This window comes from Labeo rohita, chromosome 12, assembly GCF_022985175.1.
Source record: "Labeo rohita strain BAU-BD-2019 chromosome 12, IGBB_LRoh.1.0, whole genome shotgun sequence".
In the NCBI taxonomy this organism is placed as follows: domain Eukaryota; kingdom Metazoa; phylum Chordata; class Actinopteri; order Cypriniformes; family Cyprinidae; genus Labeo; species Labeo rohita.
The window spans coordinates 23,742,618-23,795,885 of NC_066880.1; the positions used below are offsets into that span (position 1 = coordinate 23,742,618).

General features: G+C 34.8%; 1 protein-coding gene across 2 annotated transcripts; it reads right to left on the reverse strand.

Annotated features, from left to right (window-relative positions):
• Positions 1-443: 443 nt before the first annotated feature.
• Positions 444-49,942, reverse strand: ngfrb (nerve growth factor receptor b). Of its 2 annotated transcripts, none has more exons than XM_051124744.1 (6): positions 49,591-49,942; positions 37,941-38,082; positions 28,177-28,536; positions 6,417-6,585; positions 5,634-5,791; positions 444-4,443 (listed from the first exon to the last, which is right to left on the reverse strand). In XM_051124744.1, exons 1-6 carry the CDS (start codon positions 49,621-49,623, stop codon positions 4,115-4,117), a joined length of 1,191 nt encoding a protein of 396 aa, XP_050980701.1. In that variant the 5' UTR covers positions 49,624-49,942; the 3' UTR covers positions 444-4,114. The 2 variants fall into 2 exon arrangements, with proteins under 2 accessions (XP_050980701.1, XP_050980700.1); XM_051124743.1 differs by having other exon boundaries at positions 6,417-6,687.
• Between the last annotated feature and the right edge of the window lie 3,326 nt (positions 49,943-53,268).

Genomic DNA, 53,268 nt, shown 5'->3' on the forward strand with positions numbered 1-53,268 from the left:
TTTGATACATTTCTCAGTTAAAAATTCTCAAAACTAATTGTTCAACCTCCATCCAACCATCATCTGTTCTCATTCTTTCTTATCCAAATCTTATTTTTTGTCTTTCAACCAGTATCTCAGTAATGTGTAAATTTGTACTGATAAAATTGATGTATGCCATACAGAAGCAGTAGAACCTTTTTTTTTCAGGTTTTTTTAGGTATACATGGAATGTCCACACAAAGATGGGAATATCCAAATTCCTTGTCCTTGTTGGGACATTGTTCAGGGAAGTTGTTTGAAAATCTAAAAATGCAGAAAGTTTTGTGTGGTGGGTAGGTTAATCCATAAAAAATAAAGTCTGTACAGTATAAAAACGATTACGTATATAGGAATGTCCCCATACGACATGGAAACCCAACGCGTGTGTGTGTGTATTTGTGAAAAAAAACATCAGACAAATGTCCAGTTGCAATCTTATTTAGTTTATTATTTCTTATTTGTAATAGTAACTGCATTAAACCTACTTTAGGACTTCTAGTAAATTCACATTTATATGATACAGTGTACATAACAGTAAATACATGTAACATTCAGTATTGTTTCTTCCTGCAGAACCTGTGTCCAAATAAACCCAACAAAACATCTGCTCACCATCTCACAAAGCTCCTTTACCAAGTGCAAGATTCAGTCTCTGGGTATTAGGGGTTTCTGAGCAACTCCATGTCCAACAACTGCACAAGTTATGATTGTCAGAGAGCAGTGTGCCACATTAATACATCCATCTCAGAGACATGTGCTCTGATATTGTGTAACACTACAAAAATAGTCCAAAAATAAATTGAAAGCAAAACGGCATGTTTGTCAAATAACGAACAGGATTTTATGCAAGAAATGACAGCAAAATAGTATAAAGGTTGAATAGTGGCAACTCATGTGACTTTCTTTTAGTTTGTTGGGTTTGTGGTTGCAGGATTGTCTGATATTGCCCTCCAAAAAACAATAAACACAAAAGTTATCACAAACAGCTAAATTATGTACATACTGAACAGAAAAAAAGACAACACAGACCTGATATTAATCTCAGGCATTTGTTATACAAAATTATGTATATTATACTTTGTAAGTGCTACACTCTAATTTGGTAGAAAAAAAGAAAATATAAAAAAAAATCACATCCAGAAATGGAGAATGCCTTCATTTTAAGATGCAAATTACAGTGTTTGCATTTTTTCTGAAAAATGTATGGCCTTTAAGTTTAAATCAGTTTTTCCTTAGTATTTTGGCTGATTGTAATATTCAAAGATATTAATAGTATATGCTGCTGCATTGCTTTTCAAACTTAATGAACATCGCAAGAATACTGACAGTCATGCAGCTAGAGAGTTTTAATGTTTCAAATCTTTTGCATAAGTACATCAAACATTCCTCCGTTCTCTGATCATCTTCCATCCTTGTAAAAAAAACTTGAGTCCAAATGTCTGTGCTGAAGTTCAGAAGATCAGCTAGTGCTTCCTGCAACCTCCATTATAACACCATTATAAGGCCACTGATATACTGACAACATAGAAATAATATGGAACCGTGACTGATGGGCAAATCTCCAAACAAACCCTGAGACGTTATAAATCCCTGGAGATTTCTTATGATTTGATTTCTTCCTGTCATCAGCATTTGAACCAAATGTATCAGTTTCTGGATCACTTCAGTTTTGGTACTTTATCCATTAGCATGCGGCTGAATCTTATAGTCTAACATTACAATAAGCAAAAGTTTTTAATTCCTTGAGATGTTCTCCAAGTCCTTCAGTGTTCCCATACTTTTTATCCAACGAATTTTTGTCCAATCGTCCCTAAAATTTCCTGATCTACCCAGGTTTTACCCGTGGGAACCTTGTATTATGCCTTCAAAAGAGTTGCTTCAATCACCCTGAACGCTCATATCAGTCACCGGTTAATTTTATGGGGAAGCTTGTTTCTTTGGTGTGTGTTTATGAGCGTGTATGTGTCTTGTGTCTTTAACATTTTTCTGTGTGGGTCATAGACTGCATGGCCAAGCGCTTTTGTCATGGTGATGACCTGAGCCAGGTAGTGACCAGTGTCATGTTACCGCTGTAATAAAGAAAAAAGTAAAAAAACTAAAAGGAAACCACTATCATCTTTCAGCCGGACCACCAGGATGACAAAACCTCCTGCTTATTAAATCCATCTAGAATGTTCCGAGTCACCTGCTCAGATGTAGACACAACTAACACTGATAAAGACAACGTAATGAACATACATTAGTGGTGTCTTTTTAGGCCGCCATCACTAATACTATTGCTCTAGGTTTAGGGTTCTGGACAAACTTAGGTAAAATTTTACAATATATAACGCTATAATTTTTCTACGAATTTGGAGAAGCCACAAGTCTGTAATGTTAGAAATCTGGGGTTTGGCTCTTTTAACTAATACACAACCACCTATGGGCATTTACTGAAGGAAATAAGTTATATCTCATTTTGACCTACATTAAGTAACATTTTGGCTTATATATAAAGAAAATATGTGACCCTGGACCACAAAACTAGCCTTAAGTAGCACAGGTATATTTGCAGCAACAGCCAAAGATACATTGTACAGGTCAAAATAATTGATTTTGTTTTAATGCTAAAAATGATTAGGATATTAAGTAAAGATCATGTTTCATAAAGATATTTCGTAAATTTTCTACCATTAATATATCAAAACTTGATAGGAATGCTAAGAAGCATTGCATTTGGACAGCTTTAAGTGGTGATTTTTTCAGTACTTTTTTTGCACCCTCAGATTCAAGATTTTCAAATAATTATATCTCGGCCAAATATTGTCATATGTCCTAACAAACCATACATCAATGGAAAGCTTATTTATTCAGCTTTCAGATGATGTGTAAATCTCAGTTTTAAAAAAATTACCTTTATGACTGGTTTTGTGGTCCAGGGTCACATATATTGATTAAAATTGTATGATAAAAAAATATTTAACTTTGAGTGAATGTTTTGTGGGAAAATAAATAATTTTGAAGTTCAAACCAAACCATAAATAAATTTAGCTGTAACAAATTAAGACTTTTTTTTTAAACTGATGCAAAACACCCCCTAAAAAACCAGACTTAATGTCTGCATGGCACTTTAACTCTTACTGAAACGTTCCTCTCTGTTATTAACACAACAAAAGATGAGATATGAAAAGTGCTAGACCTGGTTAACCAAGAAATGCAGTTGATTACTCATGTTAGAGTAATTTTAAAGACCTATGAAAGCTTTGAGTTCATCTATATGCCAGTATACTTCTAAGTTGACATTCAAATAAAATTTTACCAGATATTTTTACATTTAAACCACAGAAAATAGCAAGTAAATCAGGACTTGTGGTTTTACAATCAAATAAGCAAAATCTGACAATAATGGTATCATAAATCTAGCTTCTTTAGCTCACATGACAGAAAAACTGTCAATTTTCACCATTTTTACAGTCTCTTTATTTAGCGTTGTGTTTTTTCTATGACTTTCTTCTCATACTGTATCTGGTTGTATTTAAAGCACAAGAGCACAACATCGACTGTGTACATGAGAGGTCAGGGGTCAAACTCTGACAGGATATAATCAGTGGATATGGTTTGTGGTTATGGTACACTCAATGCATAGACAATGACTGAACTGGTCATATCTGACATATTAGCATGTGCGTTATGGATGTTAAATAGAGGTTCCCATATAGAGACAGACAAATGGATTAAAGAATGCAAAACAATTTTTTTTTTAAACTTACTTAAGCATAATAATTGGTAGGCTAAAGTTAGTGTATGATGTTGAAATGTGTTAATGGTGAATTTCCTCAGGAAAGATATGAATATCCATGTTCGAGTCCATATGGCTTTCCTCAAATTAAAGGAACATGCAAACAATATTTACTAAATTGTGCATTCTTTGCACACAGTTTGGCCATAATCAATACTACAGGGAAACGGCACTTGAGTTTACAGCCTAAAGTTAAGGATACAGTGATACATCAACTTCACAGGTGATACATCAACATCAAAGTATGCTGAAGGCAATGTAAAGTGTGTATTTGGGTGTCTGGGAGCATGTGTGTGTTTGCAAGCTCATGTTTTCTCATACGGTAGATGTAGCAGTTGGTTTAACTGTGATGCTCTGCGCAATATCCTCCCTATTGATCTTCTTCAGTGCTGTGCAAAGCGTATCAATGTTAGCCGAATCCTGGCTCGCCCAATGAGACAGAAGAGCCTGGATGGGCCTTTCTTCCTGCTTGAAATTAGCAATGTGTTCTTCTTTGTATCCAAGTAGCCCTGCCAGGCTGCACCAGTCGGTTTCCTCATTGGCTCCTGACTCCTCTCCTTCACAGGTACGATTTAGCAGTTTCTCAACCTCCTCCCGTGTGTGTAAGGGCAAGGTCAGGGTTGAACCTCCATCTATCTTGATCACTAAAACAAAAAAGGATACATTTAGCTATTTGGATAAATATATCTAAAGTAAGACTATAAAATATCTCTAACCTATTTCCTACCCATTTCCTGTTTGTTTGTAGTAGTGACATAATGGTAGGAGTTACAGTTGAAGTCAAAAGTTTACATACACCTTGCAGAAGCTGCAAAATGTTAATTATTTTAACAAAATAAGAGGGATCATATAAAATGCATGATATTTTTATTTAGTACTGACCTGAAAAGGATATTTCACATAAAAGACGTTTACATATAGATCACAAGAAAATATTAGCTGAATTTATAACAATGACCCAGTTCAAAAGTTTACGTATGCTTGATTTTTAATTATGTGTCCCTTGTTTGTCCTGAACAGTTAAACTGCCCTCTGTTCTTCAGAAAAATCCTTCAGGTCCTTGTATTTGAACCCTTTCCAACAATGACTGTATGCTTTTGAGATCCATCTTTTCATGCTGAGGACAACTGAGGAACTCATATGCAACTATTATGGAAGGTTCAAACGCTCAGTGATGCTTCAGAGGGAAAAACAATGCATTAAGAGCCAGGGGGTGAAAACTTTTGAAACAGAATAAAGATGTGTACATTTTTCTGTGTAAATATCATATATTTTCATTCAGTACTGCCCTTCAGAAGTTACAGAAGATACTTACATGTTTCCCAGAAGACAAAGTAAATCAACTTTAGCCTGATCTACAAATTCCAAAAGTTTTCAACCCCCTGCTCCTAATGCATTGTTTTCCTTCTGAAGCATCAGTGAGCATTTGAACCATCCGTTAATAGTTGCATATGAGTCCTTCAGTTGTCCTCAGTGTGAACAGATGGATCTCATAATCATACAGTCACTATTGGAAAGGGTTCAAATACACAAAAATGTTGAAAGCCAAAGAATTTGTGGGACCTGAAGGATTTTTCTGAAGAACAGTGGGCAGTTTAACTTTTCAGGATAAACAGGGGACTCAACTCAACTATCACTAAACAAAAAACTATTATTTTCTCTTGTGGACTATATGTAAACATCTTTAATGTGACATATCTTATTCAGGTCAGTACTAAATAAAAAATGCATTTTCATCCCTTATTTTGGTAAAATTAACATTTTGCAGATTCTGCAAGGTGTATGTAAACTTTTGACCTCAACTGTATTTATATGATGACCTAAGGGTTTGTACCAGTATGTGGAGGCCCCTGGCCCTCCTGTAAGCTCTGACTGTCCACTGAGATGCCGCTGTCGCTGTGGAGTTTCTCTCCCTCAGGAGAAGGGGTCTGACTGGGGTTTGCACTGCACGCTCTGTTGGCTCCTTGCTTGTTCTGCTTACAACTGTTCCACCTGAAAAATATCAAAGCGAACATCAGAAGCTTTTATTAACAAAATCAGCATTCATTTTTAACCTAAAATTGAAGTGTGATATTTCTACACCACCCTTCTGCCCCCCTGCCATTGTTCAGACAAGCTTGCCCCGCCCAAACACACCCCAATGGTTGAGCCAGAAATGGAGATGTTGGACCACTCAAACAAACAATGATTTCAAAGCACCCTGAAGGAACTAAAGCGGGTCAATGTTACACCCTCTAGCTGTGATTTTAATATTTTATGACCCCTTTCCACCACAACCTCCATCTGTGTCTGCTCAGAACAATTTAATTTTTATCTCTCAGTCTGAAAAAAAGTAGTTTTTTTTTTTTTTTATTTGCATGTGCTGTGTTCATTATGCTAGATTTGCTTAAGGCCTTGATGTGCTTCATAAAATCAGAAATGAAAGTCATAAATGTTTTTTAATCTGATCTAAGATCAGTGTCTCTGTTTTACTCCCCATAATAAACAATGTACTTGTGATGGATCAGATGGAAGCCTAGAAGCATTTTTACTTTCTTAGCAGTATAAAAATAGCTGAACTAAAGCCTAGATAGATGTACTGTGCTTTGTAAGCAGAAAGAGAATAAGTCCTCCTCACCGTTTAAAGATGATGAAGGCCACCAGGCCCAACAACACTGCAGCCAATATGGAGGTGTAGATGGGAATGAGGTTGTCGCTCATCCCATGGATTCTCTTCAGCCCAGGGTCAGCTGTGGTCACGCTCTCCGTAGGACTGTCAGGAGGAGACTTGTCTGTATACGAGACAACTGATGGAGCAGGAGAAGAAGAGGGAGGAAAAAAAGGAGGCAGAAAAGATGTAACATCTGGAAGAGGAGAAGGATAGGTTGAGCTGTTAAGAAGATCTACATCTGTTGGAGGAAAGGGACAAAGACAAAGAAAAAGACAGTTTAGAAAATGTTAGTTGCTAAGGAGCTGTTATGTGAATCGGCATTAGATTTCTAAAGCAAGTTAATTCATGACAAATCATGCAGTTGTTATTTAAAAGGAGTCACTAAACCATTCATGAAACACAAGAATAATAATTTTTTTACAATTTAAATAAAACTGGTTTTAGAAATGATTTACACAGAAATGTGCACATTATTTACAAAACCCTAAGTTAGGTATAATAAGAATGAGCAATTTGCACACAAGTTCTTTGTGTTTAATTAAGTTTGGCTGTGTTTAAAGGATTGGTTCACTTCCAACACATCCAAAATTTATGGATAATTTACTCACCGCTTCGTCATCCAAGATGTTCGTGTCTGTCTCTTTCTTTCTTTCTTTCTTTCTTTCTCCAGTCATAAAGAAATTATGTTTCTTGAGAAAAACATTTCAGGAAACATAACATTTCACCATTTCTCCATATAGTCGACTTCAATGGTGCCTCCAAGTTTAAATTTCCAAAATGCAGTTTAAATGCAGTTTTAAAGGGCTCTAAATGATCCCAGTCGAGGAAGAAGGATTTTATCTAGTGAAACGATCTGTCATTTTCTAAACAAATTGACCATTTCTATACTTTTTAACCTCAAATGCTTGTCTTGTCTCATCTCTGCAATGTGATTCGTAGTCAATGTAATCCGGGTCAATATAGTAAGATATGTCAAAAAACTCCCATCTTGTTTTCTTATTCAAATTCAAAGGCCCTAACTGCTTTCTTGAACGATTTTAAAGTTGGGGAAAAAACAGTTCACGACAAAACTGTCTTGAACCAAGATGAGACAAGATGAGCATTATATAAATTGTCAATTTGTTTAGAAAATGATCAATAGTTTCGTTAGATAAGACCCTTGTTCCCCGGCTGGGATCATTTAGAGCCCTTTGACACTGCATTTAAACTGCATTTTGGAAGTTCAAACTTGGGGGCACCATTGAAGTCCACTATGTGGAGAAAAATCCTGAAATGTTTTCCTCAAGAAAATAATTTCTTATCAACTGAAGAAAGACAGACATGAACATCTTGGATGAGTAAATATCTGTAAATTCTTGTCCTGGAAGTGATCTACTCCTTTAAGCTAATTATTTACTCACCCTCATTTTGTTTCAACCATGTAACAAAAGAAGATATTGTAAAAAATGTTTGGACCCCATTGACTTTCATTGTATGGACACAAACAGTTGTAAAATTCAAAAAAATTCTACAGAAGGAGTAGAGGTTTGGAACAAAATTAGGGTGAACAAATGATGGCACTTTTTGCTAAGTTAGTTAGAACATTAGCAGACCTTAAAATGGAATCTGTATCCACAAAAAGATAATTAACACTAAATTGGAAAATTTTTCAAAAGTTCTCACACCTACATTTTTGAATACTGAATATTTTGTATAATTCGATTTTCTGTTATCTACTAAAAGAGTGTTGAAAAAAAGTGTGGAAAACAGATTCCATCTAGATCTAGTTATTAGTAAAAGACAAAAACAGCCCAGAAAATATTATAAAATTGAGTAAAAGCACATTAGTACTGAGACTGCTTTGTCGTGGCCCTGTGAACTCTGTTCGCCGGCAAGCTAAAAAATGATTCTTTTGATTCGATTATCTATGATTCAATTGGGGACCGTAATAAACAGGCTTTGTCCTGAGTCAAACCTAATGGACACTCAGCTAGTGCAGGAGACTGTGATTAGATTGGAGAGGTAGAAGCTCGGCCCAAGTAGGACAGGCATCGCCCCGGGCTACTGAGTGTGTGTGTGTGAATGGGTGGTGTAAGTTATACCATAGACAGATGGACTGACACATTGAAGATCATCAGATATTCTGGCTGTAGGGGGATGGGGGGGTCACTGGGGGTTTGGTTTGGGGAAGGGCCATGCTCCAGGGAATGTTGAGTATGGATTTATTGATCAAAGTACTGCAGCATGAAACATTTTGGAGGGAATTTTGGGCATGTGAGCTAGTTTTGTGGCACGGTTAATAATTTACCTCCTTTATGAAACCCAAGCAGAACAAATTTCTGAAACAGTGTTGTTGGATGAATGTGACCATTTAAATACTATTTGTTTTACAATCGGTTTATAGAGGAATTAGGTTTAATGAATGTGAATGAACGTAGGTGTTGTTACTCATCCAAAAGTCAATACCACAGTGTTGCTAAAATGTTTTTAACGTCTTGAGACAGTGTGCAGTTGCCAGAGTGTACAGAGTGGTTGTTCAGGCATTGGTTTTTATGGGTTGTTCAAAGAGTTTGTTTGGTTTTAGCAGATTGCTGTGCTCCTTGATTCTGTAAGTATTTTCCCCATTCATTTGTCATAGGAATCTTTAAAATGTCTTAGTTAAAGAGTTAGAATCCAAGAACTAAACCAACCAGCTATGAGGTGAATCACAATATTACAAATTTTGATTTGAAGCAAATAAAGAAATAAATATATTTAATAAAATAACAATTATAAGAATGCGTAAAGAGCATGGTGAATGTCATATTTGGTTTAAAAACAATAAAGTATAAAACTATTGATAAAGAAACGTTTATTATACTCAATATATACACTGTAAAAAGTGATTTTTAAAGTTGTAAATAAAACAAATACGCAATGTTAATTTTTCAAATGTCAACAAACTTTCAAACTTAAAATTTTTACTTAATTGCTGTTTCTTTTGTGAAATTTACAATTTACTAGCAAGGGAAAACTGTTTTGAAAAATAAATATACTAAAATCTATTTAAAATACATTTATTTCATGCTAAGTATACCACAAATACACTCACATAAAAATACCCTGCAATTGTATTTTTAGTATACTAAACTGGTATATTTAAAGTCTAAATTGTCTGGAAGTAGTGCTAAAGTCCAACTAAAGATATACTTATATATGTAAGTATATTTGATTGTGCTAAAGTGGAACTATTGCAAGTAAACTTTAGGTACACTTTAAATGTTTTGTATTTAAAGACCAATATTATTTAAAGATCACACAATCCTCATCAATAGTCACATTAAACCATATTTTAGGCTTATTAGGACATCATGTAATTAATCACAGTTAAAAAACAACATAAAGATTAATACGTTTAATGGCATAACAGCCTATTATTAATGACGGGCAATATCATTGATACCACAACTGCTGCTGATGTTTCTGCTGAATGCATTTTCCCCTCAATTTTAGCCATTAATTATAGCCAATCAACATTACAGTACGACTGAACGTCATTATTGTTAACATTTAATAGGCCTTGAAAAATATAACATTTAATTTAAAAACGTTTTGTTTAAAAGAGGCACAAAATCACTTTTACGGACTTTCGCATTAAATGTACCCTCCTGGTGGAATGACCTGCCCAACTCAATCCGAACAGCTGAGTCCTTAGCCATTTTCAAGAATCAGCTAAAAACACATCTTCCATCTTTATTTGACCCTCTAACTCTAGCGATCTCTAATTCTATTCTTTTAAAAAAAATTGCCCTTTTAGACTTATACTCTATTCATTTACTGCTTGTTTTCTTAAAGGGGTCATTGGATGCCCATTTTCCACAAGTTGATATGATTCTTTAGGGTCTTAATGAAAAGTCTATAATATACTTTGGTTAAAAATTCTCAATGATTGTGTAAAACAACACCCTTTTTACCTTGTCAAAATGAGCTCTGCAAAAATTATCCCATTCTAAGGGGATTGCTCCTTTAAATGCAAATGAGTTCTACTTGCCCCGCCCCTCTCTTCTCTCTGTGGAGAGACGAGCCTGTTGACTTTAGCCGCGTTTACCCGCTAAACTTGCTAATTAGCACATTATTAGGAAAGGTGATCACAAAGATTCATAAAAAAAAACCTTATGGCGCCGCATTGACAGGCCGCATTGACAGGCATCTGAGAATGGCTCGATTTGAAAAAGGGGATATTATTTTTACAGATTAATTAAAAACCACTGCAAAGATTTGTGTCATTATAGGGTAGATTTGTACATACACTGCCAACACACATTAATGATCAAACAACATGAAAAAGTGAACTTTGCATCCAATGACCCCTTTAAAAAAAAATAAAAAAATTAGCACTAGCTTTCTGTTCTTTTTGTAAGGCCTCTAAGACTGGCTTGCTTTTTTGTTTTTCTATTCTATCTATTTTCTTCTTATTTATTATAGAATTTTAAAAAACCTTTGCTATGTGTACTGCGTTAGGCTAACTGAGACTTGTCATAGCACTTACATGTTATTACTCTTTTGTTGATTTTGACTGCTTCCACTGTCCTCTTTTGTAAGTTGATTTAGATAAAAGTATCTGCTAAATTTCTAAATGTGAATGTAATTTAAGTTAACTTACAATTTTCACATAAACTATGCACTGTATAGGCTAAAAATGGAATATTGATTAACCTTTATTCAAGCAACAAAAGTTAATCAGCCGACAGAGCAGTTAGTGATCTTTTTCTCTTTTGTTTTTTATTTGCATCAATGACACAGACTTCAGCAGGTTTCACTTTAAAGCGTCACTGTATGTTTAAAACCTGATGCATGTGATGCATATCTGACACACATCTGATTTTCTCCTCTTTACGCTCATTTACAATATTTTTAAACTCATTTAAGATGAGGTCACTCTCCAAAATTAGACATTTTAACCTTAATTTTTTATCTGATGAAGTGCGAAAAACTACTGGTGCACAGCTAGAATTTTACACATAGGATGATCTTCTGTGGTTTTGTTTCATTAACAGGCTTTTTTTTATTTACCCTGAAAGAATGGAAGAGAAATGTCCCCACTTGGAAACTTTGTAATTGGCAAAGTTTAAAAGAATGTGAACAAATAGATTAAGTGTATGTTAGGCTAAATTTGGAACAATGTTGTCTCTCTTATCTGATTAACTGTAATGAAGCAAAATGTCTAACATTAATTTATACAGTTACTCAATGTCTGTAGAAGATGTTCATCAAACCTAAACCCAGGGTAAACCACATACTTTAAATATGATGCACACCAGATGAAAAGTGCCATGCCAGCATGTTCTCACATTTAAGGCAACAGCCAAACATCTTGTGCTTCAATAATGAAAATAATGCCACTGATGATTTTTGGAAGAGCAGTCTATATTATTGCATCTCTCTATATGAAGCATAGACGTTTTTCAGTCCACAGAAAGACAAATGTATTACTAAAAATCGTCTATACACACTGTTGCAGCCTAGGGTGAAATTCATTACACACACAAATATATGAGAGGTGCTAAAGTGTTAGTTTGGTGGATTCGCTTGCTTGAATTATATGACTGGTTGAGACTTCCCTGTAGAATCATGGGTAATGTAGGTTCAAACCAAGGTCTACACTGTTAAACATGGTTCTTTAAAAAATACGTTAAAGTAATGCAGACTGATGGCTTCAGCAAAAGCAATTGCCATCAGTTAGCAGCTTCATAGCTCACAGCAGGCCTGTCTTTAACAGTTTATGAGTTACTGTTGAAAATCAATTTCCCTATGGAGAAAATTAATGTGATTTTTACAGTCTCTATAATATATCAGTCTCTAGTTTCAGGTCCCTCTTTTTCAGTGTAAGAATATCGAGTTTTTATGAGTTTGTTCAAATCACTGACCTTAAAGGGGTCATCGGATGCCCATTTTCCACAAGTTGATATGATTCTTCAGAGTCTTAATGAAAAGTCTATAATATACTTTGGTTAAAAATTCTCAGTGGCAGTGTAAAACAACACCCTTTTTACCTTTTCAAAATAAGCTCTGCAAAAATCATCCCATTCTGAGGGATTGTTCCTTTAAATGCAAATGAAATCAGGAGGCGCATTCCATTCACAAGCGTAATCCACTGCATCCTCAGCGGCTCAGATGTTGGGAGTAAATGACGACCACTATGTTCATTATTACATCCAGCAACACAACACCTCAATTGCTCAATCTGAGATATTCTTGTCTAACTTACATCCCTGCTCCGGCATCGAAACAATGGAGGTCGGACTGTTACAGCTGATCTGAGGTAAGACGCTCATGTCAATGTAACGCCACACCGACAGGCATCTGAGAATGGCTCAATTTGAAAAAGGCGATATTATTTTTACAGATTAATTAAAAACCACTGCATGGATCTTTATAGAGATTTGAGATTTGAATTGTGTTTGCAGGTATACAAGTCTGAATACTGTATGTGTTTCAATTCACATGCACTCCCTTTTCCTTGTGCAGTCTCTGAATAATATGTCCATAAGCGCACACACATACACACACACAGTGAATCATTGGGTAAGGGACACCAGACACCATCACGGACAGAGATGTTCTTTGTCAAGAAACAATCTCCCCCCCAAACCCAAACCCTCATGTCTCTGTAACTCCTTTGCCTCTCCGCATTGCTTTTTTTTTCTTTTCCAGTATCTCTCCATCACATCTCTCTCATGCATGATTGACCTTTAGTCGGGCGGTTATCCTCCGCTTTATAAAGACAGAACTCACTCATCAACACAGTTCTGTCTTTTCCTTTCTAATGCTCTGCTTCCGACTCCGTTTTCCTTTTTATTGTTCTTTTATATATCATATTGTTCTTTTGGATTTTGCTTTTGCACACAAATACAGACGACCAGTGGCATGAATGTGGAAGGAAGTCCAAAAATGTCACATGAGAGAGTGCAGCGCCTCCACGTCACTGTGATTGGCTGATTACATGACAATATGACAGGCTATCATCTCATAGAGACCCAGCTTTCATGATCGTAAACGGTCCATAAATCGACCTAGGGTGCATTTCCCATACATAGACGTACTCAGTAGCATAATGTATTGTTGGAAAAAATAACTAGCTAGTCATGACTGCTTCCCGAAAATGTGGTACTACTGTTACATCTCCGTTGTTTGAGCCGCACTGGGTTGACAGTATAGCACAGGGGTGGTGAACGTCAGTCCTGGAGAGCCGCAGCTCTGCATAGCTTTGCTTCAACCCTAATCAAACGCACCTGAACAAGCTAATCAAGGTCTGAAGGGTTACTAGAAAGCAACAGGCAGGTGAGTTTTAATTAGGGTTGGAGCTGAACTCTGCATGGCTGCGGGTCTTAGATTATCACACAAGTGCTAAAAGTAGACAAAAAGAACTCAATCAAAAAACGAGACAAAAATGTTTTCTTTGTCTTTTATTTATTTAGGAAAATGATCCAATATTACATATCTGTGGGTGGTAAAATTGTGTGAATCTCTAGGATTAGCTGTTAATTTCAAGATGAAATTAGAGAACATCTGTTTAGAGGTGTTTTCAGTCACTGAGATGGTGTCATTGCTTGCCCTGTTTTATTTAAAGAACAGGGATCTATCAAAGTCTGATTGTGATTGTGGAAGTGAATCATAGCACTAACAAAGGTGATCTCTGAAGACCTCACAAAAAGTTTCTGTTGCTCATCAGGCTAGAAAAGGTTATAAAACCATCTCTAAAGAGTTTGGACTCCACAAATCCACAGTCATTGTACAAATGGAGGGCATTTAAGTTCACCGTTACTCTCCCCAGGAGTGGTTGACGAACAAAGATCGCTCCAAAATCAAGAAGTGTAATAGTCTGTGAGGTTGCAAAGGAACTCAGGGTAACTTCTAAGCAACTAAAGGCCTTTCTCACATTGGCTAATTTTAATGTTCATGAGTTCATCATCAGGGGAGCACTGAACAACATGGTGTGCATGGCAGAGTTGCAAGAAGAAACCACTACTCTCCAAAAAGAACATTACTGCCCATCTGCAGTTTGCTAAAGATCATTTGGACAAGGTTTTGTGGATGGATGAAACCAAAATAGAACGTTTTGGTTTAAAGAGAAGCATTATGTTTGGAAAAAAGAACACACTGCATTCCAGCATAAGAACCTTATCCCATCTGTAAAACATGGTGGTGGTAATGTCATAGTTTGGGTCTGTTTTGCTGCATCTGGGCCAGGACGACATACATACATACTTTTGCCACTGACAGACGTAACAGACGTAATTGGATAATTTTTCTCAATAAATAAATGACAAGGTATATATTTTTTTGATTGGATTCTTTTTGTCAACTTCTAGGACTTCTGTGAAAATGGGATGATCTTCTAGGTCATATTTATGCAGAAATAAATGTTGGGAAACAATGATTCATTTAATTATTGCTAATAATGCCTCTTGGAAAATGACCCAGAATGTATCAAACTGGTGGAAAAATACAGACTAGTTACAGTGTAAACAACTCACCCACTCAAACATCTGATCTTTGAAGCTTAATTTTTAACTTAAAATGGCCTAAAACACAAAATGATCAGTGAATGGAACATTATGGTTCAGTATCGCCATTACATGCTGACAGACAGTGACTTTATATATTAAGAATTTTTGTATTGTATCATCATGGGTTTAATACTAATTATGAACTGTTCAGCATTCTGGGACATTCCCACTGCTTTCATCTTCTTGGATGTGTGGTTAAAAATGTTCGGTTTCTTTTCTTGCATTGCCTCCCACGCACTTAACAGGAGTTTCATTTTACTGTACAGCCACACAATACCCCAGTTATCTGCCATTTTTTAGAACTTGAGAGAGAATAAATGTCCTAACATTAGTAACTGAAAAACAAAATGTTACAAAGCTAGCATCTCATACTATATATTTGTCAATGACAATGAATGGCTAGTTAACAGTTGATCTCAAAAATCCAGTTAATACATGTGAGTCACTTCAGTTCAATAAATGCAGTATTACTCTCTATCGTAAATGAAAATAAAAGATTGAGAATTGGACTCTTCAGAGACAAAAAGAAAAACTGTAAGCAAGTTTTAAAGTCAGATGTACTGTGTATACATATGTGTGCAGTTTTGTATATGTGTGTAGCTTTGGTTGCCAAATTTACTGTAAAAAGAACTGTAGCAACATTAATGGATATCAGAGGTTTAAAGGAGAAGTTCATTTCCAGAACAAAAATTTACAGATAATTTGTTCACCCCCTTGTCATCCAAGATGTTCATGTCTTTCTTTCTTCAGTTGTAAAGAAATTCTGTTTCTTGAGGAAAACATTCCAGAATTTCTCTCCATATAATGGACTTAAATGGTGCCACAAGTTTGAACTTCCAAAATGCAGTTTAAATGCAGCTTCAAATGGCTCTAAATCATCCCAGCAGAAGAAGAGACTTGTCTAGCAAAACCTATCGGCCATTTCAAAACAAATTGACAATTTATATACTTTTTAACCTAAAATGCTCATATTGTCTTGTCTCTGCGATGCGTAGTCTGCGTAATCTGGGTCAATACAGTTGCAAAGGGTGTTTGATGTTCTTTGTATGTTCACTTTGTAAACACTGGGTTGGTACTTCTGCAGTGATGTTGACAATTTTGAAGTTGGGGAAGAAAATGAGATAGGAGTTTTTCAACATACCCTAACTGTATTGACCGTATTGACCCAAAACAAAAAAAACAAAGTTTACACAGACCTAGACAAGCGTTTAAGGTTAAAAAAAAGTATAGAAATTGTCAATTTGTTTTTCGAAAACGACCAGTCGTTCCAGATCGTTTAGTGCCATTTGAAGCTGCATTTAAACTACATTTTGGAAGTGCAAACTTGGGGGCACCATTGAACTCCACTTTATGGAGATAATTCCTGAAATTTTATCAACTGAAGAAAGAAAGTCACAAACATCTTGGATGACAAGGGGATGAGTAAATTATTTTTAAATTTTTGTTCTGGAAGTGAACTTCTCCTTTTACTTTACAGTAAAAAAATTACAGTAAAATGTTATTATCGTTATTTAATTGACTAATATAATGTTAATATACCAAAGTAATAAAATCAGTTTCATACCTTTATAATATACTGATAACCACAGTTTAGCTTTTCCAGAAACAGAGCCAAATAATAATGTCTCTCTCTCTCTCTCTCCTTCGGCTTAGTCCCTTTATCCAGGGTCGCCACAGCGGAGTGATCCGCACATCCGATTTGGCACAATTTTTCTGCCAGATGCCCTTCCTGCTGCAACCCAGCCCTGAACTCGTGCAACCCTAGTGCTGAAACACACTCACTCACTCACTCATTAGCTAAATAACAATATAAAACATCGTAATTGTAGAACACAACATATACTATAAACATTACTCTACTCTAACAACACAAAATGTAAAAACTTAATTCACTGTACTTATCATAAAAACAACATAGGCTCATTGGAAATACGTGCCTCTATATACATTTATGCAAAACTGAAAAACCATACCTATATCTATGTGTAGATTCCTGGTCCTAGCTGGTCATAACTGGTCAGCATCCTGGTTTTACAGGGATTTTGGCCAGTTCCTAGCTGGTCAGGCTGGGAGACCAGCTGGAACAACCAGCTTAACCCAGCTTGACCAGCATAGCCAGGCTGGGAAACCAGCAAAAACCAGCCACTTCCAGCTTAAACCAGCTAAGACCAGCCAACCAGCTTAGACAGGTTTTAGCTGGATTTTTCAACAAGGTTTTAATTAATAAAACCAAACTTTTACACAATTACTTGCAGAATATTATGTTATGACTTCAAAACAATTTTAACATCCTGTGCAATTTACAAACTGATTCTTCTGAACATTGTCATCACATATACAGCTTCATATGCATGAGTTTTCTAATTCAGTAGGTTTGCTCGGTAGCTCACGTGATACGGTGTTACACTTGAGTGATGAAGAGCTCCGGTATGAACTGCGTGAAACTACGGTTCAGCAAAACAGCTCAAATCTGGATAAGGAAGTTAAAATAGCACGGCTGCATCAACAAATGTGTTTTTATATCAGTTTTGCATTTGTTAACACTATTGGGTAAATTTAGGGTTGGGTTTGGTGTAGGGGATATTTCCAACACGACAGAGCTTTAACCTTTAGCGACACTCCCCTGATATTTAAATTCTGAACAGCTGCAATACATTCCTCAAGCAGCGTAATAAAAACGCAGCAATACGTGCCTGTACCAGTGTAATAAAAACGTGTTTTAGTGTCACATTTTCTGGATATTTCACTTTGAAACTGCCACAAAATGTGCAGTAAGGTATGTAATTATGGTGTATATAGAGGCAAGTATTTTCATGAGCCTGGGTTGAACAAAAAACTAAGAATGTGAATGAAAAAGTGTGTTCATAGTGTTACAGAGCATCCCATACTGTTCGGCATAACAGGCCTGGACAACCACAGTCTCTTTTCACACATTTTATAAACTGTATGCATGCATTACTATAATCACGTATGCCTGTGATAGCAACATCTGAAGAAAAAAAGCCACACACAGACAGGTTATTATTTTTAACAATCGTGACTGTTTGATTCTTCAGTGAGAAGTGGACTAGCTGCGTCATAACAGTCTAAAATGAGATGATAGTGAGGGAAAGTATTTCCTGTAGATGAGATCTGACTGTGTCATTATGTTTACTGGGAATATACACAGCGACATGCCTTGTCATGCTGAGGAGGAGAGCAGAATATGTAGCGTGTTGTTCGCGTGCATGCATGTTCTCTGCGGCAAAATGTGATCCCGCTCACAAAAGGTCAGTGTGTGTAACCTGAGATCGCAGCGGAGAAACTCCATCTCTATTATCGACCACAAACGCTTCTGTACATATGCTTTCTCCCTCTTGCCACTAAATCTGTGTCTCCTGATACACATCTGTCTTTTCTATTGCATTTCTGTTTTCGGTTCTCTTTTGCCGCGGCTCTTTCCTTTCAGGTTCAGATCCTTTTTTCTTATCGAGTGTTTTCCAATAGTGAGCCAGCAAATCTGTATGATCTACATTGTGTCAACAGAGTCAAATTTAGCCCCTCTAATCATTAGGTTAACTTAGTCTAGAAAAAGTCAGAACTCACTGGCAGGCAGGGAAATCTGATCTTCAATCAGTACTTCCTACTACCTGATTTAATTAAGTGCTAATGCATAAATGCTGTTCAGTGCCGCCCGTGATCTTTAGGGCTTCCTGTCAGTTATATAAGGACAAGAATATATCTTTTTTCTGAGATAGATTACATTGTAAAATTTAATATTTTTGTAAATAGTCATTATTGGAATACGTCTTCAAAATATCACTTTTATTTCAATGTGTACTGTTTCTTTGTAATTGTTTGTAAAATGTACTTGCACCACATTTTAAGTGTAGTTAGTGGTATTTAGGCTTCAATATGCAATAGTTTGCTGTTTATTCAAATACAGTTGAGGTCAAAGGGTTTATACAAAATGCATGTTATTTTTATCTTTTCACACCGAAGACAACCTATTACGGAAGGTTTAAATGCTCACTGATGCTTCAGAAGGAAAAACAATGCATTAAAAGCCGGGGGGTGAAAACTTTTGAACAGAATAAAGGTGTGTGAAAAGGTGGATCTCAAAATCATACAGTCATTGTTGGAAAGGGTTCAAATACACAAAAATGCTGAAAAACCAAAGAATTTGTGGGACCTGAAGGATTTTTCTGAAGAACAGCGGGCAGTTTAACTTCAGGACAAACAAGGGACTCATGAACAACTATCACTAATAAAACAAACAAAAAAAAAAAAAAAACACACAGGTGTGGATCATTCAGGGAACAACACAGTGTTTAGAATCAATTGTATGTAAACTTTTGAACAGGATCATTTTTAGAAATTCAACTATTAGTTTCTCTTGTGGACCGTATGTAAACGTCTTTTATATTAAATATCTTATTCAGGTCAGTACTAAATAAAATATAACATGCAATTTGTATAATCCCTCTTATTTTGGTAAAATAATTCTGCAAGGTGTATGTAAACTTTTGACCTCAACAATTGTGCCTGAATGTTAACAAGGTAACACTTTACACATATTACTATAGTAATAACAGTAAATGATGCATAATTACAAGTAACTAACCATAAATGAAACACTAACTCTAATCTTAACCCTATAGTAGGTACATCTAGTTAATTAATATTACGCAGTACTTTTTTTGTGTAATAACACTGTAATAAAGCCATCTTAAAACGGGTACAAGTGTAACCATTAATGCTTTTTAAATCACTTTATTTTTTAAAAACATTTTTAATTTTTTGTTTAATTACTTGCCTGTTACTGAAAAGGCAATAATTATTTTTATGTTATGTTATTTTATGATAATGTTGTGTTATGACCAATGAATGGCTGACAAATTCAATAATATTTATATAAAAAAACACAAAGCTAAAATCAAACATAATGTGCTGCATAAGAAATGGATTTTTATTTTAAAACAGTGTTATTATTAAATTTTAGGTGTTTTTCAAGATTAACTTTAAGTTAGCATTACATGATGGCACAAGAAATTACAGTAACAAGTTTAAAGGGGTCATCGAATGCAAAGTTCACTTTTACATGTTGTTTGAACATTAATGTGTGTTGGCAGTGTATGTTGATTGACATGAGCATCTTACCTCAGACCCGCCCTAAATCAGCTGTAACAGTCCAACCTCCATTGTTTTGATGCCAGAACAGGGATGTAAGTTAGACAAGAATATCTCAGATTGAGCGATTGAGGTGTTGTGTTGCTGGATGTTATAATGAACATAGTGCTCGTCATTTACTCCAACATCTGAACCGCTGAAGATGCAATGGATTACATTTGCTTGTGAAGGGAATGTGCCTCCCGATCTACATAAATGCATCTATGATTGTGCAAATCATTCGTGATCCAGCTTCACTTACATTAGAAGTGAGTGTAAGGGTTTTTATGAATCTCTGTAATCACCTTTCCTAATAACGTGCTAGTTAGCAAGTTTAGCGGCTAAACGCGCTAAATGCAGCTAAAGTAAACAGTCTCTCAGGGCACAGCTGGTCTCTCCACAGAGAGAAGAGAGGGGCGGAGCGAGCAGAGCTCATTTGCATTTAAAAGAACAATCCCTCAGAATGAGATGATTTTTGCAGAGCTCATTTTGACAAGGTAAAAAGGGTGTTGTTTTACACTGCCATTGAGAATTTTTTACCAAAGTATATTATAGACCTTTTATTAAGACCCTAAAGAATCATATCAACTTGTGGAAAATGGGCATCCAATGACCTCTTTAAGGACCAATTTCTCACTATTAACTAGTTGCTTATTAACATGAATATTACTAGCATATTGTTTGTTTATTAGTACTTATAAAGCACATATTAATGCCTTATTCTTTATGACCATATTTTAGATCCTTTAATCCTACCCCATAAACTTATCAGCTACCTTACTAACTATTAATAAGCAATTAATAAGTTTAATGAGGCAAAAGACATAGTTAATTGTTAGTCAATGGACCCCAAAGTGTGACCAAAATGACTGTAAAATAAGTAGGGAACATTACAGCGGGCAAATCCTGAATAATTGGTAACACGTAATGATCACTTTGTCAGGCATTTTTATTTCTGATGCTTGTTAAATGCTTTTTTTAGTCAGATGTGGTTGTATAATCTTTTTATTATGTTCTTGTTTAAAAGATTGGAGCCTGTCCCACACCCAGTGGTGGGCAGTAACGAAGTAGTTGTAATTCGTTACTGTACTTAAGTACATTTTTCAAGTATCTTTACTTTACTGGAGTAGTTTTATTTTGAGTAACTTTCACTTTTACTTCACTACATTCCAAAGCGTAAGATCGTACTTTTTTACTTCACTACATTTCATAAACATATCGTTACTCCTTATAAAATATCACGTGCTCTGAGACGCACAAGCGGTGTCTGATTCATGAACAAACTGATTCTTTTCAATGAACCTGTTAAACTGATTCGCCAATCGCACCAAACGATTCATTCACGAATTGGAATGATCCGATTGCAGCTGTTCTCGAGTCGACAACTCATTGATTCAAGCGATCCGTTTAGAGCGAGACTCCAGTCAAATGAATTCACAAGTAAAAACTGGGAGATCTTGTGTGCGCGCGACCGATGCTGCGAAAAGTAAGTTACCAAGGTCGAATTTTCGTATTAATTTTTATAACTGAAAATCATATTTAGGTCAAAGCTGTCCGTTGTTTATGAATTACATCTGCTGTAAAAGGTGATCTGTTTAAGCGCACTGAAATGCTTGAATTCAGACGCATCAAAAACGAAAAATTTTAATAACAGCTTAAATAAAATAACTCATGCACATTCATATTCCTTGCTGATGTAACGTTAGCAGTTCTATTAAAATGCTAGCCCTACGTGACGTCTGTTTTTATATTGTTTAGCAACAGTATAAATGTTTATATTGTTTGGATCAGCTGGAGTAGACAGATATAATGTTTATTCAACTATACTGAAAATAAGTAAATATTGTTAGCTGATGCTAACTGTCTAGCAGGTTGCTGGTGCTAAGTTGAGATCATTTTTAGATATAAAGTCCACATATTTTTATTCAACCACCTAGATAGATTACATCCAAGGGAAAAAGAAAGGATGTGATGTTCAGATCATGGTAACTACAGTAATTATCAAAGGAAAGGAAATAATCATTATGTAAATATTTCCTTAAAATGTTCTTGCTAACTTCAGGCCTTATTGTCATGTCATATATAACTGTGACGTTATGCAAAACAAGCTTTAAAACACTTTTTTTCTTACTGTTGAAAATATGATTGTCAAATCTGTTTTGTCTCAGGTACATTGCAGTGTAAGCTGCACATTGAATATTACTATATCACTCTCGTCAACATAGTCCATATCAACAACAAAAATTTATTTTTTGGGAAAATCCCAGGTTTTTTTAGCAGTAGGATTATAAAAAAATATGTGCTAATATAAAATTCAATTAAGTAGCCTATTTAAAATTGCAAAATTAATCTATCAGTACTTTTTTACTTAAGTACATAAAAAATCGGGTACTTTTGTACTTTCACTCGAGTAAAATTGAAAGAGGAGCACTTTTACTTTTACTGGAGTAATATATTATTATACGTATCTGTACTTTTACTCAAGTACTCAACTTGTGTACTTCGTCCACCACTGCCCACACCCCCAATCCTGGTTAACACGGTCTATTACTGCCAATGCTCATTAACTTCCATGCTTGAATGTCAGTGATTTCATCCGGACACACTCTTGCTGCACAATTTAGTGGGTGAACCTTGACACTGAGGTTGTAAAGGGGAAGATTGTGAGATAAAAGAATAGATGTAAATTGTTTTTCGACTGAAAGGATTCTCTTGGAAACTTTGGCTCCAAAAATTCTTCTTAAGAAGCTTAAATTCCACACTGGGCATCTTGGAATTTCAATGATGTAATTCCAGCCACAATCACAGTTATATCCCAGAGGGTGAACCAGTTCGAAACCACTGACCAAAAATTTTCAGAAATTCATAAGGGAGAAAACTGGGTGACACAAGCTCAGGCACACGCCGGATCATCACCCCGAACCACCACATCAGGGAAAAGCGGTGCGTTACCCCAGAAAACAGCTCATTGCTCTATCCACTAATGTCATAGGGCACATGCCAGACAAGTGCAGACAGCCGGGGGGATGAGCAGTTGTCATGAATGGACACACTTCATTGTCGTAGCATGGGGAGGGTGGGGCAAACAGAGGAAGAGATTGATTATTTCTGTTCAGTACAGACAGGCATCTCAGTTTCAAGGCATACATTGTACTCGGCAGAAAGAGAGGTCAAAGTTAAAGAGTCAATATGGGTGATGATAAATCTTTGGGTTTGGATGGGAGGGATATTGACCAATAAAGCTCTTTTTATGTGCTCAGTGTTGAAAAAAGCCCTCCACTGTCTCATGGCCACTTACAAAAATGAATCACTAGAGAAAATTGAATTATGAAGTTTCGTTTATCAAGTTTTAAGTCTTGAAGTCATAATATCTCTAAATTCTACCAAAAAAGTATACAAATATATTTCAATTACTATCATTTTTAATGTCTTGCTTTATTTTATTTTTATTTTTTTATGTTTTGACCTTAGATTTAAATTCAAATTTTTTTGTTACAACAAAGAAACATTACAGTGGGCAAACCATTATCTGTAATCTGTAAAAAGAATTCTCTTCTGCTCACCAAGCCTGCATTTATTTTATCCAAAATACAGCAAAAACAGTAACACTTTTGGACATTTTTACTATTTGAAATAACTTTTTTCTATTTGAATATATTTAAACTGTAATTTATTCCTGTGATCAAAGCTAAATTTTCAGCATCATTACTCCAGTCTTCAGTGTCACATGATCCTTCAGAAATCATTCTAATATGCTGATTTGCTCATCAATATTTAAAACAGTTGACTAATTTTTTTTTTTTTTTCGGGATTCTTTAATGAACAGAAAGATCCAAAGATCAGCATTTGTCTGAAATAAAAGGCTTTTGTAACGTTATACACCATACCATTCAAAGCTTGGAGTCAGTATAATGTTGTTTTTTTTTTTTGGGAAAGAAATTATAGAAATTATTTTCTTTTTTTTTCTATTTTACTTTTATTTAGCAAGGATGCTTTAAGTCGATCAAAAGTGATGATAAAGACATTTATAATGTTACAGAAGATTTCTATTTCAGACAAATGCTGTTGTTCTGAACGTTCTATTCATCAAAGAAACCTAAAGAAATTCTACTCAGCTGTTTTCAACGTAATAATAATAATAATTTTTTACAGTAAATCTGAATATTAGAATGATTTCTGAAGAATGATGTGACACTGAAGACTGTAGTAATGATGCTAAAAATTCACCTTTAAAATCACAGGAATAAATTATATTTAAATAATATATATTAAAATAGAAAAGTTATTTTAAATAATAAAATAAAAAATAAAAAAATCTTACTGTTCAGAAACTTTTGACTGGTAGTGTTTAATTTATCAAAATCATTTTTTGTAAAGTAATTTTTATTCTCTCACTTTAATTCAATTTTTTTTTCTTTTTCTCTTTTAGTTCTTTAGTTCCAACATTATTTTTCAAAATAATTAATCCCATTTCCAATATATATTTTTTTACTATTGTATTATTTATACACCATGATAGTATTTGTGGTATTGCATTTAGACTGATGCAAATAATTGTTTTAAAAAATAATAATAATAATAATAAAAAAAACAACAACATCCTGATGATATAGAAAAAGTAACAAGGCTCTGGTTTCACAAACAAAAAGGTTTTGCTTTCTTTGGCAAAATATATTTTTTCCTTTTGATTTGAGGATGAAATGTGACCTTGACATGAAATGTGACATGTTCTTTTAAGATCCACCCGGGTATGTTGAGATTGATGGGGCTCTTTGACACACACCACCCACCAACGCAACTTCATGCTTTTTAATGAAATTACACGCCACTTTCATGCTACCCGTCCCCACACATGACCCATTACATCCCATTAGAGCAGAGAAAGACAAAAAATGTCTCAAATCTGAATCTAATAAAAAAAAATTTCACACTTGGCCCTTTTCAGGGGTTTTGCTGGATTTTTGCCCCAATAGTACACATTCCAAATGATCTCAGACCCTTTTAAAGTAAACCAAATCAAGATGGGTTAGGAAGGTGGTCTGAGAAAGCTAAAATTTGTTCACTTGATTTTTCTGTTTAATCTAATCCTCGGATGTCTTCGTCCAAATTCATCACGCTATTCATCATTGTTGCTTCTGCTGGAAAATTTTTTTAAATTATTCACTCATGGCATTCACCATGTCTACTGTCTTTCAAACTGCTTCCAAATTGTGTAACAGAGATCCTACTGAGAACTACTATTTAAATGGACCAAAAATGAATCTGAGTCCTCTTTCAGGGGAAGGTACAGTGTAAACATAAAGAGATCTGGGTCCTTTTTCACTTGGTTCACTGCTTGGTCCACTTCAAGTGTTCTGAGTGTGATACGTCTGGATCATCTATAATCTGGTAAATTCCTGATACATATGAACATTCTTTATCTGAAATAGACAACTCACTTCCTTGTGGCAGACAACACTATGTTTTATTTACTTTCTTCTGGGGACTTCCATGTTTATAGAACCCATAATGAACTGAAATCAGTAGCCACCCATGACCTATGACCTCTCACCTTGATGTTAAGACCCTGTCAAGAGGTCAGACGGGGTCAGAGAAAATCTTACGCTGATCACTGACAGATAAATATCACTTATACACGCATGTCTCAGCAGTCACTTACAAACTGATCCAAACCAGACAATTATGTGTCAAAGACAATCCAGAAACATATTCAACCAAGTTAGAAATAACTGAACCAATGCCAAAAGTAGCTTTTTAGTTTGTGGATATTTGGGTTATACAGCGGATTTTAAAAACCCTCACCCTGTCAGTAGTAACAAAATTTTGTGAGGAATAAGTTTGATGGATGAATCTGTACTAATATGCCAATGCTTCAAATTGTGTGGAATATTTTCATTCTACAGATGCTGTCTATACACGCACACATTGTACAAAATGCTTAAAATGACATCATATATTTCTGTGTAATGCCATAATGAGAATACATTAAGAAAGTACATTGAAAATCCATTTATGGACTCTGCTGCACTTAGTATGGTTTCCTTTGATAGCAGAACTTGGGCCGTGTACAAAGCCTCTTTCTCTGATCCTTTTCTAAAACTGTGTTAGCAGCCAGACCCAGAACAAAGCCTGTAATGTTTACTGCAGATCTTTGAATGCGATCCTTTGCTCAAGATACTGTTAATTTTATTCACAGCTAAGTTCAGCTCAGCAATAAGATGGCAAATATTAAGCTTCCGGCTATGCCAAAAGCATCTGATATTATGCAGAGTTCAGTGAGCAGGGAAATCACAAAAAGTTGAAGTATTTTTGGCTTTCTTAGTTCTATATCATATTACTTGTCTGTTTGTAGACATACCACATCTACACACAAACACAACAGTGAATTAACACAATGATCAATAGCAAATCTCATCCATTAATTTATCTATTATATAGGCTGAATGGTCTCATCATAGACTACCAGTCAAAAAGTTTTAAGATTTTTTAATGTTTTTTAAAGAAGTTTCTTCTGCTCACCAAGCTTGTTTTTATTTGATCCAAAGTACAGAAAAAACTGTAAAATTTCGAAATATTTTTACTATTTAAAATATGTTTTCTATTTGAATATATTTTAAAATGTAATTTTATTTCCGTGGTTTCAAAGCTGAATTTTTTGCATCATTACTCCAGTCACATGATCCTTCAGAAATCATTCTAATATTCTTATTTGCTGCTCAAAAAAAATATTATTATTATTATTATTATGCTGAAAACAGCTGAGTAGAATTTTTTCAGGTTTCTTTGATGAATAGAAAGTTCAGAAGAACAACATTTATCCGGAATAGAAATCTTTTGTAACATTATAAAAGTCTTTATCATCACTTCTGATCAATTTAAAGCATCCTTGCTAAATAAAAGTACTAATTTCTATATTTTCTTTTCAAAAAAGTTATACTGACTCCAAGCTTTTGAATGGTATAGTGTATAATGTTAAATGCTGATCTTTCTATTCATCAAAGAATCCTGAAAAATGTACTCAACCGTTTTAAATATTGCTAATAATAAAATAAAAATGTTTCTTGAACAGCAAATCATTCTAATGAATGATTTCTGAAGGATTATGTGACAGTAAAGACTGGAGTAATGATGCTGAAAATGTATCTTCAATCACAGGAATAAATTACATTTTAAAATATATTTAAATTGAAAACAGTTATTTTAAATAGTAAAAATATTTCAGAATTTTACTGTTTTTGCTGTACCTTGGATCAAATAAATTCAGGCTTGGTGAGGTGAGAAGAGAAAACATTAAAAATCTTACTGTTCAAAAACTTTTGACTGGTAGTGTACATTTTCATTTTTATACATATATTTTAAGTTCTGCCATAGTTTTCTTTTTGTTTTTAACAAAATTAAGCTTTATATCAACATTTTTCTGTTTTATGCAATAATGTTTTACTTTTAAATAGCAATAAATAGCAAGTGTAAATACCATATATTGCTAAGAAAAAATATGCTATTTACATTTACTGTAAATAGCTGCTGCCATATAACTATAAACTATAACTATAAAAAAGTAATAAACATATAAAAAAAGTATCAAGATAAATAAAGCATGTGAAATCTCTATTTGTTGTGACACAAACTCCTGAAATAATACCAAATATTGAGTATGCTACAGAGTTTTAGAAGTCTTCATAGACTTCTTTACAGACCGTTTATCATTTCTGCGTTTTAGAGAACATTTATGATAATGCATTATGTAAAAGAATTTCAAAAATAAATTTTCATCAATACAGCATGCAAAAAGGTGGTAGTAAGTTACTGACCACCTAGAAATGCAACCACCCAGAACCCCCTAGCAACCGCACAGCAACAAACAAAAAAGATAAAGAAAATAAAAACCAGTACACTAGTATTGTATTGGTGACGTACGCAAATCTAACTGTCATAACGGCCAACACACAGGGCAATTTCTTGGTCAGTGATTTTAAAACCAAGCAAGAAGTTGAGTAACAGAAATCTATTTGTCACAACTTTTATTTGATATTTAATCTCAATTCTCCTACCTTGGCAGACAGCATCGCTGATAGGCGTGCAGCTCTTCAACTCCATCTCAGGCTGATCGCAGACGGTGCAGGGCATGCAGGGGTCAAAGGAGGTCTCCTGATCTGAAAACGTGTCATCCATGCACTCCTCGCACACCGTGTCACGGTCAAAATTACAGCGCGCGAGCACACCCTGGCCCATAGGACACACCGTGCAGGCCTCACAGCGGCCCGACACTTTGCTGAAGAAGAACCCATAGTCGCAGACACACACTGCATCGTTGGCATCAGTGCAGGGCGTCAGCATGCGCGTGAGTTCAGAACATGGTGTACACGGCTGGCACTTCTCAGTGTGGCTGAAGTTCTCAGAGAATGTCTCACCTGAAGACAGAAGGAGAAAAGGTTAAGAAGGCAGTCTCTTTGAACATACAAAGTTTGTAGCTGTGTATGAATTACCCATAAAAACACTTTCATTACTTGAAATAAAATGAACTTGAAATTAAATAAAAAACTTTGGCTCATATTTTAGTTTGGGGACCAATTTTGACTATTAACCAAATATTAACTACGACTTTTGCCTCAATAAACTCCAAATTTGCTGCTTTTTAAGAGTTAGAATACAAACTCGCAACTGTGATACAAACTCAGCTGAAATGAATCCAGAATTGCGAGACATAAACTCACAATTCAGACTTTTTCTCAGATCTGTGATATAAACTTTTCTTAAGACTTTTTCTCTAGCAATTCTGATTTTTTTCTCAGAACTGTGACATATAAACTCTCAACTGAGAGTTATAAAGTCCAATATTTTCTCAGAACTGCGAGTTTATATCTTAACTCCCAACTGGATGTTATAAAGTCGCAGTTCTAAGAAAAAAGTCAGAATTGTGAGTTTATATCTCGCAATTATGATTTTATTTCTCAGAATCGTGACTATTTCTCATAATTGTAGTTTATGTCTTACAATTCTGAGAAAAAAAGTCAAATTTGTGAGTTTATATCATGCAATTCTGACTTTTTTTCTTGCAACTGTGAGTTTATATTTTACAATTATGACTCAGTCTTTTTTCACAGAATTATGAGATATAAACTCTCAGTTGTGAGTTATAAAGTTATAAAGTGAGTTATATTTTGAGAGGAAAAAAGACTCGTATGTTCTCAGAATTGCTAGTTTTTTATTGCTAGTTTTTATCTTCACTCCCAATTGCATGTTATAAAGTCAGAATTATGACTTTATTTCTCATAATTGCGAGTTTATTTCTCAGAATTGTAAGTTTATGTCTCACAGTTCTGACTTTATAACTTGCAATTGCAAGTTTATATCATGCAAATCTGAGAAAAAAAAGATTTGCGAGTTTATATCTCGCAATTCTGACTTTTTTCTCAGAATTGTGAGATATAATCTCAGTTGTGAGTTATAAAGTCCAGTTTTGAGGGGAAAAAAGACTGATATGTTCTCAGAATTGCTTTTTTATTGCTATTTTTTATCTTAACTCCCAATTGCATGTTATAAAGTCAGAATTGCAAGATAAACTATTACACAATTCTAAAAAAAAAAAAAAAAGTCAGAATTGTGAGTTTATATCTAGCAATTCTGACTTTTTTTCATAATTGTGACTTTATTTATCAGAACTGTGAGTTTCTTACAATTTTGAGTTTGTCTCGCAATTCTGACTTTATCATGCAATTCAGAGAAAAATGTCTGATTTGTGACTCTGTATATCTTACAATTCTGACAAGTTATAAAGTCCAGTTTTGAAGGGGAAAAAAGACTGATATGTTCTCAGAATTGCAAGTTTATATTTTAACTTAACTCTTAATATAAACTTGCAGTTATGAGAAAAAAAGTCAGAATTGCGAGTTAATATTTCACAATTCTAAGAAAGTCAGAATTGCAAGGTTGTATCACAGTTCTGAGAAAAAAGTCAGAACTGTGAGATAAAAAGTCACAATTACCTTTTTTTTTTTAAATTTTATTCAGTGGCAGAAACGGGCTTCCATACTTGATAAGCAAGTAAATCATGGGGTCATTTTAATTTTTGGGTGAACTATCCTTTCAAGAGATTTAAAATATAGTCATGCACATGAGGGCATTACTATGTGCTCTATTAGTACTAATAAACAGCCAATATGCTAGTAATAAGCATGCTAATAAGCAACTAGTTAATAGTGAGAATTGGTCCTTAAAATAAGGTGCTAAACTCAGTTTCCAAGGCAAATTTTTATTTCCCTTTAGTTTACAATGAAGTATAAAATAACTCAAAACTAAATTACACTTAATAAAAACTGTTTAAAAAAAAAAGCTAAGAAAAATCAGAGAAAAACAAAATTATAAAAAAATTAACTAAAATTAAAATGACAAAAAAAGAAAATCTAAATGAAATATTAACAAACTATCATGGTACATCAAAGTATTATGTATGTATGTATGTACTGTATGCATGTAGGTATTTAGATTTTAGGGAAAAGGGTGAAAGAAAGTCATGAGTCATATTTTGACCACATGTATTCTCATAGACATCTAGAATCTACAGGAAGCTACCAGAAGAAAATATGATGTCAGTATTGCAAAGACTGGAGAGAAAATATCTAATGCTGCATGCTTATGGTATTGTATTCCCATCCTCCATCCTATTCAGATATATTAGTGGATAGAGATCTAGCTATCACTAAATTATTCAGGAAGCTATTTTGTCTGTGTATATGCGTGTGTGTGTGTGTGTGTGTGTTTGTGAGACATCACAACTCTTGTGGCTAGCCCCTCTTTATGGCACATCGCTCCAGTGTCCCATACCATATCAAGTGTTTCACTATATGCCAGTTGCGGGATATTCATGGAAACAGTGACCAGACAGTTGCAGAGAGAAAGATAACACGCTAATGCCATAGTTATCATTACATCTATCCATTAAAGTCTTGTTATTGTGTCTTTGTGCTGGACAAATACAGTTGCACATTATGGGTTCCCCTGTGTGCTGGAGCTGCTAATGGCCCTAATGATAACGGGGTAATGTGCTGGCTTCTGGGGGCCAGTTATTGGGGCTTTATTTAGGAGACTGTGATGGGTCGTCTGTGCATTTCCTGCAGATGAAATCCCGTCCACTCAGCCTTTCTCCCTCTGAGTCTACTCTTCTACTGATCTCTGCCCTTTGAGATCCATTAGCATAATGCTAGCCATCAATAATGCATGTCTGTGCATTATGACAGACGGCCAGTGTGTGGGGGTGTTCTTAACCGTACAAGTCATGGAGTTTATGTGTCAATCAACATTAGTACTATAAAGTGCTGAGGTAACATTCTGTTGATAGCTTCTGTTTGTCGGTTTCCAAAAAAGGACACCTACACTGACAGTATTGACTATTTTAGTATGAACTGCTAGAGAATTATGGTCTTAAACAATTACATCTAGTACTCACGTATTCAGATACAAAACAGCAGATATGAGACTCAAGACATGTAAATGGGTTATTAAAGGAGAAGTCCACCTCCAAAACAAAGACTCACATATAATTTACTCACCCCTTGTCATCCAAGATGTTCATGTCTTTCTTTCTTCAGTCGTAAAGAAATTATGTTTTTGAGGAAAACATTTCAGCATTTTTCTCCATATAATGGACTGATATGGTTCCATGATTTTGAACTTCCAAAATGCGGTTTAAATACGATTTCAACAACAATCGGGATATTTTCATAAAAATGATACAATGTATATACTTTTTAATGTCTAACGCTCATCTTGTCTTTCTCTGCCTGGACTGTTTTTTTCCGGTTTATGACAGTTAGGGCATGTCGAAAAATTCCCATCTCAAGTTCTCCCTCATCTTCAAAATCGCCCTATGTCGCTGTTTTACCTTTTTTGTTAAGGGTGTTTGATCTTCTTTGCATGTTCACTTTGAAGAGACTAGGTTGGTACTTCCGCAGCGATGTAGGATGATTTTAAAATGATTTTTGGAGTTTTTCGACATACCCTAACTGTCTTGAGGCTGAATACACAGAGTTCAGGGAGAGCAAGGCAAGACCAGCATTTGAGATTAAATAGTATTTAAATTGTATTTTTTTAATGAAAACAACTGATTGTTTCGCTAGACCCTTCTTCTTGCTGGGATCGTTTACAACTGCATTTGGGATCATCTAAAACGCATTTAAACTGCATTTTTGAAGTTTAAAATCGTGCCACCATATCAGTCCATTACATGGAGAAAAATGTTGAAATGTTTTCCTCAAAAAAATTATTTCTTTACGACTGAAGAAAGAAAGACATAAACATCTTGGATGACAAGGGGGTGAGCACATTATATGTGAATCTCTGTTTTGGAAGTGGACTTCTCCTTTAATGGCTGATGTGATACAGATATTTGAAGAGCGGGGTGGGAGCAATATAAAGCCAAAATATAAATAATTTAGTAATGCTGAAATTGTTCGCTTAAAGAGCTATTTCTACCTAATGAGCCTGAGCCCGACCGAGCCTGGTATCTCCCAAGGTTTTCTTTTCTCCATTTCTGACGCTTTTGGCTTGCATAGTTGTTGACACTTAATATTTGGCAATATTGTGCACTTGATTGCACAGATAAAATCTAAACTGCGCTAGACGATGACATAACTGACTTGATGTTAACTGAAAACTGCTCGTTGAACTTGTGCACATTATTTAAACCCTGAAATATTGCATTACTCATGAACAAGGCAGTACACAGATTTTAGAACTGGCCCTAGATACAATGAAAACTTGTAAAATGGCTAAATACTGATCAGCCTTGCTGACATGTCTTGAGGTGTGGCATGCTATTCTTCATTTAAAACTACTGCTTATTAATATAACATATATTATGTTATTATGCAAGCAGCTTGTATGAGCTCATATTAATTGAGAGAATTTTTGTACTTTTAATAAATGGATGTGTTAATGCATCAACTTGCCATTTACTGTCGAGTGAATAGAAGCAATAGCTACATTCATTGCAAGATGTGGAAACTTTGATCTGTTATATGATGTGGTACAATCAAAGCCATAGTCTTTAAAAAAAAAAAAAAATTAAAAGTGTTCAGATTGGATTTTCATAAAATTCAACTTAGCAGTTTTAGCACACCCATAACCCAAACCTTTGTGAGGAAGCACACTTAAACATACTTTGAAAATCATACTATATAATGTACTGTAAAAGAATATCTTTAAAGAAGAAGTTCACTTCAGAACAAAAATGTACAGATAATTTACTCACCCCCTTGTCATCCAAAATGTTCATGTCTTTCTTTCTTCAGTAGTAAAAAATTATGTTTTTTGAGGAAAAAATTTCAGGATTTATCTCCATATAGTGGACTTTTATGGTGCCTGTGAGTTTCAACTTCTAAAATGCAGTTTAAATGCAGCTTCAAAAGGCTTTAAACGATCCCAACCGAGGAAGAAGGGTCTTATCTAGCAAAGCGATCGGTTATTTCTAAAAAATACTGACAATTTATATACTTTTTAACCTCAAGTGCTCGTCTTGTCTAGCTCTGCATGTACTCTGTGTATTCAAGACAGTTAGGGTATGTCAAAAATCTCCCATCTCATTTTCTCCTCCAACTTTAAAATCATCCTACACTGCTGCAGAAGTACTGACCCAGTGTTTACAAAGTGAACGTGCAAAGAAGATCAAACACTCTTTATTTAAAAAAAGGTAAAACAGCGATGTAGGATGATTTTGAAGTTGGAATAGAAAATGAGATGGGAGTTTTTCGACATACCCTAACTGTCTTGAACCAGAATACACAGAGTTCACACAGAGCTAGAAAAGACGAGCATTTGAGGTTAAAAAGTATATAAATTGTGTTTTTTTTTCAGAAATAACCAATCATTTCACTAGAGAAAATCCTTCTTTCTCGCCTGGGATCTGGCATTTAAACTGCATTTTGGAAGTTCAAACTCACAGGCACCATTGAAGTCCACTAAATGGAGAGAAATCCTAAAATGTTTTCCTTAAAAAACATAATTTCTTTACAACTGAAGAAAGAAAGACATGAACATCTTGGATGACAGAGGGGGGGTAAATTATCAGTAAGTTTCTGTTCTGGACGTGAACTTCTCCTTTAAATGTGAACCAAACTTAATGTTTTTGGACACTGAATTGCATGTTAATTTTCATTAAATGAAAAAGTTTAAATTTATATTATATTAAATTAGTTCAGTTTTCTCAGTGTTGAGTGTTTTTTTACACACTTAAGTAGGACTTAAGTATATCTTTATGTGTAATTTCAATATTATTTCTGTTGTCCTATGTGTTAAAATATATGGTTAACATCAACTGCCAAAAATAATGTCACATATTTTAATAAATGTAGAATTACACATTTGTAATGTTTAAGTTACAATTTAGTATTTTAGTCAGCACATCAAAATAAAGTGTACTTCTTCAAAGATTTAAAATATACATTATGGTAAAACTTTTGATATTGATTTGAAAACTATACTGATATTTTTAATATGACATTAATTTTTAAAAGTGTACTTAAGTGTGTTAACCTCTGGTTTCACAGACAAGCCTTAGGCCTAGCCTAAATGCAAGTCTGAGCTGTTTCAACTGAAAGAATCTTAAAATATATCAGTGCCTTTGTTTAGTCTCAAGATGCACACCAGTGATGTTTTTTTAAAAGGCACATTTATAAAAATTACTTAAATATCCTAATTGAACTATGGCCTAATCCTGGTTTGGCCTAAGCCCTGTCTGTAAAACTAGGCCTATGTTACACTTAAGTGTGTTAACAGTCATGAAAGTGTACTCTAAGTATACTTAGGAGGCCTTTTCTAGTTCTGTAATATTATATTATCTGTAATTACAATTTGAAGTACACTTAAGCTTACATGCAATACAATTAAGCAAACTTCTTTTTCACAAATGAACCCAAAATATACTTCTTTTTATTCTTCAATGCAGAAGTAAGCCTGTGGGGTGAGACTTCCGATTCATTATCCGCTATAAAGAAATGATGAGAAGAATAACAACATGCAGTAAACTGTAAAACGGTTTGCACTACAAACCAGTGTGTTTATAGTTAAGATAATACATTAAAATAATATGGTAAGACACACCAGTCTGCAGAAATTAGCTGTTTTCTACAGCTAAAAATAGCTGGACGCAGAAGCCAGACCCATAAAATTTACAAATGGCCATGCCCGTTCTTACAGAGAAAATAAGGTGAATTAAACTAAACTATGTTTAGTTTACTAGTGTTTACCTTTTACTCTGTAAAATCACTATATCAGAGTACCAGCATTAGACAATGAATGATCAAAAAACACAAGTTTCCTAAATACTGAAGCTGAGAGTCATGAATTCGTCTACAGTTCAATAATGGGAGCCTGTAGTGGCAACTGCAAGTAAACAGAAGGCACGTGAAGGTAAACGTGAAAATCTCCCTGCAGGCTACAGGCGGTAACGTTAATCAGATGATAACTGGGTGGAGTCATCCGCTTTACAGAGTCAAGCATTAATACTGTTATTGTGCTGTAGAGCTATTGATAGTTATGTCCCAAACTCACACTATTGGCTGTATAGCTAATCTTGCTGTGTTGGGTCAGGATACTCAATGGTTTTCTTTTCCTTTGATAGACTTAAAGAAGGTCAATTATGGGGGTGACTGGTGAATATACACACCTGGTTCTTTGACATTAGACAGTGCTTATATTTAAGGAATTAATATGAGCCAGTTAACTTAAATTATCACTTCTTAAACAGCTGCTTTCATTCCAGTACCATTCCAAATGCTACTTTTACATGTCAACACATTAATGCTGACATACTGTCAAGCCGCATTCTGTGACTTATGAGGTTGTGAAAGGAACAGTTTGGGGATTTCAGCATGTAATGGTTAAGTTGATGGATGGGAAACGCAGATCCCAGCAGAGGCCCTTAGGGAAGGCCTGACAAAGAGATGGGAATTACAGAAGGAAGAATGTTTAGGGTTGTAGTGAATGACAGGAGGTCTTGGTGGACATGCCTTTCTGTGACCTTTACCCAAGGCTACTAAATATTAACAAAAAACTAATATGCCAGAACTCAAGTGTAGATCAGTTTAACTTATCTGTCAGTGTGATTAATATGCCGAATGAACATTTATGTGATGTCATCCGATATGAAAGCAAATCACGAATTTAGTATCTCCTAGTAGGCATCAGTAATGTCAATTCTGTATATGTGAAATACATTTAAATGAAGGAAAAAAAATTCAGAATTGTTATTCTCAGACTTTTAGGTCTCATTGTAGTTATCCATACATAAATGAAACCTACGACTATGAAAGAATGATTAAATTATGACTGTTTAACACATTTTTAAAAGTGCACTTTGTAATAATGTCGAATTAAATCTTTTACATTAGAGTTTTTATGTTTTAATAATCTTTCGTCATACTTTAAAGAAAGTACACTTAATTTGATGTGTTGACTAACATACTAAAGCATATAAAGTATATGATTATGAGTTTGGACTCAGTAAGATTTTTAATTTTCTTTTTTTTTAAGTATCTTATGCTCATCAAAGTTGCATTTATTTTATCAAAAATAGAGAAAAAAAAGATTAATTATATATTATATTATATAAAATTATTCTGAAATAATATTGCAATTTAAAATAACAGTTTTCTATTTTAATATACTTTAAATACATATAATTAATTTCTGTGATGCAAAGCTGAATTTTCATCAGCCATTATTCCAGTTTTCACTGTCACATGCAGATTTACTATCAGTTGTGCTGCTTAATATCTTTTTGGAACCTGTGATATTTTTTCAGAATAAAAGGTCAAAGGAACAGTATTTATTTAAAATAGAAATATTTTCTAACAAAATAAGTCTTAACTATCACTTTTTATCAATTTAACACATCCTTGCTGAATAAAAGTATTAATTTCTTACAAAGAAAGAAAGAAAGAAAAAAATTACAAAATATTACAAAATGTTACAAAATATTCCTATTTTTAATTAATGCTGTTCTTTTTAGCATTTTATTCCTCAAAGAATTCTAAAATAAAATCTATCACATGTTCAAAAAAAAAAAAAAACATATTAAGCAGCAACTGTTTTCAACATTGATAATAAATCAGCATATTAGAATAATCATGTGACACTGAAGACTGGAGTAATGCCTGATGAAAATTCACAGGAATAAATTCTATTTTAAAGTATATTAAAATAGACAAATACTATTTTATACTTTGTTTATTTGTATTTATTGATTTTATATATATATATATATATATATATATATATAACTCCATAAATACTGCACGTCTTAAAGGATGACTATTTTTGGTCACATTTCTGGCTACTTGTCCTCTATTTCCATTCATCTCTCTTCTCCTATCTTGTCTTGTTCAGCTGGGTCAAGCAAGCAGACATGTGGGAGATTGGAAGTGGTGGGATTCTGGCAGGCTCTGGCCTAAGACTTGGCTCAGTACCAGCCTCTGTAGATAAAAAAAAAAACTCAAACCCCCAAACCTTGGTACAAACACTCAGTTACGTGACCCTGCCAGTACAACAAATGCATGTACCGTTGGATTTTGCCTTAATTAATCTCACTTAGAGCTGTGAGTGGCTGAAAACACTCAGATTGGTCTCTGAGCTCTCTAGACAATGTTTTGTCAAGTCTCATTTCCTAAAAGCATTTCCCCTTTAACTGCTAATTACCGTTCACAGCTCAAAAGCCCTCTGCCTCCCCTCAAGTGAGAGTTCAGCACAGGAAATGGCATTTTAAATAAGGCAGCTGGTTCATTTTAGCAAAGCTGCGGCCAACATCTCTGTGGATACTCACTGTCAAGACACGGTTCACACACTGTCTGTGTCGCTCCGCAGGGCTTCACCATCCCTTCCCCGGGTTGGCATTGTTTGCAGCACTCCCCACTGGTGGTGAATGCCCTTGAAGGACATGAGTTCTGTGTAGACAAGACTTTGCCCTGTAGAGAAAGAAGGAACAAGTAAAGTCAGCATGAAAATAAACATTTAAGATGAATGAACAATGCATGTTTCATTTTTAAACATTTCCACTCAGATGTACATCACAATATGAAAGAAAAGATCTGCCATTACTTCAGTTTCATCAAGACTTTAATAAAGACAATTTAAAAAACACAGAAACATTTAAAATCTACCGATACTAATAATGTCTCTTGCACTTTTTATGTCCAATCAAATGCTCTATAGAATGAGGATGTCCCTCTCACCAAAGGTGGGGTAACATTTACCTTTGTACAGCGAAATTCTGCGGGTTACACATCAGATTCAAGTTTAAAATGTTTCTTTTGTGAGATACTGCAACGTAATATCTCACAGTTTCAAACATTTTCGTCTCAATGTCATTTTTTAAAAGCCCCCACTTTGTACTTAAGTTTAAAAAGATGTGTGTTGTGTTTTTGGCTAAAATAAAATTTAAAAACAACTTATTTTTCCACTAGCGAAGCAAAAAGAAAAGCAAAGAATGATATTATGGGTCTCAGTCATGAACGTGAACATTCATAAAATGAAATTTAAATTCTGTGGAAGCCTGTTTATGGAAGCCCATTTCAGGTGCGACTTATAAAGAAGCAATTCTGAGAAATGAAGTTGACTTTTTTCCTCAGAACTGCGTGATATAAACTCACAATTGGGAGAAATAGTCACAATTCTGACTTTTTTCTCACGAATGTAAGCCAACTTTTTTCTCAGAATTGTGAGATATAAAGTTGCAATTGCAAATAATATATACTCACAATTTGCGTCACAATTCTAACTTTTTTCTTGCAAATGTGAGTTTGTATCTTGCAATTCTGACTTTCTCACAATTGTGAGTTAATATCTCGCAATTCTGACCCTTTTTTCTCAAAACTGTGTGATATATACTCACAATCGCAAGTTATAAAGTCAAAATTGTGAGATATAAACTAGCAATTCTGACTTATTCTCAGAATTTGAGAAATATAAACTCACTGTCACGGTTGCGGGAAGAAGGAGCAAGGTGCAAGAGTATCCAAAAGAGGTCTTTATTATAATCCACAAAATGAAATTCAAGAAATCAAGGAGCTGGAGTAACACAACACGATGATACAAATAAACGTTGATAGCAGACAGACCAACCAGGGGAGAAACAACGACTAATTAAGGGGTAATTAAGGAGAACAGAAACAGGTGTGCAGCTAATTAATCAAAAACCATGGAAACAAATGAGGAACTGAATCAAGAGACAGGAACACAAGGAGAAACCAAACCAAAACCCAAAGAACATGACATAACTCCCCCCACCCGGAAGGCGAGTCTCACGCTGTAACAGTTCCGGCGTGGAGGGGGGGCGGGCACCCTGGAGGCTGGTGCAGGGCAGACACAGGGCGGAGACAAGGACAGCCTCCAGGGCGGATCAGGGAGCTCGGGGAACCATGGCAGACCAGACAGTTTAGGATGCCATAGTGGATCAGGGAGCTTGGGGAGCCATGGCAGAGCAGACAGTTCAGGCATATGCCCCCCACAAAATTTTCTCGGGGAAAATTAGGGGCTCTGGAGGGCACTCTGGAGCCATGGCCACTGGAGGGCTGGACAGAACCAGCGGAGACGTAGGAGACTTAGGAGGGCTGGACAGGACCAGTGGAGACATAGGAGACTCAGGCAGGCTGGACGGGACCAGCGGAGACGCAGGAGACACAGGAGAGAGGATAGGGGCTGAGAACTCCAGAGGAAATGCAATATCCATGAGGTCCGGGAGGCGGGCTGGATGGGACCAGCAGAGACATAGGAGACACAGGAGAGAGGATAGGGGCTGAGAACTCCAGAGGAAGTGCAATATCCATGATGTCCGGGAGGCGCGCTGGAGCGGACTCTGGTAGGGAATGTTTCACTGGAGTGTGAGTGACCTCTGGAGTGATGGAGACGATCCCGATGTCAATGTGTGTGGAGGGTTTGGCAGCAGGTTTGGGGTGAGTTGGAGTGCTCAGTAGTTCACGAGATGGGACAGGATGAGGGACCTCCTCAACAATACAATCATTGAGCCAGAGAATTAGATTAATGGATTCCACAAAGAGAAAACAATGATCAGAGGACAGGAACCGAATAACTCCCGCATCCAGTCCAATCTGGACACAAACACTGAGCATACGATCACTCCAACCCACCAGATGGGAGAATTCAACAAACTCCTCCACATACCGCTCCACAGGCCGGCCATCTTGACGGAAATTGGAAAAGATATTCCTCAGCCCAGCTCATATACTTTACGTCTGCTATCCTGTCACGGTTGTAGGAAAGAGCAAGCGTATCCAGAAGAAGTCTTTATTATAATCCACAAAATGAAATTCAAGAAATCAAGGCGCTGGGGTAACACAACACGTTGATACAAATGATAGCAGACAAACCAACCAGGGGAGAAACAAGGACTTAAATACTAGAGGGGTAATTAAGGACAGAAACAGGTATGCAGCTACCAAAAACCATGGAAACAAATGAGGAACTGAATCAAGAGACAGGAACAAAAGGAGAAACCAAACCAAAACCCAAAGAACACGTGACACTCATATTTGCGAGAAATAATCACAGTTCTGACTTTTTTTCTTGCAATTATGAGTATATATCTTACAATCCTGACTTTTTCTCAGAATTGTAAAAACTCACAATTCTAAGAAAAAAATCACAATTGTGGGATAAAAACTAGAGGTTAACTCACAATTCAGAATCATGAGATAAAAAGTCAGAATTATCTTTTTCAATTTTTTATTCAGTGGCGGAAACAGGCTTCCATAGCCTACCTGTTACTGTCTCAGAGTAAAACATTAAAAATGTATCTATAGCTGTGCAGTTGTAACTTAAGTTCTCATAATTATGACTTTTTTTACATTATTTCAACTTCACATCTCACAGTTATGATTTCATAATGTGACTTTATCTTGTAACTGTAACATTTTTGTCTTTACATCTCCAAGTGTGACTTTTTAAACTTAGACATTTTACTTTTTTACTTTTGCAATGAGACAGTTTAACTGTTATTACATTATTATCACATTATCAAGTTTGTTGATACTTTTTACTTTTACTCCTTACATTTTTACACAAATATCTGTACTTTCTACATCTTACATTTTCAAACCAGGCTTGTTACTTTAGTTTCAATCTGCATTTTGTGGATCACCATTCGATAACAAATCTCTAAATCATGAATCGGTTAGTCTGTCCTGGCAACATGATTCGGCTCGCGCGCCCGCTCCGCGTCTCTGCCAAATGTTTCTATCAGAGTAATCTATGCGAGTGAGTCGAGAATGGTGTGGATCAGAAGGGCAAAACTACTGACATGTTCAGGACTTCAAGTGCAGGTTAGTTTCATCTGTAAATAGGCTACTGTAGTTTTGTCTTTGTTTACTTAATTAAGCGCTAGCAACTCTTAGCAGTAGCCAGAGGATTAATAATAGCTACTATAAACTAAACTAAATTAATTACTATCATCACTCAAAATACTGTATGCTAAAGGACATCATTATTATCTACTATAAAGTTACAGTAGTAATTTAGTAAACAAATATATAAGACATCGTTTAGAGTAAGTACGTTTAGAGTAAGCTAGGGCAGATAACAACAAAACAATTAAACAATTAAAACCAAAAAACATGGTTACTATAGTTAAGCCATGGTAACCACAAATTAACCATGGTTTTGCTACACTAACCATAGACCAACTATGAAATTTGTAGTAAATTTATGGTTGTAAATTAATCTGTCAAAAAAACAAAAAAAAACATGGTTAATTTTGGTGAGAGAAAAATATGGCTCATGATAATGCAATAACAGGTTCAGTATTAGATTTTTTTTCTGTAAAGATATTGTCATGCTGTAATTATTATTGTACTAATTTTGACATTTAGGCACTTTAGAAAATATAGTTTTATTAAATCTATAGTATTTAAGTAATTTTAAGATAAAACAACACATGGTCATAATGTGATCCTTTAAATTGACCTAAAATAAACTTATGTTATTGCAAACCAAATACAATGAGGTGGTTGTTTTGCAAGAAGGTGGAGACATTTCTGTTCATAGCAGTAAATGGCTGATGGGGAAAGGGACAGGTACAAGAAAACTAGTGAAAAAAAGTAAACACACACAGTGAGATGCAGAGAGATATCATGGAAAATGAAGAGACTGAAAATGAAAATGGAAATGAAGGTGCAGTTCAAGAGAGAGCCTTTAATTATTTTGCACAGCCCCAGCCGTAATTGTGATGGCCACAGAGAAAATAGGGTTTTCTGTGGTTTCAGAATATGTTGTGGGTGTATGGGATGGCCTGGATGAGTGTGAGATTTCCCAGCCTGAAATTTTGTCCCAGTCCTGCCCTGTTCTACATAGTGGTTGTTCAGCCTTGATACATTCATTAGCTAACAAAATTTTAAATATACGTTATTTTGTATTAAGGTGTCCATATGATGTGAGGTCCAGTTACCAGCGTGACACTAAAACAGGCAGTAGGAATGGGTACTTTTTACTTAAGTACATGTCTGAGCACATACTTCTTTACTTAAAAAAGTGTAGTCAGTACTTCTACTTTTACCAGAGTATTTTTAAACATGAGTATCGGTACTTCTACTTAAGTGAAGGATGTGTGAACTTTGGGCATCTCTGATTATATATTTTATATTACACGGCTATAACAAAGTTTATTGGCTAATTTTAAAATGGAACAATCCCTTTGATACACCAAATTCCTGCCTCAATAGGAAATACAAAAAAATAGAGAACAACACCCCAACCCAACACTTATTAAACCATTACATATAACTTAGTCTTAAAGAATAAAACACTATAGTACTATTTCTTTAAATGTCAGCTTTTAAATCAACCAATGGTATTTGTTTGAGGTGGGATTTTCTGTTTGTCTGAACAATAGCAGGGCCAGTAAGAGTGTTTGGAAAACAATTTTGTTGCTGCAAGTGGCACAGAAATGACTTTAAGTGTTAACACTATTGTGTGGATAGTTAGTGAAGCTTCAGCATCGTGAGCTAACATAATATTACAGCTGGGAGATATAAAGCAATGAAGTCATATTTAGGGAAACAATTTAAAGAAGCTTGCAGATGTAGACACAGACGTGAAACCACTGACCGTTCAGACTTTTCCCACTCCCATGTCTTGGCTTTGGTTGAGACTGTCTCCAGGGGATGCAATCCCAGAAACAGACAACTTCCCACACAGACTCAGAGCCAAAAATACTATTTGTGTAGTAAGACTTGTTACATTATTTAGTCCTGATAATGTCTGATGATGCCAATCAACAACATTGCTTTGGAGAGATCAGAAAGCTTCAAAAGGGGAATAAATGCGGTTTACCAGACTGTATCCGCATATGCAGTAAATCTTCATGGTATGTTTAACCTGAATTCAATTCTCTGACAGCAACCTTTCATTTGAACACCTATCTAACTGAATGACTGACAGGTACAGCCTAAATATGGCAGCTGAACAGGGGCATTCTGTGTTTCACCACATGCCTCTTGTCCAATGATTTTTATTTACGTTCACAAGGTAAAACAACAATTTATGATGCCTGCTAGTCACTGGAAGTCCTACTTTATAATAAAATGTAAAAATCACTACTGCAACATGATGTACATTTGATGATAGTTTAAATAATATTGGCATGGAAAACGTACTTTTCTTGCTCATAAACTATGGCAAAATGAAAGAATGTCCATTGGCCTCATACGTAAAATGTGAGAAAAATACATTTCTGTTCTAATCATACATAAAACTGCTCAAATGTAAATACTTGTTTCGTTCTCAGAGTAAAAATGCTAATTGTAACTTTGTATCCTTTAATTGTAACTTCTGTTCTCACAATTGCATTTTTTTCTCTCCCAGCTGCAATTTTTGTTTCTCATAGACTACCAGTTTTTGAACATTAAGATTTTTTTAAAGAAGTCTCTTCTGCTCACACGCCTGCATTTATTTAATTCAAAGTACAGCAAAAACAGTAAAATTCTAAAATATTTTTGCTATTTAAAATAACTGTTTTCTATTTGAATATATTTTAAAATGTAATTTATTCCTGTGATTTCAAAGCAAATTTTTAGCATCATTACTCCAGTCACATGATTCTTCAGAAATCATTCTAATATTTTGATTTGCTGCTCAAAAACATTTTTATTATTATGTTGAAAACAGCTGAGTAGAATTTTTAGAGAATAGAAATCTTTTGTCATCTCTTTTGATCAATTTAAAGCATCCTTGCTATTTTTTTAAATTACTAAAAATTAAGTTTCTTGAAAGGCAAATCATATTAGAATGATTTCTGAAGGATCTTGTGACACTGAAAATGTAGGTTTGATCACAGGAATAAATTACATTTTTAAATATATTCAAATAGAAGACTAATTTTTAATAGTAAAAAATATTTCAAAATATTACTGCTTTTGCTGTATTTTGGATCATATAAATGCATGCCTGGTGAGCAGAAGAGACTTCTTTAAAAACATTAAAAATCCTACTGTTCAAAAACATTTGACTGGTACTTGTAATTGTCACTTAATATTTTGTCACTTTAACTTCACATCTCACAATTGCAACTTTTTCAGATTTAAGCCATTCTTGGAAGTACTATAATTAAAAAAAATGCAAATTGCAACATAATTGTGTGATTTTGGCTAAAAAAAACAATACTGATAAATACAGGAAGGGTTTTGTGCAGTAAAAAAAAAAAAAAAAAAGTTGTGCATTACAGGCCTCATTCTTACAGGAGCAGAACAAATTTCCGTGGTAATGATTTGTAAAAAGATTTTGTAAATTTAAAAAAAAACATGTAAATTAGAGATTTAAATTCAATGGAAATGTTTTTCTACCTTAGAGTAAAAAAAAGAATCTTCAATTATTATAATTGTGGCTTTACATCTCAAAATGTGGTTTTCTTTATTAACTGTAATTGCAACTTTCTGTCAAAGTGTGACTTTATTTTTAAAACTTCATTATTTTTAATCTAATTTTCACACATTATACTTTTCATTCAGTGTTTAATAGTTATGTATAAAAAATGTTTTATTTACACAGAATTCAGGAGTATATTTTATTTTTCTAATGATGAGTTATGATTGTTTACTACTTCTAAATCTGTGTGAGGGTGTAACATGAATGTCAAAAGCTGACTGGCTGAGTGCGCGGCTGTCAGAATAACGACATTTGACACAGGTGTAAGGAATGACGTTTAAAAGAGATAAAGAGTAAAAGAAAGACAGAGATAAAGAGTGAAAGAAAGACAGATTAGATGATTCCCTCAAGGCGTTTTGAGTCAGCTGGAGTAGTGACAGAGCTGAGTGAGAAGAAGAGAGAGGAGGTTGGGAAAGCGCAAATTAACATTCCCTTCGTTTCTACCTGTCCCTCACATTACCCCCTGGCATGGGGCAACCTCCTCCTCCTCCTCCTCACTCACATAAAAACACAAACACACCCCTACAGGAGCATTCCAACTCAGGTAAAGTTCAACAACCCCCAAAAGTTCAGCAACCCATGACTCAAACAGATCTGGCCACACAGAATTTGTGCGCAATTATGAGGTTCATTGGTTTTAAAAATGTGTGAAGGGTCACAAACAACGATGCATGTCATAGAACCTGTTTGCAGTCACATTTATCCTGACAGGAGGCCAAGCTTCTGCAGTGCTGTTGAAGTAGATACAATCAGCAGCGAAAAAGTCAGCGTAACGTTTCAGAACATGTCGACTTTCATTAATCATACTCCTAAGATCTTCTAATGAAATGCATTCATCAGCAACATTTGTTTGGTGTTCATAAACTGTCAAATTGTTTTACTTTTTTACATTTTCTAAAGAGATGAAAGTCCTGCTTGCCTTACAAAAATCAGCACCATGTGGTGAGTGGTTTTTGACTATGCAATTGCTAACACCCTTAAGCTCAAGAGACAGTTTGCGTGAGGCATTTTTCTTCTTTCTTATTTTTTTATTATTAAAATGTATTTATTATAGGGACATGAACAATAAATACCGGTGTTGGGGGGTTACACATTACATGTAATGTGAGTTACGTAATCAGATTACTTTTTTCAAGTAACTAGTAAAGTAACATATTACTTTTTAATTTACAAGAAAATATCTGAGCTACTTTTCCAAATAAGTGACGTCAGTTACTTCCCCCCCCCCCCACCCCCATTTATTGACTGAAAGCTCACCTGTCCCCATGTTGAGAGAAGTCAGGAGTAAAATGTTACTTTAGTTCTAGAATAAATGCGAACACGCATTAATTCATCTCACTCACAAAAAAAAAAAAAAAAAAAAAAAACAAAACAGATTCAGAATTCCACAAAATGAATTAAAACAATGAAATGCAATTTAGAATACAATGCAAACCTGCAATAGTTAATTATGTTAAGTTATACAAATAGCTTTATGTATGATCCAATTCAACCATACTAATTAGCAAACATTTACTTAAGATAAACTAACATTTGTTTTTCTTTTCTTTTTTTTATTGCTGAAGAGTGTTGAACTTTCTTCTTCTCCATTCTACTGTACAGACGTTAATTTACTTTTTTCTTCGGCCGAAGGCTTTTGGTGTGAAAGGGCTTTTACATCTGCCAAAAACAGAACTTTTTATATTAAAAAACAAGCAAGCCCTGCCCAGATTTAAAAAGTAACGCAAAAGTAACGTAATGCATTACTTTCCAAAAAAAAGTAACTAAGTAACAAAATGTGTTACTTTTTAGGAAGTAACACAATATTGTAACAGATTACTTTTAAAAGTAACTTTTTCCAACACTGTTAAATACACAAAATGTAAATTATTCATATAATTAATATTATTTTAAATTTATAATTATTACAAATTTTATAAATATACACTACTGAAAAAGTTTGGAAAATCGTAATGATTTTAATGAAATTCTTGAAAAAAATCTCTTATGCTCACTAAGGCTACATTTAAACAAAAATACATTAGTACGGAAATATTGTGAAATATTATTAAAATTCAAAAGAACTGTTTTCTACTTAAATATATTTTTAAAATGAAATGTGTTCCTGTGATGCAAAGCGGAATTTTTAACATCATTACTCCAGTCTTCAGTGTCACATGATCCTATTATCATTTATTATTGGTGCTCAATTATCAATAATGGTTCTTATTATAATCAATGTTGACAACAGTTCTGCTTAATATTTTATTGGAAACCATGATACATTTTTTTAAGGATTAACCTATTTAAAAAATAAAAAATTCAAAAGCATGGAATTTATATGAAATAGAACTCTTTTGTAACATTATAAATGTCTTTACTGGCACTTCTTTTGAACTGTAGTGTAACATGGTTTCTATGAAGCTGAAGCTTTTATTACTGTGCTCGTATAGAAAAGTAATAACACTTGATTTTAGGTTTCATTCATGTCTGTAGCACAAATGGTGCACAAACCTCTGCTCCAAAGTTTATTAACCCTAAGTATGAGGCTAGCAATAATAATAGTGATGTTTCTGAAAAAGGTACAGGTGTAGATAGGAACAGGAATGACAAGTATGCCAAAGTTCTCTTTTATTTTACTGAGAACCTGCAGTCCAAACTCACACTCACAGCATTTTATCACTTAAGTGATTTATAGGAAGTTGTCATGACACATACTGCACATACTGATTAAACAAAGAATAATGGCAAAAACATGATACGCATATAATGCGAATATAATTGTCAATTCTGCAGAATGTTTCTCCCTCTCATTCTGTCTGTCACAAAGTCAGCCTGATGTTGAGAGCTGCTGTTTGTATGCTTGAATGCACTTAACTCTTAACCCTTATAGCTTGCTGGCACATGTCAACATTTCAAAGCCGTCTACTGTTCTGGCAAAGCTGACTCTCGCTAATGAGGATACTGGAGCTAATGGAGCTCTTTCGCTCTCAATTGCTTTGGTTTGTATTGTAATGCTGGATGATTTACAGGGTTTTCCAGAAGCACTGAGCAGAAAGGAGACTGTTCAACGGTGTAAGCGCCTATTTTTTCTTTTAATTTTCTTCTTGCCTGTAAAACCTTTAGAATCTCATCATAAAAAGTTATGAGATTTGGCATAATGAAATATAGGGCAAGTTCCAACAACATTTTGGGAACATTTCTCAAACTAGTGCCACCATTGTTAAATTTTCACAATCTTTGACCAAAAGAAAAGTTTGTTTGTTTGTTTTTGAAGGATCTGAGTTATATTTAGGGATGAGAATCTCACAAAGAATCTTTCAAGTTGGGTCAGTAAGCAACCACTCAATAGCAACCACGCAGAATACCCTTGCATGTGGATGTAACTTTTGCAAGGGCATTTTTGTCATTAACTGCAAAATCTGTATATGCGCGTCTAAGACAGAAAAACAAATGAATGTTTCATGTCATATAAAACTTGCATGATATGTTGAGTTCCTGACACAGCAAACAGTCTCTAGTGGGTGTGCCATCGGACTAAACATTGAACAACCAGATTCTTATTTGTTTTCTCCTAGTATGTCTACATGTACTTTTTTTCTATGCAAGTACCAAAACATCCAGAAAATCAGCTGTGGTGCTAAGAAAAACATACAGTAGTTTGCTAACTGTAAAATGACACTAATGAAGGGCACACACGCTGACTGCAACATACAATAGTTATTGCCCACACACCCATCATGCTGTTTGGGTGTAGCTCCAGCTTCAGTTCAGAAACAAGACAAGGCATGTGACCTCAACGCATGTCTCTATTAGGAAATTGGTACTAACATAAAAAATAAAGCAGGTAAGCTCACAAATGTGCCTGCAGTTATGTGATGTACTTTGTGTATTATCTACCATTATACTGCTTTTGCTTCAATAGCACACACGTACACCCCTCATTCAACCCACCCACATGAACTAAATAACAATTAGCCTTATAAATAACTACAATTTTAGCTGGTAAGACAAGTGAAAGAACACAATGTGCTGTCTGTCAAAGTGGGCGTGACGAGATAATCAGGGTTATTCAACATATACAAAAAGAATAAAAGTTGAAACCTCATTGTATGATGCATTATATAATGCCTTTTTATACAATTCATAGTGTTTCCTTAAACACTTATAAAGCATTACATATCTACATTGTTCCCTTTAAAGAACTGAATGCATAATAACACATGATATTGTGTGCTGATCATGTGGTGTAATGCATTCAACTCTTTAAAGATGCATGAATAGATAAGTATAATGTATTATAACTCATTTTAATTATTCATGAGAAAATACATCTGATTGTATATTATGATTATATATTATAACAAAATACAAAAGGAATTGATCATTGCAATACTAATCTCAAACAATTTCCACATAAGGCACAAAAAAAAAATCATATTAGAATTAATTTTTAATTTACAGTGACTATATCAATGATAAAAAACCAAAAGCAAGAAAAGTGTGACAAGAGCAATAAAAAGTACTAGAGCTGCATACTGAGTTGAAGACTGTGTACTCACCACGAGAAGAAACACTATGGTCAGAGTGAGCATGCTGGATGAAGGGCGTCCTGGATGAAGTAGACTGCGGATGGATTATTCACTCTTTACATGTGCTCTGAAATAATAAATTAAGCATCATAGTTCCTTCACAGACTCGCAGCCTGAAATCGCTCTGATCCTCATGCGTTTCCGCTGAACTTTCACAAATAAACGTGCAGCATTATTGAGCAATCGTGGACTTGAGTGCGGTTTTTCCAGATAAATTCTTTTGATGGTTGTGGTGTGAGGAGTCTCTTCATGTATGAGTCGCAACTGCAATCTGTGCAAGTGCGCTTGTCCACTGATACAGCATTGAATAGAGATTCACCTCCTCTCCCTCTCTCTCTCTCTTACACTCACTCTTTCTCATATGTCAGTTCTGAGTTTTCCCCTCCCATCCGCATCCAATTTACAGCGACACAATAAATCAGTACATTAAAACAAAACAAACACGCACGTCACGTAACATTGAGTTTGGCGTTGTTGTGAGACAAAAACATCCTTATTTCTACATTTATAGTATCTAAATAATAATCTAAATTAGCTGTAAACTTTTTGTCATAATTTGTACTTGTAGATTTGTAATGTGGCTTTTGTGGGGTAAATAATGCACTCAGTATAAAGTATGTAAGTTAGATAATTGCAGCAACATTTTAAGAGGCTCATAAATCATATGAACTGACACTTTACGACGCATTAGGCTTTCATGAAACATTAAACTCTAACAATGCAAGTAGAAACATCCTCTTTGAGGTGGGAGGGTCGTGAGCTCACACACATACTCCAGACTGCCAAATCCTCAAGCTTAAGGACTAAGATTCTCCACTAGAGGGAGCGCGCACACTATATAGACATGTCAGAGCTCAGGTGAGGATCTGTTTTCCATAATGTACACCTGCCCACAAAGTAGTTTGGACGCTTGTTTAAAAAATCTTGAGTCTTGCAGGAAACGATGACGTATGTATGCATTTTCCGACGAAATCCATCTGGACAGCTCTAAAATATAAATTAAGTTCCTTAAAATGTAGGATATTTTGGTAAATACGTGCTGTGTCCCAATTTGCCTAAGTATACTGTGCCTGATCTGACAGTCGTGAGTCATGCCTATAACGCTGCCTAATTGTTTTTATAAATATGATTTTAATAGTTAATAGAGGGTTTGCACTTACGTTACAATTTGGTCAGTTACCCGGATGCGCGGCCGTATTGGCGATACTCGGATGTAAACAACAGCATGGATTGCATGTTTAATAGACTACTGAATAAGGTGTTCTGCTAATTTATGATAAACTATGGGGAAAAAAAACGTGTGGAAGCTGCTAAATCGTTGAGAGAACTCCTAAATTCCAATTCAGTTCTTGAATTTGAATTGAATTTGAATTAATGTCAAAAACAGGATCTAGAATTACAATTCGAATTTGAATTAAAGGAAGCAGAATTGCAATTCAATACAAATTCAAAGAAATTCATATACATAAGTGAAGTGTTTAACAATGAAGCTTTACAATATATGTCAGATATGATTTCATTATATATGATATTAGTTTGAACTACTTGTACAGATTACATTAACAGGAAATGTTTCCCCCCAGCAATGAATGTTAAAAGCTCTAGTCACAGAACACATAATTAAGTTTGATTTATTGGAATTGTAATTTTGTGGAACACAATGGAACATGACTCCGTATCCCAGAATGCTTTGCTTTAACCAAGTATTTAAAATGATACTATTGAGCTATTGAGGATTAGATGCAACAGTGTTGCTCAATGAGTTTTGCATTGGAATAAATGACAACTGCATTTACAACGACTTTGTGTTATTTGATTACTTTGAAATGAAAATAACATTTTGAACAAAACTAATCAAACATTGAGGGAGTAATTTATTTCAAGAATTTGATCATTATCTATATGTTGGAACAAAATGTATGCAGGGTTGAGGAGTGACTAGTTATGTGTAATGAAATTATGCTATTAAATTACAAAATTAATGTAATTGTATGTGAGATTCAACACATTCTTTCTGTTGTATGACTGTGTGGAATGTCTTTGAATTGCCATGAATTTAATTCCACTTCCTGTCATTCCAACTCCAATTCAAATTCAACTTCCTGTGGGGCGGAGTCAATTCAATTCAAATTCCAACTCATGAATTGAATGGCGGCCAATTCTGAAATTCTGAATTGTGCACAAGCCTGTTAGTAAGCAGGAAAAGGGTGCAATATTTTGACAAGCTAAAGTTAATAGATGGTAAAGATACGTGTAAGCAGTATTAGTTAAGGTATTAGCCTAATATTTCACCTGCCTAACCAGAAATGATAAGAACAAACACGAATGTTGTCAAGATTCTTGCCCTGGAAATCCTGGTTCAGTTTGGCCAACCACAAACGCCTTAAGTTCCTCTGTTTTTTGCACTCTTCTCCTTGATTTGTTATAACTTCTGACAGTCTATAGCAGGGGTCACCAAACTTGTTCCTGGAGGGCCGGTGTCCTGCAGAGTTTACCTGCCTGGAAGTTTCAAGTATACCTAGTAAGACATTGATTAGCTGGTTCAGGTGTGTTTGATTAGACTTGGAGCTAAACTCTGCAGGGACACCAGCCCTCCAGGATCGGGTCTGGTGACCCCTGGTCTATAGCACCCCAAATCTTTATAAAAGTTCACAATGTTGTTGCAGTTGAAATATAACACAGATGAAAGATATTTAATCAATATTTTTCATCTGGTTAGATATTGATTTTATAATAACTCAAACTCCTTTCAGGTCATTTCTATTTAGCCATCTGTCTAATGCACATTCACAATGTTTGTAGTTCTGAATTTGGAGGAATCTGCCTCCAAAGCTTTATGGGATGGGGTGTGGGCAGTATTAGCCATTAAGGTGTGCGTGGATTTTGAAAATAAACCTGCTTTTAAAGTGTTTTTGTAACATTAGATATTCAATTAAAACCATTCAATAAAAAAATATTCAATTAATGCCTATGATATCCCACTATCCTTTACATTCATAGTGAGATTTGTAGTGAAAAATCTGATAATTAAATACTAATTTGGTAATTAAACATTTGCTTAGTTAATACTGGTATTTCCATCAAGCATTAGAAAAGCGGTAACACTTTATTTTAAGGTGTCCTTGTTACACGTTACATGTACTTACTATTATAATAACAATTAATTATGCATAATTACCTGCAAGTCACCCTAAGCCAAACCCTAATCCTAACCCTAACCATATAGTAAGTACACGTAGTTAATTAATACTACTCAGTACTTAAATTTATAAGTTACACTGTAACAAGGACACCTTAAAAAAAGTGTAACCAGAAAAGCCTGCAAAACACTGGGGAAAATTTTGAATCGTGTATCTGATCTTTTTGACTTACCTGGCTTTATTACCTACTCAAATTATACAAATTTGACTGATAAAGTGATAAATAAAAGCTTCATCATAATCATAAAACTTAATCATAATGTGAATAGTTAATATCCAGCTTGATATATTGCTTTCCTGATTAAAACAACAAATTTTGTGTTTATTTTCACAAACATTGTGTTTTTTTATGTGGCACACAGGTGTAATATATTTATGGAGGAATCACACCAGTGACAAGAAACACTAGAGCTGTCCTGAGGATCCTCTGATGTAGTTAAGACAGAAA

Excerpts from the sequence above, each read along its gene's own strand:
- ngfrb (XM_051124743.1), bottom strand. The coding sequence starts at position 49,623 with ATGCTCACTCTGACCATAGTGTTTCTTCTCGTG. Across the intron at positions 5,792-6,416 it reads GCCTTCATCATCTTTAAACG|GTGGAACAGTTGTAAGCAGA; the intron begins GTGAGGAGGACT and ends GATATTTTTCAG. Across the intron at positions 4,444-5,633 it reads CCAGGGGCCTCCACATACTG|TGATCAAGATAGATGGAGGT; the intron begins GTACAAACCCTT and ends TTTTTGTTTTAG.